The sequence below is a fragment of the Pholcus phalangioides genome, unplaced genomic scaffold (genome assembly GCF_987345545.1).
Source record: "Pholcus phalangioides strain wild (caught in Gottingen) unplaced genomic scaffold, Ppha-v1.0 ptg000016l_1, whole genome shotgun sequence".
NCBI classification, from domain to species: domain Eukaryota; kingdom Metazoa; phylum Arthropoda; class Arachnida; order Araneae; family Pholcidae; genus Pholcus; species Pholcus phalangioides.
Window position 1 is genome coordinate 2,032,905 of NW_028301609.1, and position 72,089 is coordinate 2,104,993.

Below are 72,089 nucleotides of genomic sequence, written 5' to 3' on the forward strand. Positions count from 1 at the left end.
GTTTGTCCATTGCCCACAACTTCTGTAAATAAATGTATAGAAAAAAAAGGCTATGGAGTTTGTGTGTGTGTTGTGTTCACATTTTTCTAATGATTGACCAACTTTTCATGTACCAAAACAAGACTCAACATGAACGATAGAATTGCCGAAAATGTCAAAAAAAGTAATAATAATAATGCAGCATAGTATGCTTATTATCTTGATTTTAACAATGGCTTTCCGCACATTTTATGTCAGTTATATGGTTTTCAATACGGTTTTTACATGGTCGTCACGTTATTGATTTTAAAATTATTGTTATTATATATTATAAAAATGATAGCATGATATATTAGGAATTATGAAGGCGTGGTTCGTTAAAAACTTTGGCTATTCTAACTTTCCAGGATGTCTGTACTCGTTAACAGGGCCGCCGTCTTAAGAGCTTCATGGACCCCTGGGACAAGTGGTTTTTCTGAGGCCCAACACAATTAAGGGGATCTGGGCAAACGCCCCTCTCGTCAATGCAGATATTGGCCCAGACCAAAAGATGTTTCAGACACGAATTATACGAATTCATCAAATGGACTTCAAATCTGGGAGATTGGAAGTATGAAAAGATTGAGGAAAAAAGGGTGTCAAAAACCATGAATCTGTCTGTCATCATGACCCCCCCCCCATCCTGTAGCAAGGCCCCCCTCCCCCCGACAGGGACTTTTCAAGGCCCCTCTATAGTGAATTTATAGTGTTAGAAAGTAGAAAACTAAGAATCAGGGCAGTAACTAGGATTTCTGCCGTCCGGGGCAACCATCATTTTCGCTGCCCCACAACGATTTATAATGATAAAATTCGACAATTTTGTAATGGTGTTCTTTGTACCCACCTAAAACTACTGCCCCCTAAATTCTGTCGCCGGGGACTGTCACCCTCCACCCTGCCCCCCTCTAGTTACGGCCCTGGTAAGAATAACTGCGAACTCAGCCGTCCCCCAGTGGGCGAGTATCGCTCAGATTTTAAATATTTGTTAAACTGATGTGTGATTGCTCATGAGCGGAATACGAACTTTTCGCTCATATTGCAGGCTCCTTTCGGCTACTAATGAACCGTGATGAAACGTGAGCAACGAAAATTCAAGTGGACCGTTTCCCGTTAAAACGCCTCCTGTAATTGGCCGAAAATGAAGCGCTTCTTTTTTCCCTGTGTTGCCTGCTCCTATTGGCTACAAATGAACCGTGACGAGCCGCGAGCCGCAGAAATTCAAGTGAGCCGTGTCCTTTTAAAAGGCCTCCGGGAGCCGCTTCGCTTGCCACCAAAGCCGCTTGAAAATGCAGCTTTGCTTGATACTGTTCTGCAGAACTTACAACTAGTCTCTTCCCAAGTCCCCACCTTCCCTTCTAAGAAGGCGTTGGCCACGTTTTCTTTCCCCCTTTTGCAAGGGGTTTTTTTTGCAAAAGGCTTTTACAACCCCCTTTCCCTCGTTTCTTTTTTATTTATTTATTTATTTATTATTATTATTTTTTTTTTTTTTTGCTCTTTTATCTCGGATTGAATGCCTCTCTTGAAGGGGAAGGAATCTCATTCTCGTTATTATTATTGTTATTTGGTCTACTTACCAGTGCGGTCTTACAATGCATAGGCACGTCCGCGGGGAGGGGAGGTGCAGAAGAGGCAGACCTCCTGAAAATAAGATGTTGAAATTTCCCCCCCCCCCAAGATTCTGAGTACTTTGAATTGATAGGCCAGCAATTTTTAGCCAGATAGAGAAGAGCCGCAACTAAGGGGAGGGGGGGATACGCGGGTCTGGCGCCCGGGCGCTGGACTAGTGGGTCGAGGCAGATGCACCCTTTTAATTGTTCCTTCTACATTACACGGGGCACAGAAATGCAAGCTTGTTCCGGCTCAAAAAGTTTCTAGGTGCGTATCCCTGGATTGGGGGGGGGGGGGATCGGGGACGGGTGCTCTCAATACGGCTCTGCTTTTCATTTCGGATTTGTTGCCCCTCCTAGAAATGACAGAAATCGTTTTCCCTAATTTTTCTATTCTTGACCAATATCAATTTTTTTAGCTCTTCAACGTCGGATTTGGCTTCCAGCAAAAATCAGTTTTCCCAATTGTTTTTTTGGTCAATAAATCTTTTCTGCCCTATCATCACAAATTTGCCCCAACCTCCTCCTCCTCCTATAGTGGACGGAAATCATGTCCCCTAATTTTTTTTTCGACTTTTCCCTTCAGATTTGATGCCTTTCCTAAGAGCAGACAAACCATTTACCCTAATTTTTTTTGGCCAATAATATTTGTTTTTGCCCTTTCATCATGGATTTGGCCCCCAACTAGAGAGAGAGCGGACAGAAACCATTTCTCTAATTTTTTTTGGTACATAAGATTTTTTTTTTTGGCTTTTTAATCTCTCTAAGAGCGATGCCCCATGTGGCCTTACGGATCACGCGGCTGAACAGTCACCCCCTGCATTCATAATTTTCAACCGCAATGTAATTTTTTGTTTCAGTTGTGATTTTTCAATTAAAATTTTGTATGTAATTTCAGTCGTTATTATAGTGAATGAAAGAAAGGGGGGGGGGGCGATTGTCCACCTCTTCCTTTGCGACTATACCAGTGACTCCCAACGTGGGCGATGGAATGTTCCAGGGGGCGGTAGACGCTACAGGTATAACAATAACATAGGATCCTATGGGTTAGATTGCGTTGGGGGGGGGGGCGATGGGAGAACAAAATTTCTGAAGGGACCGTTGGGATAAAAAAAGGTTGGGAACAATTACCTATACCAATACATTTTTTTTGTGAACTGGAGGGGGACTTGTCATCCCTCAGGTTTATCAACGTAACCCCTTGGGAACCCAACCCGCACTCTCGAAGTATTTTTTCCTAATGTGTCGCGCGTAGTCTACACCTTTATACCTAGGTCTGTACGGCAGCTGTATTCCGTACGGGAACCATTCGCGACTCCTTACAAAATGACTTTTGTGCGAGAGAAAAAAAACGGTGATTGTTTATTTTTCTGTGAGAGATGTCTCGAAAAACTACATCAAAAGCTGTCCGGCGTATTGCTTAAAAAAGACGACACAGAAGATGAATACAAATCGTTCATCGATTGTTACGTAAATGAGCGCATGAGAACATGGATGTTCATGCAAATACAGTAATATGGAGATTTTTTCCTCACCATCTTCAGGGCCGTATAAGAGCAACATGGGACCCGGGCCAAATGATTTTTCTGAGGCCCATTTTTTCCTGAGACCCTCCGGCCCATGCCTTAAGACGGCACTGGCCATCTTACGTGTCTGGTTTAGTGCACGAAACCATCGTCTATAAGGGGCCATTCAATTATTACGTAAGTAGATTTTCAGCCATTTTTGAGCCCCCCCCCCCCGTTTGACAGCAAAAGTCGCAAAACACAAAGAACCGTTTTGCCAATCACTAATTTTGTGTAATTTTTTGCCCTGGCCATGGTTATGGAGGGAAATAATAAAGTTCTTATTCTTAATCTTATTCTTTCCTCGTTTTTCTGATCATCAGAGTTGCCAGATCCTTAAAAAATTTCCAGTATCTCATAAATAGAAAAAAAAAACTCAAATTTGATAAGCCAAGGTCGTCCGGATTGTTTTTTTTTTTTTTTGTTTATCAACATATTGTGTGTTTCATTTATATATTTATCTCTTTTCTTTTCTTTTTTTAAAAATTAGGAAATACTGAGTGATTTGAGGTAATAAAAAAATTTTCATGAGTTATAGTTTTTCTTGATAAATTAATTTGATAAAGATTTAAAATATGTAAATTCCAGTGTTGGGAATTACAGCTTCGGGGCACAAATGTGAGCCGATCTCCCCGTTGAAAAGTCTCGCCGCAGAGAGAAACAGACCTACAACGAAACAATTGTTAAATCATTACACTTCATGCATAGTTAGAAAAATTAATGGCAGATGGCAGCACTACACATAGCAAGCATTACACAGAAACAAACTTGGAAGGTTCACTACATGCACACACATTCCAACATGTGTTAGAAGTTCCGCAGAGGAATATGGACAAGGTGTATGTCTGGTTTAGTAGTAGTAGTACAGTGGAACTTAATGAGTGGTTAACGAACAATGCGTATAACGAACAAAAATTGTGAACAAATTTTAATTTGATTAACGAGTGATGATTTGCATTGCGAGCAAAAATTTTGAGCTTCATTTATTTATATTCATTCTTATTGCATTATATTCATTTATTATTTCATTTATTTTATTTATATTCACGTTATCACAAAACTGAGCTGATGGGTTTTCCCCATCTCTTTCGCCCAACACATGCTGTGAAATTGTGAATAATATTCTCCCCAACAGTCTTCTGTCAGGGTGCCTAACTCGAAAAATAAACACCCTTACAAATGTGACTTTTTATGATACAAAACTAGATGTAGCATTGTACCCACACATATGCGCGCGTGAATTTTTTAAAATTCTGCTAGGAGAAAACTGGACTGATTGCATTATTAAACGTAACTTTAGGGGCTTGCTCATGAACAAGGGCCATCATTTCAGAAGAGATTGTGTCATTAAGGAAGACCATGGGACTGGAGATGCGTAAGCCCAACATTCAACAACTAGTGAAGGAACGTGGCCATATACACAGACGAACTGACGGATCTCCATTGCATGCAACAGCAAGAGCTTATGTATAGAATCTCGTCTGAGAAAGATGAAGAGACAAATGAGGAATCCTTCACTACAAATGAGATTGATAAATGAGTAGAGCGTGGGAATCTGGCGCCAAACTTTGTAGAAGAGAATCACGCCAAATAGGTAGCAGTGTGAACAATAAATCTGTCCACTGATAGTGTGATTTCCCATTCCTGAAAAAACCAAAAAAAAAAAAAAAATCGGCAAAACCTTTGGATATAGCATGTTTTTAGAAATGAATTACTTGATTCACAAATACCTTCTTCTCCTACCCAGAACATGGCCCTCCGCTCAGTCTCAACGAAGAAATATATGCAGGTGATCAAAGACCTGCAGCATGCTGGAAGAAAATTCATAGAGTTACCAGTAAATTATGGGGGGGGGGGGCCGCCATAATTTTTTTTAGAGGGACCCACTTTCACTCAAAAAAGACCCAGATTTTTTGAATAACCTGGGTCCTAGTAAATTAAAATACAGTGGCATCTCTGATATGTATAGCAATTAGAAAATGATAATGGTGTATAAAAAATGAGTATCATGGGTATTTATTTATGCATTGCTGGAGAAGGTTCTACGGGTCTAAATTAATAGCAGTGCTCAGACTCCGATTTAAACTTGAAGAGTTCATGATGCAAATTAAGCATTAAAAGCCTTCCCTCCCTTCTTTCATGACTAGGGCTGAAGGTAGTTGTCAGTGGATATGCTTGTTGTTTAAATATGGGGTGCCCTGGGCAATTGTACAGCTTGCCCATATGGAATTATGGGCTTGTTTACAGGTTAAATGATTAAGCAGATTTTAAAGTACCAATAACTTTTAAAATTTATAATTTCACTTCACTTGTGTAAAACTCAGACAGTGTACTTTATATAGAGAAAAACAAAGCATTCCCTTCCTGGTTAGGGCTAGTATTCTTCATTAAGGGTTTAGTCGAACAAAATTTTTTTTCTCCTTGCCATTGACAACCAATTCTAAAACATTTGTTGCCCCTGGCCCGAACTCGTCAAAGTGACATTTCCTTCAGTGAGATAAACAGAGTATTAATAAGAGAGATTAGTTTTTTGGTTGTGATCAATGCTCTGCAGAGATCATAAAGTTTTATTGTACTTCCATTTAAATAAAAATCTTTAAGATCATAATTGTGCCATAATGTAGGTGTAATTTTTTTAGTTATTGTGTAAATATTAATTTTTCTCATAATTTTTTAAGGGATATCGCAAGTGAGAAGTGAATAATGCCTTCCGTAGAAGCAAAAGTTGTGATTTTGGGCAGTCAGGGTGAGTATAGTTGCTTATTATTCCCAAATCTTATCAATTATTTTTCCATCTCTTGTTTCTGCAAATGTCCATTGTACAGCATCTGCTCGAATCTAATACACCATGCATGCTCAACCTTTGGCCTGTAATCTCACACTTAATTTTGTAAAAAGGAACTAAGTGGCACATTCCCAGCAGGGGGGGTGGGGGGGGGGTTGATTCAAGCTTACTTGTCACCCTTGTTTGAAGTGTGAAGCTGTAAAGAGGAAGTGTATTGTGGAGACATTTAATAAGATATTTTTTTCAAATTCGTTTCTGTGCTCCAATGCTTGACAAGTAAGAAGCCAAATTTTTCGTCTGCCTTTAGTTGACCATTCCAAATCATTTTGGGTGCACTGGTATTAGAAACATGTCGTTGTTTACAAGCGTGCAGCATCTGAGCTCCATTAAATATTGATCAAAAATATATCTAAACACATTACAGGTAGTTACGGGTGAGAGGAATCAGTGTGCAAATTAAAACCAATGTTGATTAATTATGATAATTGTGATTTTGAGAGAAGTCAGAGTGTGCTGCCATCTATTAAAAAAATCAAGAACGAAATCTCAGCCAGTAAATTCTTCCCCCCACCCCAATTTTTACTTGCTCGAATTACGGTGGGAATTCGCATCATTCTTACATCTAATACTCATCCTGTGTATTGCTAACTATGTCATAGTCCCTTCAGATTATAGTGATCTCTAACAATTTGCAAATTTGTACTTTAGTTCAAATGAGTGCAACATGGATAGTTGCCAACCATGGACTCCACAACTTAGTTGTGGAGTCTGTAAGCATTCTGTTCATGGCAAAAATTAGTTTTTCAGCTGCAAAAATGCAAGGAACACATCAAGGAGCATACATCTGGTCTGTGCTGGAGTTATGGAGTCTACCTTCAGAAGTATAATAAAAGCAAAAAATAAATAAAAACGATTTCATAAGCCTATGTAAGAAGTGTGAAGAAAAGGATTCCATTGAAATATTCTAAGTAAAATAGAGAGAGAATCATCACAGATCTGAAAGGAGAAACAAAGCAAACATTTGAACAAGCATTGAACAAGGTTTATGAACAACAAGGAAAACTGGACAGACATATACAGAAGATCAAAGAAGCCATAGAACGTAACTCCAAATGTGTAGAAGAAGATTTTGAAAAAAGATGTGATGGAGACCTAAAAGATGCCGTGGATAAGGTAAACAAGGAAAACAAAGTAATGAAATTAGAAAATGGAAGTAAAAAAAAAAGGAAAAATTATGTTAAAATCAATAAGGCGAGACGATAGATGAAATAATCCATCACTTCAAAACACAATTGGCTGTACAGTTGGGTCTAAAGTTGAAAGTGCCCATAGAGTGTCAACAAGGAATCATATTAAACCCAAGCCAATAATAGTTAGATTTCTAAGTGAACGATTTAAATCAATATGGATACAGAAAGTTCATTCCAAGATCACTTAGAGATCCGCGGTATATTTACAGATCACTTGAATTAACCATGGCACAGTTTTAGAGCACTGAAGTGGCCTGCGTCACATTCACAGATCACTTAAATAACCCACAGTGCTGTTCCAGACCACTTAATTAAATGGCCTGCACTCTTCCAAAGGTGGTAAAAATGTGTATTTTTCTTAATTCAATTAGTGACTCTAACTTGCACCCATGCAATAAAGCAGGGTGAGAATTAGAGGGGGGAAGAGAACAACTGCCCCATGTGGTGAACTTTAACGAGCGAAAAATTTTAGGAGAGAACAAAATTACCAATTTAAAATCATTGAATTTTACAGAGATGGAGGGCCGATGTGAGCCGATCCCCTATTTGAAAAAGTCTCTCCACAGAGAGCAGCCAGACATTCAACGTGATACTTACATTGCATGAGCATTCAAGCATCTGCCATCTTAATTTTAAAATGTAGAAGAGAGTTGGTAATACCAGCAAAAACATAAAACAAGTACAAATCTGACAATATAAATATGTTAGGACTGCTCATACATTCAGAATACAGGTTACACATACATTCCAGCATTTACAGATTCGTTAGAAATTCTGTGAGAAATGAGTGCAAAGGGCATTTGTAGTTGGGTAGTAGTAGTAGGGAGGGCAGCAAAATCATGTTTTCCCTCCCACAAAAATCATAGTTATGGCTCTAATAATGTATGCATTAAGTTTAAGTAAATATTTATGCAGGGTTTAAAGCATGTCTATACACCCATTCTACAGGTACAGTTGTCCTTGAACAATTTTCTGAGGTCCCGATAATGTAAACAAGAGGACAGGTTTTGACACAAGCAACTAATCTTATACAGTCTAATACCATTATAGTGAAAATCTTGTTTTAACGAACACTTTTCTAATCCTCCAGATAAGTTTACATAGGAATTGAGGACAATCATTTTCTGCTGATTGGCCTACGTCAGACTCGCAAAAGCAAAAACCAGATGTGCTGATTTATTAATTTCCCTCCCCCATGCCAAGGAACTTTAATTAGCCTATGCATGTGTTGACGTATCTTTAACCCCTTCATGTACAGGTTTTTGGCAGCAAATTTGCATGATCTTTATTTGAAGTATCAGCGATAAATATGGTACCTTTACCTAACCTAACCACACGTTTAAAAAAAGAAGACAGGAAAAGAAAAAAATTGAAGAAAATGAAAAAATAAATAAAATGAATAGGAAAGGTAAAATGAAACGGTATAATAGATAAAAGAGTATACACTAGATTTCTCTTTTCACCCTCACCCCCACCTCTTTCACTCTTACATGTAGGCTATATACATTTAGTAGGAAGATACATTATAAGTGGGGTAAAAGAAATCACTGACAGGAGTATAAAAAAACGAGGAAGAAAATAACAACTTTGGTTCATAGGATTACTATAAAGCTTCCCGGTGGTGAGGAGAGGGAAAAGAAAACACAGAGAACTGTATATTGAATTTATTCCACTGGCGTTTGGACGAAATATTTCGTCTGTAGTGGTAAAAAGATTAAAGCAAATCATTAGCTGAAAATGATTAGAACCATTCATTATTTATATGCACAATTTATTTAATTTTTGATTTAATATTTCTTTTTTCTCTCTTTCTCTTTCTCTCTGTGTATTCAAGTTGAAGTTGCCACTGTTTGGTAAGTTGGTATACTTCTCGAATATAGAAGTCTTCTCTTTTTACAGAAAATGTAAAATCCAAAGTTGAAAATGTAATTTCCCCAATCTTATATATGAAAAATTAAATGATCGTATGTATTGATATTGAATTTAGGCAGGGTATTTTCATTTAAATCAGCTTGATTCAAATCACGTTTTTTTGTTTCGTTTTTTTTAACTCACTGATTTAAATTGGATACTTTGATATTTCAAACAAATTTGATTATTATGATTTTTTTAAACTTGTATGATGTAATACAAGAGTAAATAAGAGAGTAAGATTCATATTTTAATTATTTACGCCAGTGTTTCCCAAAGTGGACATTCCATTGCCCCTGTCCAAGGGGGCGGTAAAAACTGTAATTTTACTATGTATAAGACCTATGGGAAGATTTTTGAGTTGTGGGGGCAGTAAGAACAAATTTGAAGAAGGGGATGATGGAACAAAAAGTTTGAGACACTATGATTTACATGTTAATTAATAGTTAAATAAATGTGATAAAGACATTTTTGTTTTTTGGGTGAAGAGCTAGAATTAATTTTAAATTAAACTTAATAGTTTTTCTCAGATTACAAGATTTTAGTAGGAGAGAAATTGTTTTTTTGCTAAAAACTATAAAGTCTATTTGAAGAAATTTCTTTCCTATGGAGAAAGTAAAATTGTGAGTGTTAACTGCGTGGACAGATTTTTATCCCTTTAATGGAATTTACTACTGGCTTTGTAGAAGTAGGCAATACACTATTTGTGGGAATAATTGTCACAGTTGGGAAACAAGATATGTTTCTTTTCAAAAACAATAATAACTAAATTTTTTTCATAAAACTAATGTTTTACCCCTCCATGCTCTACTACATAGAGAAATTTTTCATAGCTCGTAATGAACACTTTTGTTCAATCCAGGTGGTTCTTTTTCAAACAAAAGTTTATGGATTTGAATAATATTTTAATTATTAAATGAAAATTGATTAAATTAATGAATATTAGTTGCATAATATGACTGTGTGCTTTTAGATTTTTTCGTCAAGTGCAAATTTCAATACTGATATAAAATAAACATAGAATGATTTGTTCTTACATGACATTGGTATGATAAATAGGATTTTTAGTAGTTTAGTATGCCATTGTGATTTTTATGAGCAAGATCATTAGAGCTTAATATAGTGTATAAGTTAACTATATAACTGTTACGAAAACTATTTAATATCCCTAATAAGTTAGCATTTCAAACTTGGAACTAAAAATGAGTAAATATAGGATTAAAATAAAAAAATCTGATTCAAATAAAAAAATCAAAATTTTTATCAACCCTGGACTTAATAAAGGATAAAATTAGCAAAAAATTTTTAGCAGAATAATTTTCGCCTCTATGCATATAAATAAATGTCTGTTCCATATATGCCTAAACACTTAGTTTATTATTTATCAAGTTTAGTATTGTCTGAAAAGTTAGTGTTGGGGGAGAAGGTTTGATTTCTATACTTTGCTGAAATGCTAAATACTAGGTGGTGACGGTAGCGCAATTGCATCTGACTCCATATGAATGAGACGTAGTTGTAGATACATTATCTTTAATTATGATGCTATATAGAAGATATTATTTACATGGTACATATATTAAGAGAGAGAAAGACGACGTTGGTGCATCTCGTGTGAGAGCTGGAGCTGAACTGATGTTCACACACACATGGCCCTTCGGACCCTCTGAAGGGGCATCCGGTCACGTGATCATCTCGTGTTTCAGTACAGAATGTACTGAGATTCTTTCACGTGACCAGAGCGTGCTTGTTAAGAAAGAGAGCCAATGTGCAAAGTATAATAATAATAATAATAATACATATAAGAATATATATATTGAGGCTCTACAACTTAAAAAGTATACTTATCTTTAGAATTTAATCTTGTTCAGTCATATTTTTAAAGACACAATATTTAAACTATTAACCATCGTTAATAAAATAAAAATTAGATTGTGTTTTATTCTGCATAAGTTAATATTTTAAGGTGAAAATTAAAAAAAATCGGATTTCTCAATAAAAAAAAACTGATTTAGATTTTAAAAAATCAGATTTTTCTATTTATTTTTAAAATTTTTGATTTTTATCAACCTTGATTTTAGTTCACACTGTAATATTTATACTTTTTAAAATTAAATTTGTGTGATTTCACCTATGAAATTAAGAAAAGTTCACTATGAATTTTATCCTATCTCATTTTGCATTATCAGCCTATTCATAAGTCTGCAGTCTGCATCTCGTGGATAGCGACCTTACTTCTACTGGTCATTTTATTTTTTATTTATCTTCGCAAGGAAACTCTTGAATGCATCTGTAAATGATCCAGACATGATATTTTTGGTTGTACTAAACTATTCTCATTCCCTCATTCATTCATATAGGTGTTGGTAAAACAAGCTTCATCAATAGGTATGTGGGGCAAATATTTGTTGAGCACCCGCCACCAACTATTGGCGCTTCCCTTTTCAGTTGCACAGTGTAAGATACTTTTTCTTCCCTATAATTATATATTATTCATCACATTAATTTATTTTTTCTGTAATTTTTTACAATATACTGAACAATTTAAATTTATTTGACAGGCAATTCGATTGCAGGACTGGATTTAGGTTTGATGGGGCCTTAAACTATTGAAGGTAATGAGGCTTGTTGCATGTCCAACACTCCAGATATTCTTTGTCAATGACAAATTGTCACTTTTTTGTGTGTCTACACATCAGTGACACTAAACACCTCAATGGGTTAAAATTTTATCTTTGAGCAATTTCTCCAAAGAGTAACAGCTTGAGGTTTTTAAGGCCCACTGCATACCTTGGGGCCCTAGACTGCTAGCTTATAGGGAAATCCAGCTCTGTTGTATTTGGTCATCCAAAAAAGTTCAATGAGGTTTTAAATTTTCAACATCAATTTCAACAGCATCACTTTCATCATTTTCCAAATTGAGAATTTTGTTTGGTGAGAAACAAGTAAAAGTGAGGTAGTGTGAGAAATCTGTTGAAAGATTATTGTGATGATGCAGTTAAACATCCCAGTTTATCTCCTGGAATTTTTTTTTTGGGGATGGAAAAAAAATATGCCTTAAAAAATTGATTCTTTTTTTTTTATACAAATTCATTCATCATTTTATACAAATTCAAATTCATCATTTTTGTGATTCTTTTTTGTTGGATTTTTTCAGAAGCGTGTTACACTCAATATCAATTCATACTGGTTTCACAAAATTTTTGTGAGCTATACTTATAATATAGTTTAAAATCTCTGCTAAATTCCAAATTTTCATATTTTCTCTGATTTTCACCTTCATGTCATTGTCATCTGCTATGATCTGCTTATTCTAGGCTGTTCAATCTTTACACTTTACAGACTGTTCAATCATTTCAACATCTTCAGTTTCATCATTAGTTCAAGTGTTTTTTTTTTACCTTGATTTTTTAGTATCAATTTACACAAAAAAAAATTCCTAAAATTTGAATAAATTTAACATTTCATAAATTCTAAAGCTATAAAAAATTCGCTTTTAATGTGTGGTCTTTACTTTTTCTAACCTTTATGTAATGTATTGTGCAGAAACATTGATGGCAACTCCCTCAGATTTCTTATATGGGATACAGCTGGGCAAGAGAGATTTCGTTCTATGGTAATTTGTTCATATTTTAAGTTGAAAACTACCATTGATTTTTTTTCAACAAATTGTATTTGAAATATTTCTTTAAATATTTATTTTTTTACAGACACCAATGTATTACCGTAATGCTAATGCAGCTATTTTGATGTTCGATATCACTTCAAGAGGTAGTTATGAAGAAATGAAAACTTGGGTTGATGGTGAGAAACAATTCCACTCTCATATATTTCTTGTAAGCTGTTGGTTAATATAGGATTGTTCATTTTATAATTTATATAGGTATCAAAAATTTTAGGAACTTTTCTTCAGTGACATTGCACTGATTTTCACTGCTAATTACTCATGGAAGCATAGAAATATCCAGGAGAGAAAAATTTTGAGGGGTTATATTAAGCAAATTAGGTACCTTGAATATCATTCCATGACAAAAGGAAAATTTAGTATCAAAATTAAAATATATATATATAGGTGTTGCATTGCCCTAGGCTGTGAAAATAGTCGTAAAAATGCTACTCTCAAAATGGCTGGGTAAAAAAATTTCCTTTTTTTTTTAGTTGACTTTTGTGAAAGATAGATGGTACATACTCAAACTCATATGTTGCAAATACAGTGATACCTTGGCTAATGAAGATAATTCATTCCAGAATCATGTTCGTTTGCCGAAAAATTCGTAAGTCATGGTATCAGTATGCAGTGAAACCTATCTAAGACAGACACTATGAGACGAAAACCTGTCTTTGATGGAATCAAAAAATAGTTCCTTCATTGATTAATACTTTTATGTGCGTGTGCATCTTTATAAAATGGAATATTATTTCAGTCTCTTGACATTCCGTTTCATTGTACAATACAATTGAAAAAAAAAAAGATGTGATACAAACAGAATCTGGGTTCAAACCCACAATCACAAACAAAAAGGTGATCAGGGCAAAGCAGGCACTCTACCACCACTCAACAATGTACAATCATCCCACATACTATAAGCAAATCTGTTAGAAAATATATAATAAAAATATAGTTTAAAAAAACTAGAATGTGTGTGCATACACCATCTATTTGTCATTTTAAGAATTTCATGGTGAAAAATTTCTTAAAAAGAAAAAAATTAAGATCATTCTGAAATATGATGGAGCATGCTGAAGGTTAAGCAACACACTATATTTATATGATTTGCATAGATTAGAATAATACAAAAATGTCATTTATTGCTTGCCAACTTACATTTCTATCATTATGTGAGAATTCAGAGCAATTATGTCTCCACACATGATATTTCACTCTAAAAATGCAAGGGCCAGAAGTCATTTTTGCTTTGCTGATCAAGAAATAGGAGGTGTGTGCCTTTCAGCCATTCTTCTGGTAATTATAAAAACTTCATGAACAACTCACAAATAAAAATCAAATGTTTAGGAGTTGCTTAGAAGCATCAACACCAAATAGAGTTCAAAATATGAAATGTCTTTACATGAAAAATATAAAAAAATCATGTTGCTTCTGAGAGCAACATTGCCAAATAAAGGGTTAAAAAAATTGACTATCAATCATTACTTTTTTTGTTGTGATTCCAACATTCATTATCATAACTGTAATATCCCGTGGACTGACCACAACGATGCATTAAACAGGGCCGCAACTAGATGCTTGGTCACCCGGGGCAAGTGCACATTTTGGCGCCCCCTTGTAATGTTGAAGATAAGGTTTGAGAATGAAATTTGCGCCCCCTCTGGTCCAGCGCCCAGGGCACGAGACCCACCTGCTCCCCCCTAGTTGCGGCCCTGGCAATAAATCATCATAAGGCCATTTGTTGCCTTGTTATCACTTTGCTGGTTTCATCTTCTCTTCCCCCTCACCCTTCTGAAATCTAAAGAAATAATAGTGTCTTTGCAGAGTAGTGTCTTTTTTAGTTAATAGGCCATCAGTTGAATGCCTCTTGGAAGCATCTGTTTGGTGTGCTCCGTCTGAAAGAATTTCTGGCTCCAGCCATGATTCAAAAGAGGGATTTTGATTATTTTCTCTTTCTGTTTCCCTCGTAAAGTTTAAAAATTGAATTTCCTTTTATACTCTCTCATGGGGTTTTATTTATAAATTAATAGTTCTTAAAGTTTATTATTTTCTTCTTAGTAGTTCGGCATTGTTTTTTCACATAGATGTGTGTGATTCAAGTCACGCATATCTGTAATCAGTTTTGTGATTATTCAAAATCGATATAGATTTTTTTGTTGTTAATGCTTTATGAACATTCTGCATCAGTTACGATTTTAGCTCCACCTTTATTTAAATTTGTTTCAATAGTTTTATGCTTCATGCTAACTGAAGTGCAGTATTTACATGGTAGTACAGGGGTGCACAACCTCCAACCCACAGGCCAAATGCGGCCCACTAATGGGTTTTGTCCGGCCCAAAAAAAGTGTTCTAGGAGAAAAGTATTAATACATAAAACATGATTAATGCCTATGCTGACCATATTTCCTTCATAAAAATATAGGAAATCTGGATCCATACGTAATATATTGCAAAAAAATTAGTCAAAGGCAAGTAAAGTTGCTGAAAAACTAAAATTGCAGAAAAATCACAGATGATGGGAAATAGAGGGCTGCAAACAAGGCCATCCTTATTCTGTCCATGGTAGAATAGAAATGGCGCTGTTGCAAGTTTTAATGGGTAAAAATATAATTTCCCAAAAAACATGTATATGTTGAACAAATATACAGGATGAATATATTTATACCACTATAATTAATTATGATAGAATCATAATATAATTTTAATTCTTGATTTAAAAAATTCAAGTAAGCTTTGTTGAAAATAAGGAAAAACAGGACATTTTATAAGTTGATACGGGCGAAATTACAGGACTGTTCTGTAAAATACAGGTTATATGGTCACCTCAAATATATAAAAGTTTCTGGCCGGTGAGTGTTAAAAATATAGTGTCTGGCCTGCGGGCTGAGAAGGTTATGCTTTTGTAGTGCATAGGTCACTGAAAATTTTATGACTTGAGAAAACATCTAGATCTAAGTTGATCCAAGATTTAAAAAAAAAAACAATCTTCAGCTTTCTACAATCATAAACACCAGAAGGTTTTTGGTTGTGGCAGCAGAATTCAGAAATTGGGAGTATGTAAAAAATGGAGCAGATAAAAGTGGAATATTTAGCAATTTTTCTCCAAGATTTGTGTATATTATCATTCTCCAAGATTTGTATATTATCATTCTCCAAGATTTGTATATGTTATCATTCTTCAGAAATGTGTTCTATCATAGAAAAATACTGTGTACATCAGGTCAGCAAACCTCCTGAATTTTTATGACTATAAAGCACTGAAGTTCTCCTTAAAATAGAAACTATTAATTTTGGTTCAGCTGGTTTTTTTTAAAAATTTCCTAAGTGATTTATGTATGGGCAGATACACATAATGTAGACATTGCATAGTCTTAAATATATTATTTTCTTTAGAGCTCAAAAGAAATGTTGAAGACCCTGTTATATGCTTGGTTGGAAACAAATGTGACATGAAGAACCAACGGCAAGTTGACTTGGAGGAAGGGTTCAACTTTGCAAAGTCGATTGGGGCTTTGTATCAAGAAGCATCAGCTCTAAGTAGTGAAGGTCAGCATAAAATAATCTTGTAACTTTAATACTAGGATGTCCAAATTTTTGGATTTCTCAAGCCCTATTGAAATAGGGAAAGCTTTTGGGATGCCATTGAAAGAAGAAAAACTGTTTTCAGTCTCACTTCAAATACAATAGACTCGATAATCTAGCCATTCTTCAATCCAGCCCATCCAGTAATCCTACGTTTTTTAGGCAGGTTTTCTCTGAGCATATAGAAGAGAAAAATGTATCACTGTATGTCTGTGTGCAGGAGTTTATATTATTTAAAAGTGCTTTTTCAATTGACTTTCAGTAATTCAGCGATTTTGATAATCTGGCACACCCTGGTCAGATATGTGCCAGATTAGTGAGAGTCTACTGTATAAACAATAACTGATGAGAGCAAATTAAAATTTACAATTTTAGGTGGGGATGAATCAAGCTTCCCCCCTCCTTTTTGATGAAAAAAGAAAATCTAGCCAAATAAGCTCTAACATATTAATAAAATTTATATGAATTCGAAATTGCTATTTAAGTCACATTCTTTGCCATGGGGTGGACAGCCCTGCTTTGTATTTTTGTAATCCTGAGTCCAGAGTTATCTCTCCTCCTGAAAAACTCCTCTCATTTCAGCCATGGTAAGGCCAAAGAGATTTAGGAATTTGGCTTTTGCTAAGTACCCGTTTTCCTTCACCATCAACCTGTCAGATCAATTACCAGTTAGCGGAGTCAGCTTTTGTTCAAATTCTGATAGCAGAACGATGGAGACAGTGTTTGAAATTAAAATATATCTTTTTTCCTTTTCCTTTAGGGTTAGCATAGGAATATGCTAAGCATGTAAACAGTAGAAAATGTAGAGTATTTCACTTCCTCAATTTATTGTTTTCCGATTTGTGGGGGAGCACTATCACCTGTGCAAAATCAGAAATTAAAATGTTTTTGAAAAAAGAAGAGGGTTGGTTATTCCCACTCTGCCAGTTATAATATGGATCAGTGAAAATTTATAAAACTGCAGAAAGAAAGGGTTGAGAAATAAAAAATTAAGAGCAATAGAGCAGTTAATTTCCACAGTTTAATATATTTATTTTATAACTTATTTTATTCTTTTTAATCATGTTAATACAAATACAAGTGGTATAATGCAATTCTCTGATTCAAAATTTCCTTCCAAAAGGTGTCTCTGACGTCTTCGTTGATATTGCTCAGGAACTACTGAGGCAAAAATCTAAATGCAGTCAGAAAACTATGGAAAAAGTTCTCTATGATAATTTCTCTAAAGCAGAAGTCATATCCTTGTCCTCGAGAGATGGAAACACTTTGGAAAAATCGTTCTTATGCTGCTGATATTTTTATTATATTTATGCGTCTTATTTGTGTTTACGGTGAAAGAGCTATATGGTGCAATGTTAAAACAACATTATATTGCATATATATATATATGAGGTATAACTTTTGTACCTTATTTTATGAAGAGTATTATATTTATGGTTTTGGGCTGTTAAGAATCAGCTTTTATTGTACTCTTTGACTTGAAACGTGTGTGAGAGAACAGTACGTAGTACTTGTTTACTAATTAAGAAATCTGTTTCAAAAACAAGGATTTCATGTGAAATAAAGGAATGGATTGGGAAAATGTTCCTAAGAATAAGATTTGTAGAAGAGCTGCTTCACATTCCTAATCCTAAATGACGAACCAAAATCTAGGGAAGTTATGACTAACTAGTAATTTTAGCTACTGAAGCTAAAGTTAAAAAAAAAACACATATTGCTCTTTTGCTTAATAAATAGTTAAATGAATTTAGCATGGATGTGCTAAATTCAGATCCATCCAATGATTCTTTTCGATTGTTCAAAGATTTGAAGTATAAAATTAATAATTGCATAATATTATGCCATGTGCAAGAACATATGTGGCAAAATAATAGAAAAAACAACTGAAATTCGGTGAAACCTTTGAACAGACATCAACACAGTTGTTTTAGAGTTAGTCTCAGTACAAGCTTGCTCTGTATGTAGAATTAACTGGAATGGGAAGTTAAAAATCTGAAAGATACAGTACATTTTAGTGAAAGAGACATATAAACATTCATTTTGCACACTGGACACCAAATCATCTTCTGATCCAACGAGCTCAGTGGATTAAATTAAGGTTCAGAAACCAGTTTCTTGATACTTAGATCAAGTACAATGAATACCTGTGAGCTGTGCTTTCATCCTGATCTGAGTGTGAACATTACATATTCGGAAAGTGTATTGTGTTTTGACAGATGCATGAAAATTTCATTTACTGATAAGCCTTTTTATCGCTTAATATAATAAAAAATTTGTGGCAACACAGGACAACAAACATATTTTCAAGTTTTATCTGTGTTGCCTTATTTATAAAAAATTTAAATCATGACTACAATTCAACTTTGGATGATCAGTTATCGCCGCAAACCTTTGTCAGGGCAACTCGAAGCGGCAACCTTGACGAATGTTTTTCGTAGAGATATATTCTTTGTTAAACTGCTATGTAGAGCCGCAGATAATCGTTTATTGGGGGAGGGCACCGCAGGTGGAAAATTTTGGGAACCCTGTCCTATGTCACTTACTCAGTAACAAGACACAAATTTATGGATCACTGTGTACATTGACTACATGTATAGAATTTCAACTGCTGCACACAAAGCCTTAGCTTGAAATTCTGTCAGATTATTAGATGTATCTTATCAAAAATGCAGTTTTTATCGGTAAATATTCACATGGACAAGGAGCTCTTGCCAGGACTTTAAGTGAGCAACTCTGTGTTCATTTTATAGTAAATTTGAAGTGCAAAATTTTAGATGCACATTAAATACATTTGTCTGTAGGCTAGATGCTCTGTCAGACTCTCCCCCCCCCCTTAACCTGCAGTGTGTGTAGGGAACATGCATGCCAATATTGTAGAGGGCACAAAATGTCTAAACCTGTTCTTGGCTTATTTTATTTTAAGATTCTACTCAAAGGAATTATGTGAAACTGTGATATTTTTATATACTTAAAACTTTTCTATGCCAGTAAATAGAAGAAACAGCACCACTGAATCTCTGCAATTTGCGATCTTACTTGAAGTCTGTGATATAGTTATACTATTGCATTTTCTCCAATATTACTATGTGAATTGTTTGCTCATTTTTATTGCTAAATGCATTTTATTATTCTTCACTGTGTTGATGAACTTGAGAAATTTTTTTTTTTTACTATTTACGTGGTTATATTCCAAGAATATATTATTGTTCTACACTTGTGTTTTATGTGCATCTTTTTTTTAAGCCAATGATCATCAAAATTATTTTTTATATTGTGATAGGAGCAGTTAGCTGTTTCAATAGGGAATGGGCTGGAAATGCAGTCGAGTTTGGTTATAGCATACCCCTTGGTGATTCTTGAAGTGTATCTTATAAGCGAGATCTTGAAATCAACTTATGTAGCAATAGCATGTGCATGATTGAGATTGTCGTAGACAAAATAAGCTTATGCAACACATGTTTCAAATGCAATAACTTTACAGCATGCATATAGTTTTTGATCGATATCTGAAAATTTAATAGAAAACAAGATATGCAACAACGTGCATACATTTTTGGAAATGTTAACAATTTTTTTTTTTGGTTTTCTTATTTTTTTTAGTTCATGCTAGTGGTTATCCTTTGAAGTTGACAGCATTGTATAATTTATTCAGAAAAAAACAAACCCAATGATGTTGATGTTTATAAATTATACTAGTCACCAATCAGTACACGAATTATCATAGCTTTTCAACAGTGCTGTAAACTGGGGTTATTTGGGCCCTTGGGGGGTTACTTGAACCGAAGACAAAAAAAATTTTCAAATCACTCCTGGGTCCACTATCATGGAAAATATTGATGGGATTCAACATCTCTACAACAGGTAGTAACACTATTTAGTCCCTAGTTCAGGTTATGCAAATACAAGGTCACAACAGGCAAAATGCCGAACGAGGTAGCTGAGAAAAAGACGCCCATAACAAATACATATGTCATATATTTCTAAATACAGCAACCCAATCAAAAATGCAAATATGAAACTAAATATGCATGATAAAATATTATACAATGCCTATATAAAATGTATTTTTGGTTGTCTTATTCTCTAAATGCAGATAGTTTCTCGATTTACCCCAAAATGTTTATCGTATTTCTTTTTAAATGTGCCAATTGTGTTCGAATTTACAACCCCCAGGGGTAAGCTATTCCATTTAATTAACATCCCTATTAGAGAAAAATTCCCTGCGACACCACAACCTAAAATTGTCCCTTACCAATTGATACTGGTGTCCCCTCGTCAAAGCAGTAGATTGACGGTGTATTAGCATTCATGATTATCCTATTCACCCTGTTGAAAGTTAAACTCTTCTATCATATCCACCTGCTCTCTTCAGTGTAAACATATTCAATGATAGAAGTCTCTCTTCATAACTCAGCATTAGAATTGAAAAATAAAAGTCGCCCCACAGACCAGTGAATATGAGAACCTACTGGCCCACAGACATCATGAGTGGTCCGCTAAACGAAAAATCTCTTCTGAATAATAATAATTCATTTTCCCAAATATATTGTCATTTAGGAAAGTGATATACCACCAAGGGGTGCAAAAAGCCATAAAAGCAATTAGAACTGTAGTCAAACCTTATGAAGCCATCACTGTTGAATCTTTGGCTTTATCGATAAAAAAGTGTGGAGGTTTCAAGAGGCATTCCTTTTTAAATTAAATTTTCAGAAAACATTTAGCAAAATATATTTGCTACTAAGAAAGTATAATGTACTGTATAGTTGTTTTTTTTTTTTTTTTGCTAAGATTCAAACAGCATTGAGTACGAAATATTTCCCATATAAATATGCACATGTTTTTTTAGCATATTCAGCAAAAAATAAGACATTTTCAAGTGTCAAACTGACTGGTGACATTTTTTGCTGCTGGTCCCATGGACCACCATAATTTTTTCCCCTCTGTGGTCTGATTGTTTAATCACTGGTCTTGGACCAGCAGACCACCAATGATTTCAAACACTGTAACTCAAGCCCTGTGTGCTAACAAGGACATGTGTAGCTCTCTGCAGCCCTTTAACCAAGTCCATGTCCCTCTGTAGGCAGGGCCATCTTAGGAGCACCATGGGCCCCCCGGGACAAGTGGTTTTTCTGAGGCCCTACCAGGTAAATTATAGAAAATTTCAATCAAATCTAATTTTTGTGAGGCCCCCGGGCCGTGCCTGGGTAGGCCGATGGGTTAACACGGCACTGTCTGTAGGTATGGTCTCCAAAACCTTACAGCATACTCCTGTCCAAGATGCATTAAGCCTCGGAAAAGCAGAAGAATGACTAGGAAAAGAAGAGACCTTTTTGAAAATGAAACTGAGCATTCTATTAGCTTTTTTCACCACCGCCGACAGGCCCAACATTTGGAGGGTCAATTGGGACAACAGCCCCCTTTGCAATTTCTACCTACCCCCCCCCCCTCCCCCGGCTTTAAAAAATACACTCTCTAGAAATGGTACATATAAATACATGGAGTACATGTTTTTCGCCCCCCAGAAAAAGTTGAAATGACAGCCTGACCGCTGAACAATGTTCAAATAACATAAGCTGCTCATCAATGAGAATTCCCAAATCGGTGACCCTAGTTGCATCCGGGATAGTGATACCATTCAACTTGTAAAAGAAACGTGGGTTGCTCGAGCCAAAAATCAATGCCAAACGTCATGCTCCTATCCCCTTGATTCCAGACTACCCCCATTAGCTTCCTGTCATCTGCAAATTTGCTAATAATCCCATTGATACCATGATCGAGTTTATTGATAAAAAGTGAAAAAAGTATGGGGCCCAGGACACTTCCTTAAGGAACTCCACTTGTGGTGCCTGTCCGCAATCAGAGAATTCCCCATTCACCATAACCCTTTCTGACCTATCTCTTAACCACGATTCTATCCAATTCAGTAAGTTGCCCCCAATCTCATGTAAACGCTTCAAGAGTTTACCATGTTGGAGCTGATCAAATGCCTTCTGGAAATCAAGGAAAACAACATCTACATTTTTTGCCCTTACCCAAAGCCTTAGTCACGTGATCATGAAAACAAAGGAGGTTAGTTACACATCAATTCACCTTCCTAAACCCATGCTGATTATCTGAAAATACATTATTCTTTCTGTCCACTTCACTAATTGCCTTTTGATACTAATTTCCAAAATTTTCCAGAGGGAGCTCATCAAACTCACTGGACGATAATTGGACGCAGCTTCTTTACTACATACAGGTTCTTTACTTGTTACAGGTTGTAATACTGTGTGATAAAAACACGAATTTTATGACCTGATAACTTCCACCTTCATTTTTTTACATGCTACTAAACCATACATGCACCTTGTCCATATTCTTCTGCGAAATTTCTAACGATTTGGTACATGTTGGAATGTGTGTGTACGTATAGTAAACATAATGTGATGTTTGTCTCTGTGTGATGCTTGTTTCCCATAAATTTTTCTAGCTAAGAGTGAAGTGAAATGATTGAATAATTATATCATCGTAGAGGCCTGTGTTGCTCTTTGTGTGGCAGGACTTTTTAACCGGAAGATACTCACATTGCACATTGAAATATAGGGAGACTCTTTTTTTTTTTTCTTCACACACGGAGCCACACACAGTCCATGTGCATTTATTTGTAGATCTGAAACCAAAAATGCTCCAAAATTACAAGTGGGTTCCTGGGAGCAGAAAGTATGCGGATTTCACAACTGAAAAATGAGAAGAATGTTGAAATGCTCAAAAGTGAGAAGTATCTCAGAAACTCATCAGCCAACTTTAAAATAAGTAGATCTACTGTAAAAAGGTGATTGAAGAATGATTTATTAAACACACCTGGACATTCAATCGTTTTTAGTACTGAAGAGCTGGCCTTTGTCAGTCATTAAGATGAAATTAAAATGTTATTACCCTTTTTATATTTTATGATGTCTTTTCAAATTTAATGTCGAATTGCGTAAACATTTTTACAACTAAATGTCTCAAAGAGCTTTATTTCCATACCCTAGTTCTTTATTTAGCCCATTAACTATTTAAATTAGTTTTTTCACGGAAAATGTAACTCAGGCCCAAGTTATGCAAACCTGGGAGTAACTTGAACCCAAATTTCAATCATTTTTTTGTATGAAATTAAAATTTTTGCTTGAATAAAAACCAGTCTTCAAGTAAGTAGAGTCAAAAGTAGTAGAAATTAGGTTATCTGCATAATCATTGTTTTTTAAAAGCTATCTTTTAGTAAGAAAAGTACAAAAAAATTTTAATTTTTGGTAACCCCAGTTTACAGTGAGTTTTACTTATAACAGGGATTCTTGTATCATTGCCATCCTTTTGATCAAAAAGTAACAAAAACGAGTGAAAATTCAATAATTCAAAAAGCATAGTCAATGCAGTTTTCACAGTAAGACAGGATTAAATTTAATAAGAATTTTATTGTTACAATAGTTACATTTATTGCTGATGAGTGGCACTAGAGTTTAAAGGAAATATTATGGTGGCTTCTGTTGATAACAAATATAACTATTTTGGCACTAAAATTTCTCATTGAAAAAACTGTCAAGATATCACCTGCATACAATGAATGCCGTACAAAAAAGTCTGTTTTTTTTATTATATGTTTCTAGGCTCCTTTTTTTGCAGTATGTTATGTCCGAATTATTTTCTTGATTATGACCTTTTTTTGTATGTTATATCCACAGTGCATGTTTTATGCAGGATATAACACAGGTAAAAATGTACAGGGTGTTCTGTTAATGGGCAACAAACTTGGAGAGTTGTTAGTAGGCATCAAGAGGAACAAAAATTGCAATGGAACATGATGTTGCAAACCACGTTGAGAGGGTGAAAATTGCGGAAAAAAAGCACATGCAGGATGTGAGTCCAGAGGAGAAGGAACATGGATGTCAGTTGATTGCTGAATGCATTCATGGAGTCTCTTATCATATCGGATGTAAGCAGCGTCACGAAACTCATGCGCTGGGGTAGGATCACACGTTGTGGACGATGTAAACTAGCGCTATTGCAATAGTATGTGTAGCAGTTAGTTGTTTGTTTCAATGAGGTACAAATACAACGCCACAACAGGCCAGGCAAATTGCCCAACGAGGTGGCAGACTTAAGAACATCATGGATCCTCGAGCCATTTTTTGGAGGCCCTACCTACTACTGCTACACCATACATGCACCCCGCCCCCCGCCCCCCCCCCCCGGAACCCCCAACGAATCGGTACATGCGGGAATGTACGTGTAGTGAAACCTGACGTGAAGTTTTTTGTGTTTCTCTGTAATGCTTGTTATGTGTATCATGATTGCTTTGAGTGCGTCTGGGAATCGTTTTTATGTCGTTATAGACTGTGCAATGATGTCAGTGGCTGCCACTTCCAACAACTCTTTTAATAGTTAATCAAATAAATCTTTTTGTAATTATTATTGTACTTTTTGTCATCCCAGCGTGGCAGTGAAACCTGCTTGCATTTTTTGCCATTTTCACCCTCTCAACGTGGTTTGCAACGCCATGTTCCATTGCAATTTTTTTTCTCTTGATGTCTACTAATAACTTCCTGAATTTGTCGGACTCTGTATAGAAGTGAATGGGCCAAAATTCATGGATCACACAACTGTTGTAAAACTAGTGTATTTATTATATCTAAGGTATGTTATAAGTACTCGACTGTATATATATATTTTTAATTTTGTAGTTCACTTTTGCTAAATCTGTTGTGATCTAGTTATATTAAAAAACATTCATTCTTGGTATTTTATGCATTTTTATGTATAGAACTATGTTTCTAGAAATGTTTTTAGGGTCCCGCATTTACACACACATGGAAACACGTTTCAGCATGTACCAATTCCTCAGAAATTTTCCAGAAGAATGCTTATAAGGTACATGTGCTTCGCAAATATTCTTCTGGGGAATTTCTAACAAATAGGTGCATGATCAGTGTTTGCCAATACGCATATGTATGTATTTTCAATTTCACTCCTCCAAATTTCATTGCGAGTGAAAATGCCCGTTCAAATTTTTTAATCAGAGTTATTTCTCTGTCTTCCATAGAAAAAAATTCTCCCTCTTTATACAAAACTACCCATTCAAATTTTGAAGAGGAGTGAAAAGTAAAATTCTTAAAATTATTATTTTTTGGATAACACTGCATGACGGAACATTTTGTGAAGCCCAAACGTATTTATAGTACAAGAGCTTATGCATGCTTTGTGTTCAAGAAGTGCTGTCATCTGGCTTTCACACTGGAAGTGGCATGACTGAATTTTCGTTTCGAGATCTTTTTTATAATACGAGGCCTGCTCAGCTCACATGTAAACTTCAAAGTTGTGTCTACAAGGTTACCACGGTATAAAAATGACTCCTTGACAATGGTGGCTTATTAACAAGATTGCCCAATTCACCAATTTGTTTGACAGGGACCTAAAATCTTAAATTAAAAATGGATGATTTACCGGGTCTGACTATAACCTCAAGAGTGTTTATAAGTCTATCCTTTTTCTTATTTTGATGTGTGTTTGATTGGGCATCAATGATATTTTAAACTCCATTTTTTTAATGTGAATTTTTATTAACGACTAGACATCATTGGTCTGTGCCGAAGACTTAATTTTCCACTATTGTGAAGGAAATATATTTTAAAGTTCCACGATATATTTGTATAAACTTATATGTTTGATGTGCGTCATTATCTACAGTAATTATATTATTTGTCTCGTGATTTGTTTTTATCAGAAAAGTGAGATAAAAGTACATATTTTTTTAATCCGAATTTATTTTAGTGTGGTTTTTAGTATGTGAAAATGCTTTAATGAGAGAAAATTCAAAATAAATTTTGTTCTATAAGTATACATAATTCTATTGTTTTTATTGGGGTTGGCTGAAAGGGGGATCACTGTTTTTCCGAAGTTTCTCCTAAAAGTTGATTTTTTATAAGCATAGGCAAGTGGTGAAAATTCCCCCACGTTCAAAGAGCATCATTTTAGGGGCCCCCAAAAAATTGTTTTTCTGAGGCCCTGTATACCTGCCTCAATATACCCGTGCACCAATTTACATGATTTATCTCGATAATTTTAACCAGATCTCATCACCAGCCATGCCCAAGTGTTAAGATGGCACTATTGAAGAGCCTGCATCCATCAACTCATGCTGTCTCTTATATCACTAAAATATATATTTATATTCTTATGTGTGGCTTTGTTGTTTCTCTGAAGAATGAAAAAAAGTATTGAAATTATCTCACAAATACCGTTGCAGTGAAAATATTTTTTTAAAGAAGAAATTTTGCTCTATAAATATGTATAATTCTATTGTTCTTCCAGTTATGGAGGATGCGGGACAAACAACCCCCTCCCCCAAACGCTTGTATTAGCATCAAGTGGAGGTGGAAAATCTTCCCGGGAGTTCAAACAGCTGGGCCATTTTAAGAGCATTATTGGCCCTGCCAAGGAAATTATTTTTCTGAGGCCCTGTATACCTGCGCACCAACTTACATGATTAATCTTGATAATCTTAAACCAGATCTTATCAGCATCAGTGACCTCTGCACTTGAAGTCCCCTAGGTCATGGGATAAGATGGCACTGTCGAATCTGCTTAGGCTTTCAGTCTTATATCACTAAGATATACATAATTACGTTCTTATGTGTAGCTGTGTTCTCTGAAAAAAAAAGTATTCAAATTCGAAGTACGAAAGGCTGCCTGGATAACCAAGCGGAGATCGAGATGTTGTTCGGAAAGAAAATTCACATTCCTCTGTGGGGAATCGAATCACCAATCTCTCACTGTCCAGGCGAGTGTTCTAACCATTGAACTACAGATATTTTCAATCCTTAGAGCATATGTATGAATGCTGAACGGGACTGCGCATGGGCAGCCTCCAAGCTCAGCTAATAGCCCCCAGATGGCGACATATAGAGAGAAACGATGTCACTCTCCACTTTTCATATGATGTACGAAAGCCTGGATAACCAACCGGAGATCAAGATGTTGTTCGGAAGTGGAGAGTGACATCGTTTCTCTCTACAGTATTCAAATTATTTCAAATAAAGTCGAATACTGTTGTAACAAAAACTTTTCTAATCCTTAAATAACTTTGCATGAGAACAATGTGTTGCAAAGTCCAATCATTAAAAAAGGAAAAATTCATTGTAACGAATTCAAAAACAAGTTTTTGAAAATCAACAAGAGTACAGAATTTTTCAAAAAAAATGATCCTGTAAAATCAGTTTTAGAGAATTAACTTGCTGAACTGTTCTTCTATAGCTTCGTGGAAGTGTGGCAAGAAATTTTAACTAATGCGGTTCATGAAAAAGAAGTAAAATTCTGTGGGGTACCAAGGTTTATAGAATATATAAATTCTATAGAATATAGATTTTGTGAATTACGTAATTTCATGCTCTTTTGGATGGAGATGACTTCTCGTAAAATCACAGCTCTGGAGGGCCCCAAAAATTCCTGATAAACTTTCTCTTTCAAACCGAGCAAAACTCGGGTCTACCACCATGTATGGGTGACTTACTACCTAGTGAGTTGTGCAGGAAGTGTAATTGTGTGTGCGTACCTAAGTCTGAATGCGTATGTAGTGTTGTGTTTGATTTTTCAGTGCTGCCATCTATATTTCAGAAGTGAAGTGAGTGATGTATGACTGAATTACATTTGTACTGTTTGTAGGTCTGTTGCTCTCTGTGGCGAGACTTTTTAAAGGGGAGATCGGCTTGCATTCGCGCCTTGAATTTGGGAACTACAGAAAAGCAACTTCAGCCGACCGCCGCTGTGTTGATGGTGGGGTTCGAACCCAGGACCTCGCGACGCGAGTCCGTCACTATGACCACCACAGCGGCAAAAATTGATGACCAGTGGAGCAAGAAATGAATTTATAATCTGATTGCTAGTCTCTGCGACCCAAGTTTTGGTCACTACCCACAGGCTAAGAACGCCTGGCCTAGAAATAAATTATGCATTAACAAGGGTTTATTATATTTGGTCTTTTGATTTGAACAGGAAAATCTGGAGACCCTTTAATGGAAAAGTACAGAAATCTGCATATGTGAATAATATGAAAGAAAATATGGTAATTGTAAAACACAAGACAAATTTAGACGAAAAATTTTCCCAGAGTGAACAGAACCTATTTTGAAGAGAGAAATGAAACACAAAAATAACTTGTATAACTTTAATTCACTTCAATTTTAATTTCAATAATGCATATACATGATTTTTGTTTTTCCCATTTGCATAAAATAGATACAAAGTTTGACATCAGGCATCTCATACAAATATAGTCCATTTTTCATTCCGGCGAAGCCAAGAACCAAATGCTTTGCTTGTCAGATGCCACACTCTGATAAAGACTGTACACAGTTCAATTAATAAAAATTAATTTAAAACAATTCTCACAATGTACACATATTTACAAGAGTTTAAGCATCTGAAGCAACTTTTTTTTTTATATTTTTTGTCAAGTTTTGTGTTAACGTGGCAAATACGTCTCCATTCTTCACAAAATTCAAAGTCAATCAAAGACAATAACACTGATTACTGACTTTTGAAATTTCAAACTCACGAGCGTTAAAAAACAATAATATGTAGTAAAACATAGTTAACACAATTCTACTTTTGCTAAGTTTCACTGGATTCCACCAAATCGTCAATATTACCATTTGATTGCTTTAAAAAATTATGTGTGTGCAAGTATTTATCGGGGATCAAAATTTCATTTATATACCAAAAAGAAGCACAAAATGATCTAATTAGAATACATATAAAAAACATTTGAAAAAAAATCATAATAGTTGCTTGTACAGATAAACAGAAAGCCTATATTGAAAATTTACAAGGTAATTCCATATCGATACACTAAAGGCTCCTATTGTTAAACATGTTAACGGTGGATAACTGACATGGCTCAAACAAAGTTTATCACTGTGATTGAAGCTGTCCTTATTTTAATGTGTTAAAAAAATTTCCTATGAAACAAAAAAATTGATGAGTAACATATACATTTTATTGTAAATAAAAACATTGAATGTTAATGTCGAACTACCAGTTACAAGTGTGTCTTTTCGACCAAAAGCTGTTTATTATTGCCGTGACAGGCACTGTGAATCCAAAGAATAGTTTCGAGCTGCACTGATAAACTTGAGACTAACAAGGAAAGGGTCCCAGAGTGACGTCTTCAAAAAGTTTTGAAATTACCCCACTGTTTCTACTCATTTAAATATGCACAGAAATACAAAAAAAATATATATATGGCGGAATTATTATACGCCACTGGAAAAAAATTTAAATACTAGTATTTTGAATGCTAATAGAGACAAAGAAGGAATTTAAAATCCTGCAACCCTAGAGTGACATCATTCAAACACCACATGATCAGGTACAGCACAGAAAAAGAAAAATGGAGAGCTACAGTGTGTAGAGTCAATAGAACTTTTTTATAGATATTGCCAAAAAGCATAAGAGGAGACGAGTAGCCAACTCTTGTCATTTTAATAATTTTTTGTGGCTTTAATAACGCTGCTTTTAGTTAATTTTCTTTTGTGGGTTCCTAGGCGCGATAAATTAGCTTACATTTTTTTTAGGACGACACCTTGGGACCCTTTCCTTGTAAGTCAAATGTCCCCACTACCAGGTGTTATAAAATATTCCCAGAAGTGTTTCAGAAACTTTAATACTTTAATTTTATAAACTTGAATTTTGAAAAATAATTTCAACTTAAAAACAAAAAAATATCTCAGCATCAAATGTTTTTAACATGAAAAAAATCATTATTAATGTCATATTAGAACTTTCTCAAGAAAACATTTTCTCTAGGTATTTACCCTGTGAAAAAAATACATTCGACGCTCGTTATAATGACCCCAATCTTTCCGCAGAAAACTAACTTCATATTGGGTAATCGTTATATCAAAAGTTTAGCTTCTTATGAAAAGAATCTTCCATATTCAGATAGAATAAAACATTTCAAGAAAAATGTGGAAAACATAATTATGGGAATATTTAAAGCAGAACATTTCCAGTTTCAACATTCTCACAAAGGGCTCGTTGCAAAACAATGCGAAACATTCTGCTTTGGGGCAAAACATTATATTATTGATTTTGTTACAATGTAAACCATAGCGATGAAAATTTATCAGGTCAGGAAATAAAATTTAAACACATAATGTCCTAGTACAATTTGAGGTGCGAGGATATGACTTTGCACTTATTTGAGACATCCACATTGAATGAATCTAAAAGAAAAAAGTGCCGATTCACAACATGAAGGCATCTCAAAAAAAGTGATTCATTATGAATGCCTATTGGATGACATGTCCTTTGTCTGGTCATGAGAAATGAAGAAACCGGATAGATCACAGTCCTACGGGTGTTGTGATTTTTGCAATCCCTTTGTGTCTCTTGCTATTACAAGTAGATAATACCAAATTCCTTGATAAGTTAATTAAAAGTCAAGGTCAAAATCACTTAATTAAGAACAAGTTTTGTTAATACCCTCGCAAAGAAAAAAGGAAGAGTGGAGCAGAGCTGAGTTTGGACGCTAAAATGGATTGAATGATCTTTGGGAGTAGTTATATTTGGATGAAAAATAACCTGACATGACAAGGAAAACATCTGGGACTTCTACTGTCGCTATAATGACATAGTTGCAATAACCATTTCAGACTCAAACATTCATTTTTTTGGAATTCCAAAAAGTTATTGCATAATTGATACTCACAAAATACAAAAAAAAAACATTAATGTCAATTTTTTTCTTTTTTGTGGAGAAATAATTCAAATTTTTTCAGCTATGACAATGCAGGGTATATTCACATACAATTGTTTCCAAAATTTTATATAATAAATCACACTTTTCCTGGAGGCACTTTTTCCTAGAAGTCATTTTAACATCCCCCCCCCCCCCCCGCCTGAAAGTTCAACTTTGAGTGTTGCCACCAAAGTTCATATTCACCATGTTTCTAACTCAAAACTTAGTCCTTTAAGTCAGGGCTTAACTCCCTGCAATTAAAAATATATATACCTACAGTAAGAAAAAGTAACCCGCACATTTGTGCATGCAGGGTCTGAAAGTGATAATGATTGGTCATAAAAACGAGCATCAACTGTATTTCTATTTCACGTCCACAAGAAATTTTTTATCAATGAAAAATACATCCAAATGAAATCTATGCACTTGGATTGTAAATATGGCACATGACAGCTAATTTCGTTCGGTAACCCTTATTCAAGAATGAAACAAAAAAAATGTCTTTAAAGAGAGTAATTCAAATTTACCAATCATTTTAAAATTCATTTAAAAGAATCAATAATTTATATAAAACATCTGTATTAATATAAAACGTAATAGTGTCAGTGTAACAGATACGAGACATTGAATAAAATATGCTGCCACAAATAAAAGTCAAATTGTACCATAGCGATAAACTTGAGCATGGATCAGTAAATTAATAGCATAATTCAAAACATTAAAAACCACTTCTTTTTTTTTCGGTGACAAAAAGTTAGAATTAATCAAGTTAAAACTGAAGCGCTACAGCAATGTGCTCCATTTCAAACCAGCACAACAAATTTATAGCGATACAAATACTAGAGCAGAAAATTTCATCTTAAGAGATATTTGAAGGCGAAATAAATTATATATATATATATATATATATGAATTTCCATTACTAAAAGCAACTTCCTACTTTCGGACTCCTTTCTCATTTTCAGACATAGCCTTGTTTTCTAGCCCGACTACGTATTCCAGGGATGTTGATATCATTTTAAGCCCTCATTTTCCACAGCAGACCTGATTAACAGAAAATTTGCATTCATTATTTCTAGTGACGATAGTGATTAGCCGTGATCTCATCACTCCGCTTTTCTTACATATGTATTGCTCTTAAAGTTTATTATGCACATTCCCCCTTTTATTTCTGCCGCCTCAAAGGGCAAGTTGCTTTTTGTGGCCTTCACATTCGTAACTGAATACGTATTTGGTTTTGGAACTTTTTCAAAATACAAGCCCACCCACAATGGAACCTTGAAACTTAAACCGACTATATATATAGGCTACATAGATCCTAATAATTCCAAAGAGCAAAAATATGTCGCATGGGATGGTCGGGTTCATATGTGCCATTGAACAAGAGCATTCCAAACCTAGACATGATTATTTGTGTTAAAAACAAAGAAGCGGTCATCTCTAAATTTCTACATAGCTGGTTGGTAGCATTCCATGTTGAAGCAGACTAACACTTTCTCAAACTAAAATACGATAATCCGTTCCAAGACGATAACTCAAGTAATAAGAATACATGTATCAAAAATCTGATGCCGTGTAATCTCATGTACATATCAGAACATCAGGTAATGGTGTGTGTGTGTCTAATTCTTTCACCTCTACAGATAGTCTTCACCACACACCAACACTTGCCATATCAATATAAGCCATTTACTTGCAAAAACAAGTTGGGTTGGAAATGAAGGTGCCATCTATCGGTGGTCACCTCGACTTGTTCGGGAAAAATATCTTGTTATTAATATTATTCCTAGGATCAAACCTAGGACCTGATAGCAACATTCACAGTGGTAGATGAGCATCTTACCATCACGCTATTCAGGCATTTGCAGGCATTCTGTTGGGTCCGTGCAAAGCTAGTCCACTTTATCTCGGTACCATCACAGGTTTACCATATTACCAATACTATCCACACAACTAGATTTTGGCAAGCTTTCCATCCAAATAATAAAACTCCTCTCGAAGTCTACTGGTGAATGAATCAACTCCTTGAGTGTCTATTCCATACCTGTGCAGTCCCACTGGTACCACACTTCTGTACCAGACAAAGAATTATTTTACTCTGCCATAATAAAGAGCAATTAACTGCATTTTTCTTCGAACATTGAATGACAGGTCTGCCAGCTGTCACCACATTACCTGACATATTAAAAATAACCCTCACATCCTGTTATCAATCCAGAATAAACATAAGCAAAAACTTTGAAAAATTTCTGCAACCAAGTAAATGTATTATTTTAGCCTATTTGACATGCTGAAAAAATAAACTTTTCAAAGAATTAATTGGAATAAAAAGACATGATTTTTTTTGCTCGGCTAAGATACATGAAACCAATCCAGAAAGCCTATTGATTTCAAAGAGACATCACGTTTAAATATGTATTTGGGGGAAAAAAAGTGAATCATTCTTCCACCATTTCAAGACCCACAAACATTTGGTGTTGCTAACCATAAGAGAAGCATTGAGAAAATGTTCAAACTCCCAACAGGTCTTCTGCTTCTAAGTAATAAAAATTTAATCAGATACTACGAGTGAATTTTCATTAAGTTGAGTAATAATGTTCACGTAAAATGCCATAAACGCCTTTTTTTTGCCTATTTTCAAACTTTTTTGGTAAAAATGCCTTTTTTGAAATTTCCATAACATGAATGTCTTTTTGAACCTAGTTTTAAGTTTATTAGTAAATTTCAGAGGCCATAATCTATAAAACTTGGATATTTTGCGAATTCAGAACTTCAAAAGAATTGCTCTTTTTAAAATTTTCCAACTTTCAGTATTTATTATCAGAAAGCTCCTCCCCCATTTGATCTCGAATTAGTGATCTGAAAGATTGGTGTTGCCATGCATTAACTTTGCTTTAACTGGGTGGTGTTAGACGTGAATGATTTTGTTTCTGAGAAACGCAGCCAGTGTTACAGAAGCAGAGGAAAATAAGAATTTTTTCTGGTTTCTCCATGGGCCCCACATAATATGTCTCACTCAGGCATTAGGCTGCGTTGTATGTGTAAAGTGAACCGATGATTGTTCCAAGAGGTCATGAATTGACATCATGGCTCACACAAGGCAGGCTAGGAGAATACAAGGCTCTGGGACCCATATTGTTTTGATTTTATTTTTTGCACCATAAATGCACTGCAAAGAACCACGGCTATTTATTAAACATACATATTTAGTATTCGATTAAACTGACCAGTCGCCCCCCTCCCCCCGGGAAGTGCGGCAGATATGGCCGTACAGAGCAACGAGCTTGAAGGAGTCCTGCATACGTGGTAATATTTAACAAAAATAGAACAAGATAGCCATGCTTCAACTATAGAAATGATAATTATTCCAAATAATACACCAAATAAACGAGACTCATTAACAACTCAAGGGAGCTCCACGACCATTTTCTCTATGGGCTCTGCATCTGGTAATTGTGGTCCTGGAATTGGCCTAATTCTGAGGATCTACTAATATTTTATTTTGTGCTTGAAATCAATTCAAATTGGCTAATAATGCAGTTATTATAAAATATGATTAAAACAATAAATGGATTAAGTGCAACCAATTTTTCAGCTAGTTTTTGCACCCTTAATATCTTTGTTTTTATTTATTTTATCTCTTCCTTCCAAAAATTATGAATGCCTATTTTAGGTATTTTTAGTGCCTTTTGCTTTCCTATTTCGACCATTTTTAGTGCCTAAACTTCCGGGCTCTAATAATGATAAATAAACCGTTATAAGAAATGGAACACACTTCTATGTAGCCACATTAAAAAGCTGCAAAAAGTTATGAATACAAAACAATAGCAACCGAAACTTGAAAATTCAGTCAATAATTTCATTAAAAAATAATATAAAACCCCCCTAAAATTAAATACAAATGGCATTGAAAAATACTCCAGAATTATTTTTTTAAATAAATATTATAGTAACTTACAACGTGAATATTATAATGAGCTTCGTATAACTTTTTCCATATAACAGCGGAATATTTTCAATTGTTTTGTCATACAGCACCAATTTATCGCAGAAGGATTTCTTACTTTTACATGCAAAATCTATGTGTATATATTATTGACAACACAGTTGGGCGTGGCACATGTATTATGAGCTAGAAAAAAAGTATTGCTTTCATGATTTGAATTATGTAATGTTGACGGTACAATAACATGTCAACAATTACATTTATGCATAGTAGAATCAATTCCAACAGTAGTTGATTGGAAGAACCAGCATATGCATAACCAACACTACATGATCAGCATATTTCACACAGACAATTCCAAATTTATTCCATACATCTTAAACAGGTACACAGCAGCATTATTTTAATTACTTTATAAACTGTAATATTTTTCTACAAAATCACAATTTATCAAACCAGTCAAGAGAAAAACCTTATATATATTTATCATTCCGCTTGATGTTTCAAAATAAATGCTAGCTCACTTTCAAAAAACAACTTAAGTACATATATTTCCCTCTGAAATACTTTTGCATAGCTTGATCCAAATAGACATCAGATTAACATCCTTACTTGAGTTTATAAAATTCATTAAAAAAACATGTTCGTAAAAAAATGGTTTAATTTAAAGTAGATTTGCATTGAAAAAATTCCAGCTCAACAAATTTTCTTTAAATTTAACTGATAAAACATTCGATGCTATCTGAAACGAGCTAAAAATAAAACAGCTTTCACGTTTCAAATTTAACATAACTGTCACGTTTCAAATTTGAAATGTTCAAAACTGCTTAACTATAATTTTAAACTGATGGTCTTCATTTTAGCTGCCAATAATGAAGAAGGTTCACAACACTTTTCCAAATAATTATTCAGCTTTTCTTTCAATTTTTTTTCCATTCAACAAGATTTTAGCATAGTTATGATTATTATTAATTGTGGAATTAGGCTTGAAATTGCTCAACACTTTAAATGACATGACAGCGCTGAGAATATTTCTCGATGGATATCAATGTTCAACATTGTCATTGAATCAAGATGATGTATATCAACGAGGAAGACATATTAAATCCCTGAACATGAAATTGCCAAGAAGATTGAATTTTTTAAAGCCATAATTAAATGAAATTACTTTTAACAAGCACAAATGTGCAAGAAGTGTCATCTGGTAACACTATGACAAAATTACAAGCTTTGTTCCATATCTCCTGCTTATTTTCAATACCTCAATTTAACATGCTATTTTTTTAATGGGATCATTTTTTCCTCTTTAACGATAGAATTTGTTGTACTGTATACTCTCTCCGGTTTGATTCAGAACATAAAATATCCTCCAATCTCTTGTTTTTAATTGAAATATACAATCAATCAATATGCATCAAGCTTAGCAGAGATGCCAAAAACCGATGCATCAAAAAAATTCAACACCACACTTTAAAATCAAGAACATGTACATCATTTGTCAAATTAATAAGATTTTTCTCAAACATAGAGAAAATAAAAAATAATGGCTCATGCTTGAACGACACATACATGCTCACAATCTTTCATATATGTACATTCACACACATATTTTTTGTGAAGCTTTAGAAAAAAAAAATGGTACAACCATAAAACTTTAGCTTAACTTAGCTTATTACTCAATTGACTAAATAAAGTTTTCATGACTAATGATAGATTATAAATAATGATTATTCAGAATGCATGAAATGGCTACAGACAAGATGTTCATAGAAACAAGTGTTCAAAACAACTGTTATACGAACAATCTTTTTCCCCTCTTTTATATCTTCAGTAAGAGAACACAGCTATTCAAAATATCGTGAAACACTCACAATCTCAGTTCTTAAACTTAATCATGGCTATATAATGGTACAAAGATGGCCTATAAAAACTTCCAGTAACAATACAAACATTTTAAAATTTAGACATTTCTAAAAAAATCAATTCATTAAAAAATACAATTTACACAAGTGCAACAATCACAGACATTTGCAAGATTTATCCCAAGTATTTTTTTGTCAATGTATTTATAAAAAAACGAGTTCTGCATCTCAAGCTAAAAGTAAGAAAATTCGACACATCTTGATAACCAAGACCTTACAAGCCAGAGTTCGATTCTCGAAGAATAAAAACTGAATACTTCAAACAACACAAAAGAAATAATCTTGTTCACACTAAAACACAAAAATGGCTTAAAAAATAAAGACTTTGAAGACATCAAATATAAAAAAACTCATTCAACAGTTCTTTGGGGAAGAGGAACAAATATTAAACAAGAAGCTGCAATTATGAACATAAATCTGCAGCCACAAGGGGACAAAGCGTATTTGAGTCAGTAAGGTCAGAGATCAATTTCTTGTGACTTCACTCTGTGACTTTTCCTATGATGCATTACACAATGACATCCAATAATTTTTCCTTTAAATATACTTGGATAAAATAATTCTATCTTTATTACTAAAGTAAAAGGAAAAACCATTCAACTAAATACACACACATAAATTATTTTATTAATCCATAATTGATGAACAAATTAAAGGGAGGAAAATATTAAGTTACTCATAATTACCCCATCAAAAACTTTTCAAATGATTTTTGTTAGTTAAATCCATGGGGGAAAACCACAAAATAAAGGCTACAGCGTTTTTTTAAATTGCATCGAAGAAAAAAAAAATCATGGTTATTGGTGCCTACGTCTAAAAAATTCCCTTTAAAACTAAAAATAAAAAATGTATGCGTTTAAATGTAAAAAATGAAATGGTCCAGTTTTTAAAAAAAAAGTTCCCTATTTTTAAGCATTTTGAAGCTGATGCATAGAATTTTAACAACTTTGATGAAATTTTTTGAGCAGAAGTTGTTAAATTGCTTAGTAATGTACTTTGAGTCACAAAATGAAACTAAGCAGAATTTTATACTGCATATATGAGTCTCTCGTTTTATTTCTTTTTAAAAATATAAAATATTCATTTTTATAAATGACAAACTTTTATATTTAATAAATTTTATGGTGCAAAGTAAAGTTACTAAAATGAGCAGACAGAACAATGTTTTAAATGACTTTTCAATGAAAATGGCATAGACAATTATAAGTTTAACTAAACCATGGCACTAACAGTATCAGAGATTATGATGATACATTTTTTATTTCCTGCCCATCAAACTATGACTATAAACAATGATATGATGAATTCTACACTATAGACACCTGGAAACATAAATCAAAACATGTATATTAATACAACAAATGAATAATTAACTTTTATTTTCCCCCTTGATTCATTGAACAATTTATGATAAAATAAACCAAAGCATTGTGAAAATGAGTATAGGACGAGCTCAAAGAGAGCAATTTATAGCTTCATTTCATTACCAACTATGGAAATTACATTTAAAAAAGTCAATAACTTGAGCAACTCCAGGTGACATCAGTGACTAAAAGAAATTAGTATTGTGGTGCCCAAATTTTCCTATGTAATATTGACTATCAAATTGGAGTATGGGGACAACACAAAACAATGTCTTGGAAGAAGTAGAAGAAATTTTAGATGGTTTTCTCCAACTAAAAAAAAGAATCTCTTGGCTCCTAATGTTATTGACATTAATGTATACATATGGTTGCTAACTTTTTGACAGTGGAGTCTAAAAATATGCCAGAGTTTAGAACTTCTTTTTCCACCCCATGTACAACCCAATTGCGATTACAGAGCTACAGCTTTCTACCATGCTACATGATCGAGGCACAACACAAGTCTCTCTGATGAGGGTCGACAAGTGCTCCATGAAAGAAATTTTCAGCAAATTAATTGAAATAAACACATAGCATGAAGATATAAACAAGTCTTTATGATTTGTCAAACCTTGGCTTGTTTATTTCAAATTATACAAATAAGGAGTTTATGGAATTTCCTAGCAATCGAAACCATCCAGATAAATTAGAACAAATTAAAGCCAGTATGCATTGTTAATTAAAATCACTTAACAAGCATAGCCACCAAGTTAATTTAATTTTCTACTATCAGCAAAGTACAGATAAAAAATGCAGATACTTTGGGCACCAGAGGCCATTAATAAAGCAAATTTCAGAACTTCCATAAAAGATAGAATAATTTCCAAAAAACCTCTGAAGTTTTAAAGGCTGATCTTCAAAAAAAAAAAAGAGATATAGCTCAATCTAATGTTGCATCTGATGAAAGAAGGCACCACCCTTTTCTTGAAACAAAAAACACAAGTTCTTTATTGCAATAACTTACAAGTAAAAAAAATCCTAAACAAAGATTGAGTGAGGGTTCATAATTGTCTATCCATTATAATGTTAGTCTGTAATTATATAAAACAATCATAAAAAGTCCTCTGGATGAATCGCTAAAATCCTGATAATACATAATTTATAACTTAAGTCATTTTTCATAAAAACAATTGCTAAAAAATTTCCTAACATTCACAAATTCAATCTGTGTCCGATGCATAATTTATAATTAACTTTTGCATTGGTCAAGGTTGTGTTTTGCATCAGAGAACTACTACTTTTCAAATATCTGTTATCAAATACAAAAAAAAAATTTAAACTCACACAATTCACACAAATAGACAGCGTGATGAAATAACAAAACAGCCTTCGATACATGAGATATGCAGAGAAGTTAAAACATAAGCTTTTTAAGTAAGTACTCAAGTCAAGTCACATTTTTCTCCAACAGGCATATATTAAGTGCATCGAACAGTGTGATATTTAATCGAGATGCATGAGGGAATAGTATACATCAGGCATTCAATCCACTCATATATAATCTGTTACTTTTCTTCACTATAACACGCACACACACAAAAAAATGTATAGTCATTTAAAACTTCATAACGAAACAAACCACAATATACAAACTGCTCACATCATTATAAAATAAGCAGATTTGTGATGACATTTAGATATATGTATGACAAAAAAAAATAATAATCACACATATACACTCACAGAAGCATAAATAACACTTTATATTATATATTTTTTCCATATATTTATATTTTATTTACACAGGTAAAACACTTTACATTTAAATATAGACATTTTTCTTTTTAAATTTCATAATAGCCACAAATTTTACATGATTGATCGACTAGATACATGGATTATACACATATTTTTTTTTCACACATAATTTAAGAGCATCAATCCAACTGTACAACAATGTCTGAAGGCAGCATTTCCTCCCCTCTCTCTTCTTTGTCTTCCACACTCACATATATTTAATTTATATATATATATACTTTTATTATTTTTCTTTTTTTTTTGGCAAAATGGCACTTGCTAACATTTATCAATGATAATCATTGTATAAATCATTGAATGAACTGGTGCTAATAGAGGATCAACCAACACAGAATTAAAAAAACAACACGCACACACAAAAAAAACTGGTATAAAGACACAGCAAATAATATCAATAACTTAAGTGAGCAAAAAAAAAAAAAAAAAAGGTTAATGAGCGCTAGTTCGGGGGGGGGGGGGGGGGGGACTCACAGATCCCATGGCCTATAATTTAAAACAGGCCCAGCTAAGTGATTTGGATTAAAAATATTTTTAAAAAAGAAAAACATTTTTCATTCGTTGCTTTCAACTGGTTTGTTTGAAGCGGCTGCGGCGGCAGCTGCTGCAGCAGCATAGTTCAAGTGGAACTTACCTGAAGGAAAAAAAAAAAAGTAAATTTCTCAAAAATTACTCAAATTAGAAAAGTTAGTAAATATTTTAGATAAAGTTGATATTAACTCATTAATTTGAAGAAAGTTTTAACAACCCACCTGTCTTGCAAATTTCGTCTATACCTTGTTCCTTGCATTCGATTCCTCTGTGTCCAATTTTTCCGCAATTATAACAAGTTGGGACTTTGACAAAATGAGCTGCACCGATGCTGCTGGCTGTTACAGCTACAGGGTACCCTCCATAGCACTGCGACACTGATGGAGCTATTAAGGTTGGGGTACCCTGAGATAGAGATTGTGCTGCAAATGCCTGACCGTATAATATCTCAGGTGCAATAGCAGACACTCCGTTTGGTAAGGCATATGTAAAACTGTGCCCAGCAGCAGGCAAAGCAGTGGGCTGCATGAAGCCGTTAGCTGGACCTCCTGTATGAGTCTGGATGAAAGGAATTGAGTGGTGGAACACATATGGCAATCCGATGTAAGGCAACGACACTGGAACAGCACCTTGCTGAGGAGTTGAAGCAGGAGAGAGTGATGGAGAAGGAGCTGGGGATGGTCGTGGAGCACTCGAAGCACACAAACAAGAAGTTGTTGAAACAGAGTTTGATCTACCAGATCCATCGGATGGAGCTAATATGTAGCCAGAATTATGAGTATAAATGTTCTCAGTTGGCTGAGGATGAAGAGGGGTTTTTGGCAATGACTCACTATCATGAGATGGCTGGACGGCTTTTTGCATTTGCCGACCGATGCCGTTATTCCCAGTCGCGACACAATTCGTAACCACAGTCACATTACCATTCTTGTTCGAAGCGAAACTGCAAGTGGCACTGGGAGCTGTAGCACACGATGAAGTCACAACGGGGAATGGGCACAAAGTGGTGATTGGCAAACCAGTCGATGATGAAAGAACACGTTCTGGGGTACCAGCATGCGAACGCTGCTGTGAAGATGGCATATGAGGAAGAAATGTAAGTGCACTTGGCAATGGAACCCTTGAAAACTGGCTATCATAAATCACTCCTGTTGAGCTTATGTGCAATCCAGCATTTGTACGGCACTGAATCGGCAAAAACGATGGCTTATGGGCTTGCACTGGTAACTGAACAGATCCATAGCCAACAGGTACAGATACAACTGATTGACGACAGCCAACTACTTCTCTGCTGTTCTTTGGATAGAGAAAGTTGTCCTCCAACTTCTTTGACAAACTTTCTTGAGGTGAATTATCAGAGATATCACCTCTGTTTTTACAGGGTGTACCTTGGAAAGATGGGAAAAAAACAATCAAACTTTCTTGCTATTGACATAAACATACAATTTATGCAACTATTTTCACTCCTTTCCCAAACAAAAGCTGCATAATGCATCGAGCATCAAATATTAACTTTATACAGTGAAACTTTGATACATTATCCTGTGAGCCACGGAAAAAAATCGCTACAAAGAAATAATTATATTAAGAGGCATCATGGACATCAGTTGACACTAAATATTTGCTATGATTAGTGTAATTCTTGATTGTTTTAATAAGAAAAGAGCTTATATGCACTTTTAAAATAAATCAAACTATTTGAACTTAGAAAAATGTGATGGTTTAAACAAAAAAATACTCCAGTAATTTAATCACCAGAGAATCAATTACCAAAATTTCCCATAATTAATCTTGGGTTAAGATTAACTTTAAAAGTTGATAATCAGCTCCTGTGGCTAATTTGAAGCTGTGGCCCACTCAAAAACTTTTATTCCAACTTGTGAGGGATTCTAAATAATTTTTATAAAATTTCCTTACACCGTGAAATGTCCATATAACAATATTGAAGGATGGAAGAATCGCATCATTATAAAGTAGTCATAAAAATAAAATATATCAACACTATGAAAGTGCATTAGGACCTGAAAGTAATATAGTTGTATACATAGGTGCCAATTCCCAGACTTGAAAAATCTGTAGTTTATCACGTAACAAAGTATTTCCCACCACAAAAAACATGTAACACAAATAAAAGGGGGAAAACTAGTTTTTTTTTTTTTTTTGGATTGCATAATAGGATAACCACATGAGCCATTTTCAAAAGATGTTCCATATTTTTTGCCAGCCTCAATTATTATTTTTTTATAGAAATGTCCCGCTTTTTCCTGTAATTTTGAATTTTTTATCAATCACTGAAATCAAGGATTAAAATTATGTTGCTAAATTTATAAAAGAAACATTAAACTTCTTTTTCCATTGTTATTTTCAGGAGCACTTCATTTACCACCATTGGTGATTTTATCAATAATTAGCAACTTTGCTTACTTTTGGCGTCATATTTAAAAATTGCTATTTTCCTGTACGTGCGAGAAATCCTAATTCTACATTTTTCCTGAGAAAACATAGTTAGCCTGGCATCGCAAGGACTGAAAGAGTAATTTGCTTTAAGAATTTTTCAGTCTTTTCAATTTTTTATTGAACGTGAAATACAAGCAATTTACAGTTTGAAGCTTCATCAATACAAAAAAATCTAAGAATCAACTTCTTTTTCTCCCTAAGACAAACATCTATTTCATTCATCCTGAGTAAAGCACAATTAATGATTTTTAGGAATTTTGTATGAAGAGATGAAAGATTGGAGGAATCTGGTTTTTGACCAGAAGAATTTAATAAGGTTAAAAAATCAGAAGGCTTCCCGCGTAAATCAGAAGCATTGGCGCTTGTGTATATGTAAGTATCGTATAAAGAGGATTTTCCCTACATTTTAAAAAAATTCCTCAAAGATAATGTCTAATACTTAACAAGTTATATTAGAAAATTCTCAAAAAATTTAAGGATAAAGTTAAACAACAAAATTCAGTTCTATTCAAATATAACTCCATTCTAATTATGTACATTCATTCTCCTTAACAAAACCCCAGAACTTTTCTACAACTCCCAACTCCATCTTGTCTTTTATCACCACAGAATCTGTTAATCATGACAGTAACCAATTGTCCAGGGAAAATATACTGTAAGAATTTTGTATGTTTGTTAAATTTTTTTTTTCCTTTTAACTTGAAATCAAGTGTTTCGGACTCATGAAGCTGGGCACGAAGAGACCACAGCAATGGGATAAGTCCAGTAACAAAGTTCTGGCATTCATTCAGTTCGGTTCAAGTTATATATTTTTTTAAGTTCTTGAATGAAAATTATGTGTTGCTTATGTGAAGCTGCAGAGTTTCTATACAAAAGTTCTTTCACCGGTCATTTTTCTGGATGTAGCTTATACATCTCGATGGATCATTTATCAGAAATCACAGTAATACGATGTTTAATCGATTATACATTATATATAAGGATTATTTTCCCGAGTATTTTTTGCCAGCGAATCACAAAATCAAGAAAACTAAATTCATTGACTTACTCTTTTCACCTGATGTATCTTCAGAGCTGGAACTATTGGAACTATTTTGGTTGCATATTTCACTTGGGGAAGGACTCTGAGGAGGACTCGAATATTCAGAACATACAGGTGAGCTGTCGTTGCTCATATTATGTGCAGGCATACCAGTTTTTATGGTCCCTTGTATAAGACTAGTCGAACTTCTGGATATGACCTGATTATTCAAACCGTTAGGAGGCAGAAATGATCTAAAAATAACAATGAATTAAAGCAATTTGAAAAAAAAAAATTACAAAATGTAGCAACTAAATTCCAACCTAATTTAGCTAAAATACAGACAACACCATACCTTATGCTATCAACGATTCTCTTAATTTTTGAAGTGGTATCCTTTGGAATCCCAGTGGACTCTAATTCTTCCAAAGTCATGGCTTGAAGCTAAAAGATAATACACAGGATTTAAACAGACTGAAAACCAATGAAACAAAACAATACAAGAACTGAAAACATTTTTTCACATTACACCATTAAAATTTTACAAATTTTTACACAGCTTTCTACAAAACTGAATGCATTTGTGTGTAACATTTTTTTTATTCCATTGATTATACACAGATAAAACATGCAGAAATTTCAATTTTGGGGGATTAAAATTACATGTCCTGTTTACATGGGAAATGGAAAAGGCGGGGTTAAAACATGCTTCAAAAATTTTCACCAATTCATGCTCTATTTCTTTCCTTATGAGGGAAAAAAAGTCATCAAGTGGGTGCTAGAACTCCCAACGCTACTGCAATATTACATATGTAATCAAAAGCATTGTTTACATATTACACATGTAAAAAGGGCTTATGGCTCCTTACAATCAAAAATCATGTTAAATAAAATAATACTTTGATGACATTATAACAAAACAATTTATAACTAACTTTAAGAAAGATCCTCCTATACGATAAATTACATTAATCTGAAACTCATTTTTCACGTTAATCCTTGTTAAGTGTTGATAGAACATGACAATTTTGATGGTAGAATGTGTTTCAGGTTCAGTAAAAATAATAATGTAAAGCTATCCATTTATTATCATAGAGAAGCCATTTAAAATATGAATGCAGCATAAAATATCAAACTAGAAGGTGGGAAATCAAGAAAGGGCCCCTAAAACCAAACTTGCCTGTTTGATAAAAATTTATCAAGTTTGATAAAAATGAATACGACTAAGGTTTATAAATGGCATTTTTTTTTATTTTTGAAAAAGTTAGTTTTTTCCTAAAATTGTCTATTTCCTTGTGATTTATTGAAGTGTGTGTGAAAAATCTCCTATTGGACAAAAAAATCGAATGTACGGCTCTCACTAATCTGGCATATATTGGTTTAGGTTCTGTCGGATTACCGAAATCGCTGGAGTTGAAAAACTCTATTTAAATAGTATAAAGAGTATGGTGCACAGACATAGTAACGTTTTGCCGTTTCATACTCATAACAAACCTGCCAAAAAAAACACTGGACGCGACAGATTAGCACATGGCCGGATTGCACAGAGTGTAATGTATTTTGTTTAGATGATGTTTCATTTCTGTCACTTTTAGCTAGCATATTTTTCTCTCTATACCTTTAATTTAACAAAACTTAAAAAAAAAGAACCACAAAATGAAGACCTCAAAAATAAAGAGAATGAAAACAAAATGAAGAGAATGAATTGAGAAAAATTGGGGCCACTTCGGCCATTGTGAATAGGTATATGAGCTATTTTTACTTATCACAAAATCTTATACATTATCATGAATAATTGTAAGCTGCAAGCTGAAAAATAACTTTAAGATTATTTTTTTCATTTAAGAATTTGAAAATACTACAGACACAAGAAATGAAATGTCATAAAATGCAGTGGTTCTTAACCAGGAGTCCTCAGAGAGAGGTTTCAAGGGGTCTGTGAGCTTGAACGAGAAAACATTTAATTTGCTGTTTTTGCATTAGTATATTATGGTGAATATTATTCTAAAAAGGGGTCCATGGCCTTCATCTAATTAGCACAAAGGGTCAGCGGAACACAAAAGGTTAAGGAACCATGCACTAATGCAAAGAACAAATTTCTAAAATAAAAACAAAAGAGAACCATCTTACCTCTTCTAACCTGTAATGTTTGAGAAGATCCCAATATTCATGAAGATGTTCTTTTGCAAGCAGCTTCTCAAAAGCATAATTTTCAGAAGTGAAAAGCCCACTGGAGCGCTCGTTAATCCTGTGAACCCAAGGAGATACAGACCTGGAATTGGTCTGAGAATTTGGTGGTGACACATATGGAGTTGCCATTGGAGAATTGACAACTGGAGACTGAGCATCTGTGCTGCTTGGAATAAAATAAAGTGTGTACATTAAAAAATCAAATATTTGATTCAAGGGAGAGAGCGGGGGGGATCACTGGCCAAGAAATGTTAAAATGAATTATGCTGAATAAAACTATAGGCCTATCAAAATAATCTGTATAAAGCTATGCAATACGGCTTTGGGTCTAAAAGTTTGATGAAGCTCAGAATTATTGTCATGAATAAAATGTTATGAGTAACTCTTTCACTACCACATTATGAAAAAATAAAAATTATCATGTAAATTTTTTGGCTATTTCATTTTAATTCTAATTAAAGCCCAAAAACAAAAAAAATTGTTTTCAAAAAATTATTCAGTATGAAACAAATTAATTAATCTGGTTTACTTGAAAAATTCGCCAGTACTATACACTTACAATAAATTAAAAAAAAAAAAAAAAAAAAATACAAATTCAAATACAGTAAAACCTTGTTAACTCGTAACCCTAATAAGTCGTCACTCCGGTTAAGTCTTCAGTTTTCTTCGTCCAAGTTTAGTTTTCATAGATAACAATGTTATAAAACCCTCGTTTACTCGTCGCTAATTTCGGTTAACTCGTCACTGTGGGAAAGCTTGAGAAAGAGAAAAAGATGGTTTCTATAGTTCCAATAAAAAAGAGAACTTCCAAATGGGAAGAGATTTATGGTTTCCAACCTCTTTTTTCTTAAAGTGTCCAGAACATCGACCCCCCCCCCCCACCCACGATTGAGGGAGCTGGAAACAAAACTTTTACTACAAAATCAGTCATCAAGCTGCTAGGGGTGGGGTCAACTGGTTTCACTTCTTACTTATATGGTGGTCCACTGAATAGCCACTAAATGGGATTGGGGTTCTGATGCAACACATCCATTGCCCCCCCCCCCCCATGAGCCTGAGCCTGCCATAGATTCTCCGAAGTTGAAGAGAAAAAACAGAAGACATTCTTGCATTGTTGAATGACTGCACGCGGACGGCAGTTTTGACGAGAAAAAAGAAAGTGTCTTCTTTCAGTTGTCAAGACATACCCTATGATGACATGAGCTCCAAAAATTCTGGTTCTTGTCAGTGAATGCTATATACGTGATGTAAGTAAATTGCTACTTCTAAACTGTCTTACAAACGTTTTCACATTAATGATGTCTCAAAAGCGGAAACTCTCATCTTTATGTTTAAAGGAGAAAAAGGATTTGGTTGCTCTTTTTGAAAAATCTAATGTTTCGAAGTTTGCTTTTGCCAAGGAACACGGTATTACGCGGACCATGTTGAACAATATCTTATCGTCCAAAGGAAGTATAGAGGCAAGTGATTGCATGGACCCAAGGAAACGATTGCGAAAATTAAAATTTGAAGTTGTCGAAGAAGTCCTTCTCAGATGGTTGAAATTCATTAGATCAGAAAATGTCCCAATTTCCGCTGTTATTCTGAGAGAAAAAGCCCTAGAAATTGCAAAGGAACTTGATGAAGGTTTCAATGCCAGTAATGGTGGATTCAACGCTTCAAGAAGAGACATAGTCTTTCCTTTAAGAAAGTGAACGGGGAAGCAGCATATGTTAATGTCAGTGTGGTAGAACACTGGAAAAATCACATCCTCAAGGACATTTTAGCACGTTATTCTGAATCAGATGGATGAAACTGGACTATTTTATCGTCTTTTGCCTGATAAGACTTTAGCATTTAAGGGAGAAAAGTGTACTGCCAGTAAACTAAGTAAACAACGTGTGACAATTTTGCTTGGTGCGAATATGGATGGAACTGAAAAGCTAAAGCCTCTGGTGATTGGAAAAAGCAGGAAACCTTGGTGCTTCAAGAACATTAAATCCCTCCCAGTGGATTATGATAGCAATTCAAATGCTTGGATGTCATCAATAATTTGGGAACAGCAAATTCGTAAATTGGATAAGCAATTTTCAAATCAAAGAAGGGAAGTCGCTATCATAGTAGATAGATGCCCGGCTCACACTCGTATTGAAAATTTGAAAGCCATCGAAATGATATTTTTACCCCCAAATGTTACCGCACTTCTCCAGCCCCTCGATCAAGGAGTAATTCGAGAATTCAAACGAGGTCATAAAAAATTGCTTATTAAAGATTTACTTAAAGCTGTTGAAGAAAATGAAAAGTTTGAAGTGTCTGTTTTAGATGCAATTAAGTATACCCACAAAAGTTGGAATTTAATAACACAGAAAACAGTGAAAAATGTGTTTAAACACGCAGGGTTTGTGAGTAATGATCAGCAAAGTGTGGTTGAAAATGAAGACCCTGATTCTGATACTTTTCCCAATTCATTGGATGACATAAATCTTCAAAACTCAAATACTCCCGATATCATTGATTATATGGACGTTGATAGCAACCTTGCAATATGTTCAGAAGCGACAGTGAAAGCGTTATGTGCGGAACTGTCAGAGGAAAAACAACATAACAGTTCAAGTGACGAAAGTGACATAGAGGAAATTCGTTTGCCACCTAAAAAAACAGAAGTTCTTGAAGCTTTAGAGACTGTTCGAGATTACCTTACATCTGTTCAAGGAACAACCGATGAAGAATTCAAAGCACTAAATGTGTTAGAGAAAGAAGTCATTTGTTTTAATAGCTGCTCTGTTCAGTCTAAATTAGAAAATTCCTGGAAAAAACCATAAATGCACCTGTATACATACAAGAAAAGTAAAATTCGAAAAGGTAAAAGTTTTTTTTTTTGTGATCTGAAAAAAAATTTATTACTGTTGCAAGTATTCTTTAATACAATGTCCAAGTTATTCTTTAATACAATGCTATGCAGTGCAACCTTTCAAGAAGTGTCCCCTTATTCAAAGGTAGATTAATTCATATTTGAAGGTGACAGATCATGTAATGGAGGACTTAAAATAGTTTTGTGCCTTATTTTATTCCCTAAAACGGAGGTTTAACTGTATATTTAAATTTTATAAAGTTTTACAATAATGCACATTTAAAGTGACGGCACTCCGCTTAAGCCGTCAAAATTTTTCGATAACTTGAGGTCACGACTTATCGAGGTTTTACTGTATGTTGAATAATAATGAATATTTATTTTATTACCTATAATACATAATTTGATTTATATATTTGTAAGGGAACCCATTTTGCGAAAGCAGTTTTTTATTGCATCAAATTTTTGTGTAATGCAGTAAACCCTTTTACAGGGGTGAAACATCTAGTTTTTTAAATATGCTAATTATTAGAATTCCGTTGTCCCACACTTGCGTTGTCATCTGGTAATTGTAAAGTAACTATACAGACTTTATACTTCAAAATACCAACACCCAGCAATGTATATAAGGGATGTCACAGAGTTTAAAAATTAGTAGTACTTCAGATTACCGTCATTAGTGAAAGGATTAATTTCATTTTTGAATTTTGTTTGATATAAAGTTAGACAAATTGAAACAACATCCCACAGAGTAATTGAAAACACTGGAATTGCCTTGAAATCGACATTTAATGGAAGGTTTTTTTCAAGAAAAATATTTGCTTTTTACCTAACATCAAATTTACATATTTTCTATCAAAGTTCTACTAAACTGTGTGTGTGTGAGATATTTCAATTAAACTTAATATCACCTGCTTTATCATTTTGGCACTCAATATTACGTGTTTATACTATAAATTTTATCACAATAGTAATACATTCCAAAAAAAAAAAATCACTAACATAAATACTGATGCATTGAAATTAAAATCATAACTATCATGCAAATGTTAGGCTGATGAAAGTAGAAAAATTCACGTACCCATTTTCCATGGTCTTCTTTGCAAATTGTTGACCAGCAGGATTGGCCATTTGGGACGATATTCTTTGACGATTTTCCAGTCTTTTAGCTGGCGATGATTCTGATATGTGAGAATTATAGATTGTGAGCGACCGTAATCTAGGACTCTTAGACTCCTCGGGTGGTAAATTTTCATTACGATTGTTTCTTGCCACAATAGAACGAACATGGCCAGGAGGTAAGAAAAAGTTGATCACATTATCACTTTGCATAATGTGGCTGGGTAAATGAGAGTTCAGCTGCCTATATAATGTTAAGAAAATTAGTAAATAATAATTGCAGTTAAAAAGGAAATGAAAAAGTTTCAAGCTCTAGAATTTTATTTTTTAAAACCTGAAGCTTGAAAAATAAATTTAATACCTACCAAATATACTCTGAAAGGCTTCCTATGAGACTCTCATTTAATGAATCTTGTTTGCCGCAGGAATTTATAAGTGCTATGAAAATAGAAAAAAAAAATCAATGAGAATGAAATGAATAATTGACCATAATCAATTTGTTTGATTTTTTTTTATCAGAGTCAAACCTTGTATTTGAGAAACCCAAAAGACCAGGACAAATTTCATGTTATCCAATAAAACTTTAATTTTATATTTTCACTTTGACAAGGCCAAATACATGTTTTGTGAAATTGGTATTTCACAATAATAAGGTTTGACTGTATGTCTATGCATGAAAATTAAAAGAATGACATATGTACTCACGTGGAAGGTGAGGAATATACTTCTCTTTATTAGGAGAATATTTATCTTGAGGGAATGACTGTAGCAACTGTGTAAAAATGAAATTAGTAAATAAGAGAATTGCAGTTAAAAAGAAATGAAAAAGTTTCATTTTTGAGACAACGATGAACAAAATTTCAAAATACACGTTAATGAAATAAGAAACATAAATTTACAAAGCTTTATAAATTTAAAGCATATTATACACCTATACGTCTGAAAATCTCACTTTTTGATGGAAGACAGCTATTTCATATGGGGTCTTAAACACATCAATTATTTTATTTACTCCCAGTGAAACCTTGAAAGAAATCGGGAAGAAAATTTAAACATTTTTAATTTGACACATATTAAGCAGATATATGTATTTTGATTACATGTATTTTGAACAACAATTGTTACATATGATAGTATTTATAGTTTTCTTTCTTTTTGCATGAAAAATATTGATATTGCATTGCAATTACGGTGTCTGAAAAAAAAAAAATTTATGTCATATTGTTCCTTAGATAATTTTAAAAAAATCACAAGAAAATGAAGAGAATGAAAATACAGCCAAACCCCACTTATAACGAAGTCAGAAAAAACAGCAAAGCCATTCATTATACGCAAACTTTGTTATATCTGTACTGGTTTCGAAAATTGTACGTTTAGGTAAAATAAAACTTTTTACATGCGATATATATTTTTCAGTAATCTGAGCACATTCTTAAAATCAGATTTAAATAATATATTTTAATAAAGATTAAAAATTTAATTAAAATTCTGCATGATTGAATACAGCAACAAAAATTTGTCTTTCCCTTGATATTTTGTGTTTTATGATCATTTTGGCCAAATAAGCATACAAAATGTAATGCCTTTTCTTTTAGCATAAAAACATTTTAGCTTTCAACCAACTGTATAGCTACAATTTTTAAAGTAATGTGAGTAGCCTTTTTGAAATTTTGGACATTCTGAAAATTAATTTGCACATGATGAAACCACCACAACCTATGTCTGAATCTAGCTTGAGAATGGCAATGTGCAATAACGGTGGTTTGGAGTAGATTCTTGGGAATAAATCCCAACCCTTTCTTCCTAATGAGGTTTTCTGCAAACAAAATAAGATTTAACAGAGAAAATTATAAAAAAGAAGCAAAATGGGCTATTTTGGGTACTGTAAAATCCTTTCTAGAATGTCTTTTAGAGAAAGAAAGGTGACATTATCAGTTGCAGAAATGTAAATTTACAGATAAGATTTAGATAAGATTACAAAGAAAATTCCATGTTCGAAAATCAGCCAAAAAATTAGTTATGAACGTACTTTGTTGAAATAGGTGTTTGTTATAAGTAATCAAAATAACATTGATAAGCAATACAAAAAAATGTGTTATAGGCAAACATTTGTAATATCCGTGTTTGTTATGAGTGAGTTCTACTGTACAAGAGTACGAGCAAAAAATTATTTAGCATGCAAAAATTTTCTAAAAAATTTACCCTTATTCTGTAGGCCATTTTCTTGTGTGGTGCTTTCCCTTTTATACTCGTTATATTGGCTGCAAAATGAAAGGGGAAAACAATTTATATTATAAATTTTATACAAATTAAAAAAAATTAAAATCTGTTTTCTTTCATAAGTACTGTACATAAAAGCAATTGTTTTTTTCAATGGGACACTAACCAAGACACATAGGAGAAATTCCTTATACAAAAACTTGAACAACAGTTTTTTGGCTTTAAAACACTAAGAATTAAGTAGCCATCAATGAATTTGCGTGTGCAATATTAATAGTTTGTGTGTTATTATATCATAATTGTTTCAATTATGCAAAATGTATGAACCTGTGGAGGACTGGACAACTGCCATGCAGAGTTTAATATATTTTTAAAACTATTGAAAAAAATATACATATACTTTATAAAACAATAAACCACCATTACAAACTACAATAATAAGGATATTGCTGAACCAACATCACTAAGAGTATAACCCTTATAGACCTGCTGGAAGGACATTCACGTCCCTTGAGGTCAATAGTGTTTGTATATGTACACATCTTTGTATTTTTGTATAAGTAACAAAAATCCAATACTTCCTATATGTGTCCAATATTTTCAATATAGTAGTAACCAATTGCTGATTATGAACATTTTCAGGCACGATATAAAAGAATACTTACAACATATCCTTTAGCCTATAAACCATCACCCGATATTTGTCAATATGCAATGTTTTAAAATAATTTTTCACATTCAGCATGAAAATTGTGATCTATATTTTCAATAGAATAGTCAAGCTATTTTTTTTCAGGCATGGTATAAACCAAAACTTATAACATTTTAAACTTGATATCAGGATTTCTAAATTCAATTTTTTATTAATAAGATAAAATCCCCCCCCCCCATTTAATTAGATATAGAGAGCAGGGTTTGTAAATATTTTAAAAATATATTTTTTCTGAACTGAAAATTTCAGACCATTCTCGACTAAAAATATACAAATACAAAGGCCACAACAGGTAAATTGCCAACAAGGTGGCTTAAAAAAAAGATGTCATTAAAAATATGATAGCCGAATATCTAAACTATATGTCAAAAATACAGCAACCCAATAAGAGCAATAAAAAAAACCAATAATTATGATAAAATATAAATATACTGCCCATAAAAAATTATGGTTGTCTCATCTAAGTATAGATAGCTTCCCGATTTATCCCAATATGTTTATTGTATTTCTTTTTAAATGTGTCAATTGTGCTAGAATTAATGACCCTGGAGGAGTAAGACATTCCTATATATATTCACTACCTAGACCAGTGATTTCCAACGTGGGTGTTAACGCCCCCTTGGGGGAGATGGAAAGTTCCGGGTGGGGGGGGGGGGGTAGACGTTATGGGTATAACATAGGATCCTATGAGTTAGATTGCTTTGGGGGGCAATGGGAGAAAAAAATTTCTGAAGGGGGCGATAGGACAAAAAAGGTTGGGAAACTGATCTAGACCGATGACATCACAACCTAGAATTGTCCTTTACCAATTGATCTTACCAACTGGTGTGCCGTTGTTGAAGCAGTTGATTGATGATGGATAAAATTGACCCCGAGTTAGTAATACATCTCTTTGCAAATTTTAAAAACACTTCAATCACATCCCCCCGACATTTGCGCTCTTCCAATATAAACACTTTCAAAAAATCCAGTTTCTCTTCATAGCTTAAGCCTCGCGTGCCATCAAGAGCATGCATGGCTCTTCTCTGTACCCACTCGACCCAAGCCAAAAAATGTCCCTCAGTGAGTAGGGTCTCCAAAACTTGATGGCATATTCCAATCCAAGCCGAACTAAACCCCCAGAGAAGTGGATCACTTTAGGAGGAAAAAATATAGATGTCAAGTATAACCAAAATGCAGCAACCCAACCAATATTAGACCATTCTCGACTGAATAGTTTTAATTTTGAAACATCTGTTCATCTATCTATTTACAGATGAACTAAATAATTTCTGATTCAAAAATTCATTTAAAGATGAAAATATCATATTTTTCAAAACGTAAATATTGGATATATATATATATATATTGACTGATATATATTAACAAATCCTGTTGCCCTGAGTGGCAAATTTTAAGTATAGGAACAAAAACCACTGTTAAGAAATCAAAATTGAGTATATCCCCTTACAAAAATCCTAGTTAGAGCCCCAGATATGTGCTTTCAACTACGCTATATTGAAATATCACCACCATGGTTGAACTGTGAATAGGCATGGAACAATAACAATTCTGAATTGAGTAACACCCAATGCAAGCACAATAGAAGCTTTTTTGTAATTCTGAGGTATTCATGATTTTATATTCATAAAAATGGTGTAAAAAAGATATGGGTTATGCAGTTGAACTTGGTTAATTTGAAGAACAGTCATTGCAAAAAAAAAGTTTGAATTATCAAATTAATGTATCCTGGATCTGTAAAATGCCCACAAATTGCAACTTAATCATAAGATAATTATCATTAAAATTTTAACATCAGTTACGAAACAATTTCCCAAATTTTAGTAATTATAATATATATATAATTGATCTTAGCTACTACATTATTCCACTGCTCTGGAATAAACATCACTGCAGAATTCCTTGACAACACGCAAAGTCTGATTTAGGGGAACATTCTTATCATTCTTATGCCATCCAGGAAATATACTTTCATTAACACATTACAATTTCACTTTCTGATACTTTACACACTCTTAACCTTTACAGCGGCAATCCAGAGATATGTCATCAAACTTGATCTGCTTTATTTCGATCATCCCGAAATAGCTCAGGTTCTTAAGACGCTTTTATTTCTAACGTGGCAGTTACTAATATGGATCAGGAAAATTTAAAAAACTGTTTAAAGGTTAATGATGACAGGAGGATTCAGATTCTAAATGGTACACCTTGATCCATAGGTTGAACGATATAATGAAGATCAAGTGGTAAACTCTTGATGCACTCCAACTGAACAATACATTGAAATAGACATTAAATTTACCAAAGAAAATGTAGAGGAAAAAAATTAATTTTAAAACTTTTATTAGTCTTTAAAGATTTGTTGTTTAACAACTTGGTCGAGAAAAAAGCAAAGTCTGACTTCTTTTAGAATTTTTAAAACTAAATTTGCTCACAAAAATCACATTTTTCCTCCAACTTTAAACTATCTAACAAGTAAAAAAAAATTAAATTAAACGAGAAATTGTAACATTAAATTAGATAGAAAACTCATGGGGAGTTCATAAAAAAAATGTAATTTATCCAAAATTTTAATGAACCAAGTTTTACTGTGGTATGAAAATAAAATGCAATTCCTTGCCAAGAGCCAAAATTTGCCAAATTGAATCTAGCAATTTCAAGACATTTTCACTAAATCTAAATGATTTTACAGATGTGTGTTTGACCCCCTCCCCTAACCGGCTTTTTTTTTGTGTGTGTTTGCTAAATGAAACTAAATGAAACATTCCTTTCCCCCATCTTCCATCAGTATTGTTCAAATTACATATCCTGTATTGCAGCATAAATCTTAAGAAATAAAACCATGCTACTCTTACCACAGACTGGAGGATAAAATTGATAAAGTGAATAAAATACCATGATTGTTGTAACCGTCTTGGTTCCTTGGAGTTGAATATGAAGATTCTGGTTCCTTGAGTCTCTGTTGATATACTGATGCAGCATTGTAGTCTTGTATTAGAACGGGAGACATTAATGCCACAGATGGTAGAAGATTGCTTATACTCGAGCTGCTCTCAACCTGCAAGATTCATTTTTCATCATTTATTTCATAAACATGAGAGGGAAAACTTTTTGTGAAATTAAATTTTAAAGAAAGAATCTTGGATCATTATACACAAATTAGAGAAGAATGGGGGAACATTTATATTTCAATGTGGCTCCATTAAATGTCAAACACTGAGCTCATGAACATATGGAAATTGGCACCTATGGATTTGCATTTGAAACTTGAAAAATCTGTTGTTTATCATGTGATAAAATATTTTGCACCGAAGAAAGTCTGTAATACAAATAAAATAAAACCTTGGGGATTTTTTGGGATTGCATATGGTGACAATATGGTACATTTTCCTTGGACGTTCCTGTATTTTTTGCTGTCCTGAATTTGTTTTTATAAAAATGTCCTGCATTTTTTAACGAAGCCTACTTGAAATTTTAATCCTTCACTGAAAAAAAATTATGACTATAAATATTAATATTATAACATATAAATCTAATCTGACAAATGTGTGAGGTAATATCTCGCATATTTGCCATATTTTTAACTAGAATTCGTTTTAATCTACTGTGATTTCAAGTGGAGGGGTTCATTTCCCAACACAGACAATTTGAGCAACAATTGGCAGCTTTACTAACTTTTTGCACCTTATGGCAACAATTGCTGATTTACTGCACTTAGAAACCTAATTTCCCATACTTTTCTAAGAAAACATGGCCAACCTGGGATTACAAGGACTCACTGAGACAGAGCAGCGGGCCATGTTCTGGTTAGGAGAAAGGATTGCAAAGACTGAAGTAGTATTTTCTTATAAGAGATTTTTCAATCAAGCAAAGCACAATTGATGGATCATTATCTATAGTTCTGTATAGGATCTATTTCTTTCCCTTTACCTGCTGTCAAGAAAAGTTGCCTGTTTTGATCACTGCATATTTGATATTCTGCTCACTGTGATGAAACTTTTTCAAAGTGGATGCTAATTCACAATGCACCTCAAACCTCAACCATTTAGACTAGCGTTGGCAAGTTTTTCCCATATTTTCAAAAATTGAAAGAATTTAAAATTTGAACTTTTATGATACAAGCAAGTTCAGAGAATCTTAACTTACTTTCATGGCCTCTACATCCTGCAGCAGGGCTCCCCAGGCCAAAATCTTATGCAGGCTCCCTTTATGATGAATTTACAGAGTGAAAAAACAAAAAAATGGTGAAAATCGTCCCGGTCCCAGGGCTGGAGCCTTGTCAGCCCACCCCTAGTGGGGGCTATGCCTACTTTATGGAGAAATATTCAAAACTAGATTTCTTTTAACAACTTGGAATCTGCTGTTTTCCTTTGAATCAGACAAACAGGTTAAAAATAGGTCACCAAAGTGGTGGTCGGTTAAAGTTGGTTTTCTGTGGTTCCCAACTTCAAGGCATGAATGCGAGCCTATCTCCCCTTTAAGAGAGAAAGACCCACAAACAATACAAATATAATTCAATCATAACACATAACTCACTTTACTTCTGAAATATAGAGGGCAGCACTACATAGCACTCAGACTGTTAGGTACACACACAGTTACACTTCCAGCACAGCTCACTAGGTAGTAAATCGTCCATAGATGGCGATAGACCCGAGTTGCTCGGTTTGAAAGAAAGGTTAGAAATATATATGAACAAACACCATTTCTGCCAAGCAGGTTACATGTAAACAAGTTCTTAATAAAACATGTCTTTTTTTTTTAATGAAACCCAACAACATTGGAGTCCAATGTGAATGTAGAGCAGTGTTTTCTATCTGGCATTTACCCTTGTCAGATATAGAGGGAACCAAAAACTATGACAGTATGAAAAAAAATAAGTCAAATACTATTTTGTGTGTGTACACGCGCACCCATGACTTAATTATATAACGATATTTGTGCCTTATATTATGTGTGATAGCTAGCTCAGGCAAAATAAATACGCCCGGCTACTGAAATATTTGCTTGGCGCAACAAGTTTTTCTCAATTTGTCAATCCCTGTTGAAGATTCTTATCAATACACAGTTATGCATTCATTCGTCAAGTGCCTATTTAGCATCATGTTTTGAATTTTCAGTGCTGCCATCTATGGGTGGAATGTAATGATTGAATATTTGTACTCTTATAGGCCTGTTGCTCCATGTGGCGAATTTATTCAACGGGGAGATCGACTCGCATTTACACCTTGAAGTTGGAAACAACAGAAAACCAGCTTCAGCCGACCACACACATATACAAGAGATCTTTATACATAAATTGATCTCAAGACAGCCCAGAAAATGTCCACGCCCAGGGTAGTCCCTGAAACTCGCTGACACGGCCCTGCAACTAACAAAAAATTAGTGATGACCTTGAGATTTTAAAATACCACAAAAAAAAAAATAACAGCACAAGTCATTTCTTAGAAATTGCGTTACTTAAATGCTACATTAGCCGAGAACCTCATCCCAATGGAATTTACAGCTGTATATCAGGCAGTGGGAACGGCCGCCCACAACCAAAACTATAAACGGGTGGGTAGATAAATCGCACGCACACACATACGCAAATGGTATATTTATCAATTTCTTTTTTGGTACCGTCAAATACCGCTCTACGAAACGGTACGCGATGAGAAAACTCAAATTAGACCATCATTTAATCAATGATTTCTACTACACTAACCTCCGTCGATGACGACGCCTGCTGCAGGTAGTTCTCGACGGCCGTGCACAGATCGGAGAGGTAGAGCTGCTGCTCGAAAGTGAAGGCCGGATGATGGTGTGCCATCGTCAACAACAAGACCAACTCTTCGGCGCACTTGGTATCGGCTAAGACACCAGACGAGGCCAGCGATTCGATCTTCATCTCCTCGGCAAGGACCGTGTAGATAACGTTGGAGCATAGCAGGTTCGTCGAGCGCAGCAGGCTCAGCGCCACGATCAGTTTACTACGCGAGTGGACGTCCCATATATTTTTGATTTTGGAAATCTCACCAATGTTATTCGCCTTGGTTTCCTCGTCGCGGAGGCAGTAATAATCCCGGCTGCACAATTCCTCCATGCATGTCGCACAGAAACGAAGCTCCAGCGGACAGCACATGTTAAGTAGGCCGCACATGACTTCTATGCGTTTCGATCCTTTCAGTGATTTGAACCATAAGAATAACTCTTCTTTACAAACCATGGTTCATTACTGAGAGAAGTTTGTTTGTTTTTTAAATGGGGCTGCTTTTATTTTGTTTATTCCACACACAAGTGACTGAGTGAGCACTGCTGTGGGGGGGCAGACGACGAGAATGGCGAGATCACCCACTACCACCTTGTCGCCATTACTGTCAACGCAGCATCCGGGACCCTCTATCTCACGGACCAATCGCTTCCCACCAAAGTTGGGCTGCTCTTCAGTACCACTATCTGGACCTCACAATCTATACAAGATTATATTCACTTTCATTTCCAAAAAAAATATTTTAAATATGCATTTATTTTAAATATATTAGTATTTGACAAAAAATAATTTATTTTGGTGTTTGATCGGAATTCGGTCAATCTAAATTTCAGACGGTGACCTTTGGACGGCCCATTTTCTTTTAGTCATGTGAACCCAAATAAAGGTTCGTGAAAATGTGTGTTTGTTTTCCATTTTTTCCTTTCTACCCCCTTGGTCTTTGTAACCTGAATTCATTTGCATAATTTTTCTAAAAAAACGCTCCTTCTTTAGGGAAATTAAAAAAAAAATTCGGTAACATCTACTCTCGGTGGTAACTTTTAGAATTTTCTGGACCATATTGGAGAGGGGGGAGGAATTACTAGTTGGGGAAAAAAACTGATTTAGATCAGGAAAATATTTTTGGCCAAAGTAGAAAAAAAAAACTGGTTTGGACCAAGAACCAGGAGAAATGTTTTGAACCACTCAAGATATGAAGCTTTTGGGATAAATTTTTCTTCGCCCAAGTTGTCGCCGGTCGTCAATAAAAACGTTTTTTGGATGTCATAAAATATCTCAAACATAACGTGATAAAAATGGTGATTTTGAAGTCGTCAAAAATGCGTCCGAAAAAAATGATCATTTGCCGATAGTTTGACTTTCGGAAAATAGATGGCGCTATTCGAAGAAAAATTAAAAAGGTACTATTGTTGCAGAGCTTGGAATCGAACCATGAAGTTTATATTACGATAGTACGTAATACAAGCTCGATGAATCAAACCCACACCAGCAGTCATCGTGATTTGTCCTTGAATACATGCCTCTACCGATCGTACCAGTACTGATTGAGTGTTATTTTGTAAGCATTCCGCGAGTTTTGATTTTTGTTATAAATTAAATATATCCGTTAAGTAATCTGTTGAGTATAGAAGAGATGGCAGTTCTTTTCTAGTTTTCTTTTTGTCCTTAAAAATAACAAATAATTGTTATAACTTGACTAAAAAAAAGATTTTAAAATTCATTTCTTTAGTTGTACGTCTAAGTATCCACTGCATCTTTTCAATCTTTGATTTCACAGATCCTCTGATCTTCGGTAAAAAACATATGGATTCAATTTTGAGTTACATACCGTTGTTGATAAAATTCATATGAAAAATTACTAATTGAAAAATCCCTTCTAACAAAATTGCAAAGTACGTTCATTTGTGTTGTGACAATCCGTAACGAATAAGCGTAGAGATTTTGAAACACTCAGGTTCGTTAACAAACATTTTGGATAATTTTTCATATTTTAATCCGGAACAGAACTTTCCAGTTCGAAAGAAATTCGTGATTTTTATGATGCAAAATCATTTACGCCATTTAATATCACGTCATTTAATAATCTGCATGACGGATGAAGGTCATGAAATGATTTGATATTTCATTAAGGTTATCAAGTATTACGTTATTTCCTGCTTTTATTGCTTGTGGTCATTAAATGACTGAAATGACGATTTTTTTTGAATGAAGTCATTCAGAGAATGTGAGCAAATTTTCACGTCATATTTGACGTCAGGCGACTAAAGTGTAGAACCCCTTTATAAGCTCTGTATATGAAGGCGTCTTACTTGAGTGTGTTGCCATCACTCTACTAGAGCAGAGTTACTGGTACCAGCAGCCACTGAGCTAAGGAAAGTTTACTTATAGCTCAGTACCAGCAGCTCTATTCTAGTTGGTGTTGGCGATAGTGGTTTTGAGGGACATACAACCGTATCCAGGGTAACCACCATGGCCACCTCCTTGAAGCATCATTAAATCTCACATTAAAAAAGTATAGAGAAAATGGATCGATTTTTTCCCTTCATAATCGGTTTCGAAAACAAATTCCGAAGCCTGTTGTTTTAAAGTCGGAAAACGGATCGAATTAAAATTGCGGATTTTCTTAGATGCATAATTTATATAGGTCGTTGAAAAAATGCATGCTTTCAATTTATGCAGTTAAAACATCCAAATATGGTATAAAGACGCACATTTTCATTTCCACACTTCATAAAAAATAAAAGATTGAAATCAATGTTATAGAGTGTACTGTACATCGAGCTCAAAAATAGTTCATCTTTGTATTGTAGCATCATTCTCTTCTGTTTGTTAGATTTTCTTGATTTTCCATTCCTAAGAGAACTCGAAATTCATCACCCCTCCCCGCATCATTCCATCGCCCACCAAGAAGCAATATTGCCCAATTTGGGAAACACTGGCCTAGATCATAACGCTCAATCCATGTTCCGCGGACCGAATGTGCTTCTTCGACGTCATCTGATGCGGCCCGCGACCTCAAACCGAATTTCATCAAAATGAACTAAGTGACACATTTACAGATCACTTAAGTGACCCGCGGTGTAGTCTGTATGCGCGTCTAGCAGTTAAAACCTTGATGTAACAATACGGTATAAGGCTCTAAGGCTCAAGAGAAAAAGCCTCAGGCCCCTTTCACACGAAGCGGATGCGGGTCCGGATCCGCATGCCCTTTCACACGACCACAAAAGATGCGGGCGAAATGACTGCATCTCTAGTTTGAAACTTGTGCATAAGAACTATTTTTTTTTTTCAATTTTTCTAATTATTTTACTCCTTCACCCGATTTCAGTACTCATAGGCAGCCTAGAGTCATTCTTTGGTGGTTTAGTCTAGAGCCCCATAGAATATGGGTATAAAGATGCCTTCAGTTCGACCCTCACAAGCAGTCGATGGAAGAAAATATCTTAAAATATTTTCAAAAGATTTTGAAAAAAAAAATTCGATAAACATCCAATGATGTTCAAAAAAAAATAATTCAGGAGATATCAAAGACTGCAAGTAGAAAAAGGGGGAGGGGTGGAGACTCAAAATTTCTGTGCTTAGAAATATTCACATCACAATTCTGTCTTAATACTGTCTGTCTGCCAGGATTACACTATAATAATTCTTTTACTAATGCAACCAAAAAGCTGATCGGTTGCAAGTATGGACAAAAAAATGCAGTAAAGTCGCTATATCTCCTTTATCTCAGAAGGAAACGGAGGAATAGACGTATGTGGGTACATCATATTGACGAACAGGGACCTTCACATGATGTTTTTAAGGGTATTTATGGCAAGTAATTAAAAAATTCCATGCAAAATCATCTTTAAAAGTAGCCAAAGGTGCAGACGAATTCCACCCGGACCCGCATCGTGTGAATAGCTCCGTATAATCTGTATGTGTGGATGCGGAGCCCGCACTTAGATTTTGACACATGCGCCCACATCCGGACCCGCATGAACATTTCAAAGTTGCGGGCGCATTCCGCATCGTCTGAAAGCCTCTGTCTATACCAACTGTTAAAACTTCTTCCGGACCTGCGTCCGCATCGTGTGAAAGGGCCCTCAGGCGAACGAAAATCACGAAAACTGAAAAGGGACATTCGAAAATAAAAGAGAAGTGTGTGGAAAACGATCGAGTAGGATCGTCTGTTCAGTGTACGTAATATATGACATCCATACTTGTTACGGGCATTTTGTCTATTGTGGCCTTGTATTTGTATTCTAATTTTTACTAATAAATTCCGTTTAAGTTTGTCTTGATGAGTGCTTATTATTCGGGGAGAACCCAGGGACATTACATTGGCGCAGACGGTAGAATAGTGAGAAATAGATCGGACAATATGTAACGGAGTAAAAAGGCGATACGAAGAGCACTCCAAGTGTTGGAAGAACGAAGGAAAAGTGCGGGTGAACGTTTTTTTCATTAGAAAATGTTCTGCGTTTCTTTGAGGGAATTATGGCCGTATATATTATAGCCATAAATCTAATGAAGCTTTTCGAATAGACGTCATAATCATCATCACTCTGAGGGACAAACACTAGATGATCCCCATAGAGATCAATGTTAAAATTGCCGATTTTAGCGTAGAAATGTAGTGGGGTTTTCCGCCACATCAATAATTTTAAAAATTGAATTGAATTTTTGACCTTCGAAGGATTGAGTTCGCGTAGAGATACGAAGCCCAGAAAATTTAATATAAAATAATGAGCCCCAGGCCCACTTTTCAGATGGATATCCATGCAATAACATTGATTTCAACTTTTTACTTATATCTTCTCAAACACGAAAATGATAATTGTCTTATACTATCCAATTGCATCAATCCACATAGTTATGTTTTTAAATTAATTACGGGCCCATATAAATTACATTGAAGAAATTCCGCAGCTTTAATCAAGCATTTTTTAAAGGAAAAACAGGCAGATCGATAATTTAGTTAAAAAAAATTCGAAATTTCTAGCTTCCATTAAAAAGAAAAAACGATTCATTTCTATGTTTCTTTAATTTAGATTTGTTTCTTTCATGAGTCGAACAGGAAGTCGCCATATTTGTTACCTTGTATGTCCCTCAAGAAAGAGGGAAATATCACGTGATCCAAAAAGCCTCATTATATTTATTATAGCCAAATCTAATAATTATTATTTAGCTAGAAGCAAGGAGGAGGACTTACAGCAAATTACAATGGAAATGGAAGTCGAAAATGTTATGGATATGAAGGTATATCAACTCAAATCCGCAGTAACAGGCAGAATGCTATGACAAAGAATTCATAGAAGAATTTTTGAACACCATAATTGAAGAAATGAAGAAAGAAAACGGAAAGAGATGGAAGCTGGAGAAGATGAAATGCGAATTAAACACATGGAGTTCGAACTAAAAAAAATGCTACTAGAAAATGAAAGGATTCGCAACGGTGCAGCGGAAGAATCTCCGACGAACTCTATGGCAAGGCCAAGACCATAGCTACAAAATATTTTACAAAAGTTCAATCCCAAGAGCAACAAGATCAGCCTCTACCTAGTGCTGTTTGAGACGCAAGCGAAGAGAGCCGAAATCAAAAAGGAACTATGGATTTCATATCTGATTGGACTATTACCTTACGATGTGGCATAAGTCATAGCTAAAGAAAATGAAGAGACAACAGATGACTATGACTAAGTCAAATGTCCATGTGGCGAGATAGCTACGAGTGCGGCAGGTAAAGCCGCTGCGCAAGCAACTCTACGCTTACGTCCAGTGCAAGCTCAGGAACTATTATGGTAACGACAAGATTCAAGAACGCAGACCCATTCCGGCGTATATTTTAGGGGACATGTTAGCCCAACAATCGGATAGTATTATGGACCTCGTGAGGCCATGTCCCGAGAAGCCATCGGTGGACGTCGCTATGGCATAAAAAGCGAAAAATATGACAGTGGTGAAGATGGCGGAAGAGGTTTTTACTTCGCTGAGATTGAAGCCGATGACGTTTTGGAAAAAGTCTATATTCCATAGACCCAAAGGCAAGAAGATGGTTTGCCACGCGTCTGCCCACGATTTGTCCGATAGATTGGACTTCTAGATCAAGATGTGCGCAGACAGAACCGAGGATGATTTAATCACTATTCGCCATGAAATACACATAGACACATTCAGTACTTAATAAATACGCGCATTTGCCTCACGTTTTCCGAGGCGGAACAAATCCTGGTTTCCTCGAGGCCATCGGTGACATCATCGTTCTGTCGTTGATAAAGGGCTTCGACAGGAGGATGGAATCGCGTTGATGTATACGACGTGTGGCGGTCGTTTGATTATCGACGTGAGCGTCATTATGGCCGCCAATCTGGATGACGAGTTGGCGTCCGAAAAGTTTTGCGAATCCACCATCGGTTGCAGGGACGCGGCGACCAGCATGATACTCGAGGAACCAGAAAGGTTCTCCAGACGGATTCGTTAAGGATCTCGGTGATCGACGACGTGGAGACCATCGAGGTGATGACGGTCCAAGAAGTTGGATGCTGGACTGCTGAGGTACTTCCAGCCGCGCTGTACAAATTCCTCAAAGAACAGAACCAACAAAAGAATTCAGTTTGTTTGTATCTTGTGGGGGGAGGGGGTGTAGTGTTCTGTATGCGCGTCTGGCAGTTAAAACCTTGACGTAACAATACGGTATTAGGCTCAAGAGACAAAGAAGAGGGAAAGCCTTAGAAGAACGAAAATCGCGAGAACTGAAGGGGGACATTCGAAAATAGAAGAGACAGGAGAGGTGTGTGAAAAATGATCGAGTAGGATCGTCGTCGTTCAGTGTACGTTCTTATTCGAATTTTTACTGTTTAAGTTTGTCTTGATTTGTCTTCACTTCAGTGGCCCATAACATGTTTTCAAGCCAATTAAGTGGCCTTCACTCTCCGAAAGGTTGAGCACCCTTGGCCTAGAGAGTGCAAGCAAGTGAATGACTAATAGAGTGACTTTAACAGAAGTGTTCTCGAAGGAGGGGGGGGGGGATTGCAAGCGGGTTATAGCACTGGGTGGCGAATTGGTGGAGAAAAAGTAGTCAAGAAAATTAGACTATAATGAATAGAAGGGCGGTAAAAGTCGAGTAGCCCACAGGCGGCGAAACCGTAAATGTGCCTCTCTGGCTGTATTTTCTGGTTCCAACAGCTGATCTAGACGAAGAAAAATACATAATTTAAAATTATTTTTCATTGAAAATTTATTAGCTGAAGATTTTGTTCCATTAAGAATTTGCCCATGTCAATTAAACCTCAACAATGCTTCAGTAGTTTCGGGATACTGATCCAGAGATTGTGGTGTCAGATGCCACTGTACTCTAATATGAATAGGTGCCGGGACCCAGGGTATTCAAAAAATCTGGGTCCCTTTGGAGTGAAAGAGAGTCCCTCTCGAAAAAAATTACCTTGAAAAAAGTGTGCCCCCTTCCCCCCAATAATTCACTGGTATCTCTATGAATTTTTTTTCCCAGCATGCTCCAGGTCTTTGATCATCTGCTTATATCTCTTCCTTGAGACACAGCAGTGGGCCATGTTCTGAGGAGGTATCTCTGGGAATCAAATAAATAATTCATTTATAAAAACATGTTCTATCCAAAGGTTCACTTACTTTCATTGTCTACTAGTAGGAAAAGCTTGCAAAGAAGACTATTAACACTGAGACTTTAACATGGAATGTACCACGTATAACAAATCTAAACCAAATATACAGTTGATCCTGCTTATAACGTTCCCATTTAGAACGTTTTTCACTTAGTACAACTGATTTTCATGGTCCTAACTTTAAGTAATTCTTATTAAAATTTCCCATTTGAAGTGTTTTCCTGCTTAAGTTTTTTTTATGAACGTTTTTTGAAAAACGTTATAAGCAGGATCCATTGTAATTAAAAGTTAGAGGCACACATTTATATATTTACTAATAGATTGATTTATTAATATTCCCTTCAGATTGATTTTCCATTTCTATAAAAAAATCTTAGCTCTTTTACAATAATATCTTCTGATTAACTTTAAGGCAAATGAGATTCTCTCTCTGAGTACACACCAAAGCTGCATTAAGAGTATTTGCTGCATTTAACTTACAAGCGGCTTTGGTACACACTCTCTCAGACACTTATCTTCCGATTCCCCATTCATATAAATACTTGCGAAGTGATTTCCTGGTAGAATGACTTTATTTTCCCTCCCTGATGGTCCACCACTCTGATCTGTTGCCATTTAACTGCCACATATTTTCACATCTGAATATGGGAGCCATGTCAGATTTGTGTTAGTGAAGCTTAACAGTGTGCTTAAATGTGTGCCCAGCATTTGGAGTGTTTTGTGTTCAGTAGGTGGTGCCATCTATCTAGGACTGCAACTAGATACTTTCTCGAATGGGACAAGCACACATTTTGACACCCCGTGTAATGTAGAAGAAGCAATTACAAAAGAGGTGAACCCCCTCTAGTCCAGAGCCTCTGGATGGGGACGGGGGAGTGGAACTAGATCTGCTTGCTCCCTCCTCCCACTCTAGTTGCGGCCCTGAATCTATCCCCCAAATTGGTTTTTCATGGATTTGAAATTTAATGTATACATATTTGTGTTGTAGGTCTGTGTGATTGTCGTGTCAACCAGAGTTTTTTCAAAGGGATAGGTAATTCAAAATTAGAAAACCTCAGAAAATTGTATTTTTATCCGATTACCACTGCGCATTCGTGGGTTCCAAACCAGGATTTTCACCAAAGGCAAAATCGCCCTCCTATCCTCAAGTCTTATACTGTTAATTTAAAATTATTTTTGAACGTTAGTGACCCACAATTTCTGTGGAAGAAATCCTTATGTCCCTCCAAAAACCGATTCTGTGTACACATCAGTAATTTTTGCGACGAGATGCGGTGACTACCACATAGCCGCTAGATGACAAAACTGGATATTGAAGGTAGAATTTTTACAGATTTGCATGGTTTTTTCCCCCGAATGATCTCGGAAAATGTTTTACACTCTGAACAGGCATTCTAAATCATTTGCAATTTTTCAAAAAAATGTACAATCTTGTAAGATCAAGGCAAATTTACGCCATATAGGCCGCTGTCTTTGAATGCCGGCAAATAGCCGTGAAAGTACTGTAATTTCTGATATGTAACCAGAGGGGAGAAAATCCGCAGGGGAATAGAAACTCCGAAATTCTCTGAAAATTTTGTACATGGCCCCCCCTCATTAAAGGAAACAACTAAATATCTTCAATAACCCACGTGTATATCAATACAGTACACATAGGAAAACCACTTTTTTTTCAAGGTCACACGATCGTGATAGACTGTGGAAAGGAAAGGAAAAAGTTGGGGAGGTTTTTTCCCCCCCCCTCTTGAAAAGAATGCGTCTGCAAGGACGCGTGAACCCGAATTTTTGTGTCTCTTTTTCCGAAATTTTGGGTATTTGGACACGCTAGCGTGTCAATGGCATCTATGGGTGTCATACTAAAACCAATACAAATGCAAGCCAGCAGATACCGATTTACAACAATGACTTCAGAAGGCATGGTTGTAGTTCAGTTCCCCCAGATATGTGGCGGACCCTTATTGATTCAATACTTTGATGAATGACATCCATGGTAAAAAACCTCAATATAACAAATTCTCACAATTTAGTGTTTGCCCAAATTATTCTTTTTTTTTTGTACCCGTAATTTCAAACTATTTTAGGTTATTATTGGGGGGGGGGGGGTTCTTACAGTGTAGCCATAAAACATTAAAAAAAAGAGAAACTCCAGTATTATACAGCTATATACAGGACACTTACTTTGTCGATTAAATTGTGACATTTTACATCTTAAAACATCAATTTCACGTGTAAACTAGTGATATGCATATCGCTCTTATAGTTTATATCTTATATATAAATGTGAAAGTATGTATGTATGTATGTATGTATGTATGTATGTATGCTCTTTATACAAATCTACAGTTTTAGACCGATCGTCGCCAGATTTTGCATATATACCAAACAGGACTGGGATTGAACCGTAGGCTACTTTAAAAGTTCGTCAGAGCTGGGCAAATGCCCGAAATGGGCAAAAAACTGTCGGGCAACAATGGTTTTGGGGCCTCAACAATCACTTTCGGAACGTTTACTTTGGTTACCGTGGTTCCCAACAATGCATTTCAGACGTGTGTATGTCTTTACAATAGTTTGTCACATCTTTAACGCTGCCATCATAACAGTTTATTCCTTTATAATGGTTTGTCACTTTTCCAATCCTCCCAGTAATTAAAAAAAACCCTGGAAGCGCCAGATATTTTTGCTTGCATGTATACAGGGTGTCCTGTAAGTGCTAATGTGGCCTTTATCTCATCAACCACCCATCGTTGAGGTATAGTTTCAATTTAAAAAGTGCTTAAAAGGAGTTTGAATAATATTCGCTGCAGAAGCTGGACATATGGCGTCACTAACAACAGAGAACAACAACTACGGCGATAAAACTGGGAATAAAAATGTTCAACGCCAGCTGATGAACTCAATGCTTGCCTAAAATCATCAGCACTCTACTTCACCAAACACCAACTCTGGCCATATCGCTGCATTGCAATTTACTGCCATTAGTGAGATGGGTTGGAAGTGAAGGTGCTGTCTATCGGTGGTCGCCTCGAGTTTGTTAGGACATCAACACTCTGGCACGAAGCTAAAAAATTATCATTATCCACCAACATGCGAGTTCAACTGCTAAATGACTCAGCACTGCTATCATTTTCACATCAGTTGATCAAACTTGGCAATGGAAGAATTCCCGTAGACTCAAGCACTGGACTGATAACGTTCCCAAATGGATTTTGCCAGTTATTATATATATAAACTCAGTTCAAGAACTTGCAGACCACGTCTTCCCAAACATTCAACAAAATCACCGAAACCATGAGTGGCTTTGTGAGAGTGCGATTCTGGCACCGAAAAATGACAGTGTGAACAAGATCAACGGAAAAATCCTAAAAATTATTCCGGGAGACTCCACATCTTACAAATCGGTTGACACTGTCACAGACACAGCGCAGACAGTTCTGTATCCTGCAGAATTTCTGAACTCTTTGGATATTCCGGGTGTGCCACCACACAATATGACCCTCAAAGTCGGATCACCTATAATGCTTTTAAGAAATTTGGAGAAACCGATACTCTGCAATAGCAACAGTCTCTGCGTGAAGAAATTGCACAATTACATCATCGAAGCAACGATTCTAACTGGATGTGCTGGAGAAGAAGACGTCTTCATTCCACGTACCCCAATCACTGAAGAAATGCCATTCACTTTAAAGCGATTGCAGTTCCCGATTCGTTTAGCTTTTGCCATGACAATCAAAAAAGCGCAAGGCCAGTTGTTAGTAGTGGCAGGTATCAACCTACATGAGCCCAGTTTTTCACACGGACAGCTTTACGTCGCCTGTTCGCGTGTTGGTAATCCTAAAAATTTGTACGTCTACACACCAGATGGACAAACAAAAATATTGTGCATCCACAAGCGATTGCCTGAAGTTTTTAATTAAAATATTTAATAATTAAAGTAATTTTTTTTTACTTAATGCAGAAATATTTGATTAAGAAATAATTAATAAGCTATATATGTGTAAATTTTTTACAGGGCGGGCAACGTCGCCGGGTATCAGCTAGTTCATTATATTTCTCATTAACTTAAGAAAAGATTTCTATTTTGATGTCAGATTTTATCATATACAGGGTGATTATAAAAAAACTATCCCGACATATGGGCCCCTAACTATCATACCATTCACAGAAACTGAATGAAATTTTGGCATAAGGTATTTTGATGTATGTGCTCAAGAATGATATGGAAAACAACAGTGTCACTCAACAACAGTTACGGTTACAGTGAGAAAATTTCGAAAATATCAAATGGCAACACCAAGTTTTTTGTATTGGAATGTGATCACCATTGTGAAAAACCCTAAATAGCGTTCGAACGGCAACTGTAGCATGAAAATCACCGGCGGTAGATAGGCTAAAAGTGAGGACAACTAATAAGGACAGAGAAGCTGCATAAAATAAAGCATTTCATTGTGTTTCACAAATTTTCCACATGACCTTGTGGAGGACTAATCAGGCTGGGATATCAGCCGAAGAAACGGTGTGATGAATGAAACAAACATTAATGCTCTGGTGCACTGCAGTCCTTTTTACTTTTTCCTTGCTTAGCTCTGGGGATTTTCGTGCTACATGTGCCATTCCAACGCTATTTAGTGTTTTTCAGTATAGAGATCGCATTCCAATACAAAAAACTTGGTGCTGCCATTTGATATTTTCGAAATTTTCTCACTGTAACCGTAACTGTTAGAGTTACACTGTTGTTTTCCATATCATTCTTGAGCGCATACCTCAAAATACCTTATGCCAAAATTTTATTCAGTTTCTGTGAATGGTATAGGGGCCCCATATGTCGGGATAGTTTTTTTATAATCACCCCGTATTTTCACTTAGCTTCAAAACAACGTTGTTTAATAAATTAATTTTAAAATAAAGTTTTGCTTCATTAACTGTTAAAACAATTGCCTCAAATAAAAATGTAGTTACTAAACTTACAATGGAGAATATGATTTTCTTGTGAACTCACAAATATCATAAATAATAATATTGATGCTGTCTCACACATACAAAATTTGTTTCATAGTAGTAATGAATCAATATGAAAAAAAATACTCACCATGAATAGTCACTCCCCACTTGTGTTCAATAATTTTTTCAAAAAGTTCAATAAACTTGAATCATAAGCTGTTTTAAGCGGTTCATCAATTTCAATCAATTTTGTTGTAGTTTCTGGACCATTACAAGCTCAGTTTCATGGTATAATTCAGTTTATTGCTCAACTCATAACTGCTACAAGACAATTATTTTGGCTTTACATAGATTTTGCATTGAAATTTCCTTTAGCCACTTTTAGCAATTATCAGCACTGTTAATATAATGAAACCATGTGAAAACATTAACTCATTTTCCAATGAATTTCTATTGAATCTGTTAAAAAATTCCAAACAACTTTTTATCAATTTTTTTCTTCATGCAAAATCTAGATATTACTTTAAATCTTGGTGA

General features: G+C 34.8%; 2 protein-coding genes across 2 annotated transcripts; one reads left to right on the forward strand and one right to left on the reverse strand.

The window, feature by feature from the left end:
- The first annotated feature begins 3,611 nt into the window (after nt 1–3,611).
- Nucleotides 3,612–24,587, forward strand: LOC149074869 (ras-related protein RabJ-like). Its single transcript, XM_089245801.1, has 7 exons — nt 3,612–3,700; nt 5,869–5,936; nt 11,494–11,590; nt 12,680–12,749; nt 12,844–12,937; nt 16,194–16,346; nt 17,506–24,587. The coding sequence occupies exons 2-7, from the start codon at nt 5,894–5,896 to the stop codon at nt 17,673–17,675; spliced, it is 627 nt and encodes a 208-aa protein (XP_089101927.1). The 5' UTR covers nt 3,612–3,700; nt 5,869–5,893; the 3' UTR covers nt 17,676–24,587.
- A 15,821-nt stretch (nt 24,588–40,408) lies between these two features.
- LOC149074870 (uncharacterized) lies at nt 40,409–59,609 on the reverse strand. The gene is made up of 12 exons (XM_089245803.1): nt 58,951–59,609; nt 56,139–56,301; nt 52,514–52,572; nt 51,264–51,335; nt 51,017–51,083; nt 50,677–50,749; nt 50,274–50,555; nt 46,303–46,525; nt 44,528–44,616; nt 44,200–44,426; nt 40,916–42,082; nt 40,409–40,797 (listed from the first exon to the last, which is right to left on the reverse strand). The coding sequence occupies exons 1-12, from the start codon at nt 59,449–59,451 to the stop codon at nt 40,718–40,720; spliced, it is 3,003 nt and encodes a 1,000-aa protein (XP_089101929.1). The 5' UTR covers nt 59,452–59,609; the 3' UTR covers nt 40,409–40,717.
- Nucleotides 59,610–72,089: the final 12,480 nt, after the last annotated feature.

Excerpts from the sequence above, each read along its gene's own strand:
- LOC149074869 (XM_089245801.1), top strand. The coding sequence starts at position 5,894 with ATGCCTTCCGTAGAAGCAAAAGTTGTGATTTTGGGCAGTCAGG. Across the intron at positions 11,591-12,679 it reads TCCCTTTTCAGTTGCACAGT|AAACATTGATGGCAACTCCC; the intron begins GTAAGATACTTT and ends TGTATTGTGCAG. Across the intron at positions 12,750-12,843 it reads AAGAGAGATTTCGTTCTATG|ACACCAATGTATTACCGTAA; the intron begins GTAATTTGTTCA and ends ATTTTTTTACAG.
- LOC149074870 (XM_089245803.1), bottom strand. The coding sequence starts at position 59,451 with ATGGTTTGTAAAGAAGAGTTATTCTTATGGTTCAAATCACTGAAAGGA. Across the intron at positions 51,336-52,513 it reads AAATGGCCTACAGAATAAGG|GTTTCACTGGGAGTAAATAA; the intron begins GTAAATTTTTTA and ends ATTTCTTTCAAG. Across the intron at positions 50,556-50,676 it reads AGCCTTTCAGAGTATATTTG|GCAGCTGAACTCTCATTTAC; the intron begins GTAGGTATTAAA and ends AACATTATATAG.